Raw genomic sequence first — 71,886 nt, 5'->3', positions numbered from 1 at the left:
AACTGCGATGAGAATTAGGGGAAATTGTGGGGGTATTTATAAAGGGTGGTTTGTATTTGGAGTTCTGGCGGGGCTTAATACGAGTCGTTCGATAATGGATCTTATCGACGGCTAACAGTACCGATCCGCGTGATGTTTGTAGGATAAAATAAGAGCCGTTGATAACATCAAAACCTTGGATTTGAGTTCCAAATTTGAAATTGCAGCTCCAGATGAAAATTTGAGAAATTATAGATTAGGCGCGCAGAACATGAAAATTGCTTTTTTTTTTTTTTTTTTGATTTTGCGAACTATTTTTTGAAGGTTTTTTTTTTTTTTTAAGTACTGTTTGATTTTTTTTTTTAAGTGCTGTTTAATAGTGAGTTGAGTTGAGTTGAGTTGAGTTGAGATAAAAATTAAAAATTGAATAAAATATTATTATAATATTATTTTTTAATATTATTATTATTTAATTAAAAAAAATTATAATAATAAAATGAAATAAAATACTTCTTATATTCATATCGTGTCTTACATTGTAAAATTGGCAATGATATCACCACACCAAAGTAATACCATCGATATGGCAGACATATAAACTATAACATATTATGACAAGAGAAATGCTTTAATCACTAAAGACTTTAATTAAAATAAATTTATAAATTGATGTGTCTTGATATGGTAGGTCATATTGTAAAATAAATAAAGTCACGTCAGTTTATGAGTTTAATTTAATTAGATCTCCTAATAAATGTAGCCTTCTCTTATATAAAATTGTGCATGTTATATATAATGATGGCACAGATACTATTGCTCCTTCTGTTTAACATACACTATTATTCTTATAGGAATGACTTTTATAATGATTTAATATAGAATAGATATCCTTACATTTTTGTAGGATTGGATGATTCAATTTAAAGATATTATATATATATATATATTTGCTATACATTAGTCGCTATTCACTCCACACTTCACACTTGACAATTTTTTCGTTTTTTTTCTTTATAAGGTATAGAGTGTGGAGGTGAATGATGGTTGATAAGAAGAATTCTTCATATATATATATATATATATATATTAGAAGAGAACTATATATAAATTTAATTAAAAAGCTTTCACTTATAGTGGAAGAATCCTTTATACAAAAGATAACTTGGACTTGGAGGTTACAATAAAAAAATCTCGAAACCAAGTTCCTCTGAAAATATAAAAGCACCATTATTAATAACCCAAAACAGTCTGGGTACATATAGAAATAAAAGAAAATAACTTAAAGTCTGGGACTAGAGATACATGCACAATAAGTAAAAGATCAACCATATGTTTACCAAATTGAAGTAAACCAAATTGAAGTAAACTAAGAAACTTATTAGCAAAAGCCAAGCTATGAATTTTCCAAACAGATATTTCTATTCTGGTGATCAAGGAAACACAGTTATTTGTGAATTTTGGAGATTCTGATTCTCACAGTTTGCATTCCATTACTTGCTACTTGGGAGTCTAATTTCTTGTTTCTTGCGAGTGTGTATCCCTTTCATAGGGTAGTTTTGGGATGAAATCCTACAATGGATGAGGAATTTTTTGATCAGTTGCAACGTTTTCTCTATCTGAAGTTAAAAATGCAGAGGTCTTAATATAAAATTTTGGTCTGGAGTTCCCAATTAATCCTGGTGATTACTGCCTCATGTTTAAACTCTGCTCGCGAAAAATTTACAACAAAAAGCCTTTAAATTCATGATGAGTAAAGTTTGGAATCCAGTGTGAGGGGTCAAATTGATAATCTCTTATTTGCACAATTCTCTGATTCAAGTGATAAATATAAGGTTTTTCACAACAGCCTGTGGACTTTTGATAAGAGTTTAGTACTTCTCCAGAATTATGATGGTGATATTAAACCATCTTATATTAAAATGAGTTTTGCCTCATTTTGGATTCAGATTTACAATTTATCATTGAAAGGAATGACTGGTGAAATTGTTAAATGAATTGGTGCTTCCATTGGCGTTGTTGAAGATATTGACTTACCGGAAAATTCTCCGAGTTAGGGGATTTTCTCGCTAGTTCGTGTTTCTTTGGACGTTAACAAGCCCTTGTCAAGAGTAAAGCAAGTGGTACTAGGTGATTCTATTGTTGTATGGGTCCGATTCAAGTATGAAAAGTTGTCTAATTTTTACTATTATTGTGGCAAAGTGGGTCGTGGAGATAAAGACTGTGATTTGTGAGGGCTTAATTGGTTTGAATATGAGAAAAATGGATTTCCTTTTGGTGCATGGTTGAGGGTTTCAGGTGGTGGTTCTAATCTTTAGAAAAGAACTTGGCTAAGGCCAATCGTGAAAAGGATACCTAGCATTATCCCTAAAATGATGTGTGGAAATTATTGAAATTTATTCATGCTGTTGTTGCTTGTCCATGGTAATGTTTTAGAGATTTTAATGAAATTTTAATTCACTCTAAAAATCAAAGAGGTCGTAATTGTGCAAATGAACAATTTATTGCTTTTAGAGAAGTTGATTAATGTGGTTTTAAAGGCCTGAATACTGATGGATATTTGTTTACCTTGTCTAATATGCAGGATAAGGTAGCTCATAACCAAGAAAGAGTTGATTGATTTCTAGCTCATAATTAGGAGTTTAAGATTCAAAATTTTACTACTTATTTTGACCATAAATGTATGATTCTCAGTATCATTGGTTTAGTTAAATATTGGAAACGAGGTAGTAAACATTTTTGGTTTGAGGCTATATGGATAGGGGCTAAAGGGTGAGGACATTATTTAGAATTCTTGGCAATCAATAGAACATGCTAATTCGATTACAGAATTGAGGAGTGCTATCTCTTCCTGTAACCAACACTAAAAGCTTTGGCAAGGTAGTCAATTTGATAATCTCAATTACAATCTAAGCAAAATAAATTAAATCGCTTATTAGAGTGCCCTCCATCTTTATTTTCTGGATCTGTTTGAACTCCCTTAGACATGACATTAATCTTTTATTGGAACGTGAGGAGTTGATGTGGACATAAATGTCTAAGGCTTTGTGGTTACATTCAGGTTATCAGAATTATAAGTTCTTTCATCAGGAGGCTTCTCAAAGGCAGTCAAGAAATTTTATTTCTCACTTTCAAGACGTCTCTGGGTGCGGGACAGAAGGTAGGGCATTGGATTCTCTGGTGTAATCATATTTTCAGCACTTCTTTGCAACTTCTAATCCAACATGTATGGAGATTGTGCTTGAGCCTATCAATTCAAAGGTCATGGCAGCAATGAATGATGATCTTTTAAAGCCCTATTCAACTAAAGAGGTATGACATACTTTATTTCAAATGCACCCTATAAAGGCACCGGGGCCCGATGATTTGTATCCAATTTTTTTTCAAAAATATTGGCACTTGTAGGGAGTTTGGTTACACAGACAATTTTAGACTCTTTAAACAATGGTGTAGTTCCACCTACTCTAAATGAGACTTTTATTATTCTTGTACCAAAGAAGAAAAGGCCTAAAACAATTACAAAATTTAAGCCTCTTAGCTTATGCAATGTGATCTACAAAATTATTGCAAAAGTTAATGTTAATAGGCTCAAAACCATTTTACCCCAAGTGGTGTCAAATAGTCAAAATGTTTTTGTCTCGGGTAGGCTTATAACGGATAATGTTCTTGTGACATTTGAAACTTAGAGAGTAGTGGTGTGATGTTATTGAAGTTGGATATGAGTAAAACCTATGATCAGGTGGGATGAAGTTTTCTTGAGAAAATTATGTTGAAACTTCATTTTGATCGAAGATGGGGTGACTCTTGTATTATCTTGCATTAATTCAGTCTCTTATAAGATGTTTATTAAAGGGATGCCTACTTCTTCACATGCTGCATCTCGAGGTTTGCATCAAGGTGATCCATTACCTCCTTACTTGTTTGTTCTATGTGCTAAGGGATTATCTTCTATTCATTAGGTTGTTGACCATAAGAAATTAATGAAGGGTGTTAGAATTTTTCCTAGATCTCCTATTGTTACTCATTTGTTTTTTGCATATAACAGTTTATTATTTTGCCAGGCACTCGCTCTCAAAATGAATGTTTGAAGCAGTTATTACAAGTTTATGGGTTGCCTTTGGGACAACAGATAAATATAGACAAATCTGAACTTTTAATTAGTCCTAACACAAAAAATGACGAAGTTGATGCAATTATGGCCATTTGGGATGTGCATTCTCTACAACCTCATGATTGGTATTTGGGTCTTTCTTCTTTCATTGGATAATCGAAATGTAATACATTTAAGGAGTTAAAAGACAAGGTTTGGAGTAAGTTACAAGGCTGGAAGGAATAGTTACTTTCACAAGCGAGTAGAGAATGATTAATAAAGGTGGTTGTGCAAGCTTTACTTACCTACACTATGAGTTATTTTCTATTACTGAAATCCTTTTGTAAAGACGTATAAGGATTGTTTGCTCAATTCTGGTGGGGCAACAACAATTTGAACGAAATATATATTGTCTTAGATGGTCAAAGATGTGTTCTTAAAAAATGTGAGATGGTATGGATTTTAATAATCTTGAGCTTTTTAATTTGGCTTCATTAGGAAAACAAGGTTGTCGGTTAATTCGAGATCCTGATTCCTTATTATCTCGGATTTATAAAGCTAAGTATTTTCCTAATACAAACTTTCTACATACACAGTTGGGTAGTAAGGTTTTATATGTATAGAGGAGTAATTGTACCGTTAAATCTCTTTTGATAATTGGGGGTATTTGGAGGATAGGGAATGGTGATAGTGTTAGGATAAATCAAGATATATGGGTCCCAATTTTTTGGATACCTCAATCTCTTCCACCTAATTATGTCATTCAATATTATTTGAAAGTTAATATGTTTATACATCAGTCTAATGGCTCTTGGGATGTGGATTTGATACAATCTATATTCCTCCTTTTGTTGCTAATGTTATTGTACTCCTTTACTTCCAAGAGGATTAGAAGATAAGTTTGTATGGATAGACACTAAGATTTAGTAAAGTCTGGATATCATCTTGCTATGACATTATTTGATTCTACTCGTCGTGCTGAAAGTTCTTATTTTAATGATTCTTCACCCTTTTGGCGTCAATCCTCGAATCTAAATCTTCTTAATAAATTTAAGAATTTTGGGTAGCGTGCTTGTAAGGATAATCCCCTACAAAATTGAATTTGCTAAAGATGGTTATTCTTTCTAATGCAAATTGTCCTCTTTGTACATTGATAGTGGAAAATTGTTGTCATACTTTTTGGGGCTATCCATATGTGAAAAAGTCGCTGCCTATATGTTGTCCTTTTGTTCTACTTTTTAAGGAGTCTATTGGTAATTATTCTGATTTGGGTATGGTCAGCCTTAATTTTGATGATACTTTATTCCATTCTTTTTATTCTAGGGGTGTGGGGGCTATTTTAAGGATTGATAAATGAGATATTTAATTTGCTCTGTGTAAGAAAGAGTTTGGGTTGTTTGAGGTGGATGATATTGAGGCTTTAGCTACTTTAAGGGATTTATAGATGATCTTGCATTTAGGTTTTTCTAGTTTGTTATTGGAAGAGAATTCTTTCATGTCTGTGATTGAAGCTATTGGCTCTAAAAAACCTAACTTTTCCAAGCAAGGTAATATAATATCTTAGATACAAAGACTTCTTTCTACTTTTGATAAATCTGATGTACTTTATATTGGGAGGCAAGGAAAAGAAGCAGTTCATTTGCTTGTAAAGCATGCTCGCCTTGTGGATGATACAGTTCATTTGTGGTCTCAAAGCCTAGATTTTATTTAGTCTAGAATTTTACTAGTTGCTAATTTGTAATTCTATGGTTTTATCATTATAACTGATTATGTCATTATTATGAATGAAATTGTTTTGTTCTAAAAAAAACAACTATTAACTTAATCCGGCCAATTTGATTTGAGACAAATCTTACCATATGTAAGGTAACACCTTAATTAATTGTCGACAAAACTTAATCAACAGGTCGATCATCTCACCAAATAAAAGCACCTCAATGTCTTTAGTGCAAGAGCAACCATTCATGTAAGGTTGACAATATGTGACACAACCTATGAATTCAATATGAACATGACACAAAATTAGTAGAATTGAGTTTGATGTGAATGGATTTGGGTCAAAACAAGTTGACCCGTTAAGACATAATTAATATACAGGTTAATAATGGGTCAACCCGCTTAATCTGAAATCAACCCGCAATAACTCGTTTAAATTTTATTTCAAAATTATAATTTGTTATTGTTGAATTATAATATTGGTAATATGGTATTTCTTAATATGCTTATATTTTTATTGTTAAGATTATAATTCTGAACCTATACTCATATTCGTTATTGTTGGATTTGTAATATTGGTTTATGTTAAATAGGTTATATAATATTCATAATTTTAATAGGTTATCTAATTTTAATATTCATCTAGTCCCACCCTAATTCACTCCCAATGGTGTAAATAAAGTCTTGGATAATTGAAAGTCTGCAATGATTATTTACAATAATGATGATGTTATGTGGTTCCCGATAAATATTTGATTTTAGGCTTCGTTTGGATCATCAACTTATCTCAACTCATCATTATAACTTTTTCAAATTTCAATATAAAATATAATAAACAATTCAACTTTTTCAAATCCTAAAATGATAATAATATTAAAAAAATAACATTTTAACAATATTTTATCATCTCAACTCAACTCAACTCAACTCACTTCAACATCCAAACACAACCTAAAGTTTCACTAATTTTGTTAATTATTGCCTTTTATGGTCTAATGCTATATGCTCCTCTCTCATGAAGGATGTCCAATGATCAAATCATCATAATCCCAGTTAGATTCTTTGGATTATGAATATTTGCAAGAGATGAAATATGAAATTTGGTAAAAATAAATAAATAATAAGTTGAGTAATGCTACTCAACATTCCATAATGTGTCATTAGATGATTGTAGACTATTTATTATATTTTACTCGTGAATCTATCTTTTAATGCCACATCATGAAATGATGAGAAAAAATATGATGAATATATTTTGTCTAATAAGATATCTTCCAATATATTTTTATTTTTTGTTATATTTATAATGAATTACTAAAAACCCATTGGATTCCAAACTCGATCTAAATTCCCCCATTATCATTTGACAACCTAAGCAACATTCTCATCAAGAAACGGATAATCAGTATAACCAACAACAGGATCGGGAATGTAGAATGTCTCTCTCTTGTATTTGTTGAGAGAGGCATCACGCTGAAATCTTGTGGGTAAATCTGGATTGGCTAAAAACAAACGACCATAAGCAACAAGATCTGTGTGATTTTCAGTGATGGCATTGTTCCCACCTTCCCTGTCATAGCCCCCGGCAGCCATAAAGGTACCCATAAAAGCCTTTTTCATTGGCAGAAGACTGTAAGGACCTTCATATTTTTCTTCAGCTGTGTTCATTCTAGGCTCAACCATGTGGCAGTAAACAATCCCATATTTGTTTAAGGATTCAGCCATGTATATGCCTAATGATATTGGGTTTGAGTCTCCTGATTCCATATAGTCTATAAAAGGAGACAACCTTATTCCAACCTTGTCTGCTCCTATCTCGCTAGCAACAGCTTCGACTACTTCCAATGCAAATCTACAACGATTTTCAAGGGATCCACCATATTGGTCTGTTCGATCATTCACATGATCTTTAAGAAACTGGTCAATTAGGTAACCATGAGCCCCATGGATCTCAACTCCATCAAAACCTAAAAACAAAGTAAACAATTAATTAATTATATATATAGTTCAAAAAAGAGCCCTAAGTACTAGTACTCAAAGTCTAAAAAGATGATGAATATTAATTATTTCTCTTTTTGAAAAATTAAATAATTAGCCATGACATGATGTGAATACTTTTCTGTCTCAAGTAACCTTTGTCAGCACTGATCTCTTTGTAACTTTGACCAATTAAATTAAGAGATGTTTAGAAAATGAAATGAAATGAAAATTGTGGATAGGAATAAAATGATGGGCGGTGCTACTCTCACATTTTAGTTGTTTTCTGGTTTTTTTTTTTTGTTTTTTTTTTCATGTATTTTTTAACACTTTTAAATATTTAAAAAAAAACTATAATATTCTTAAAAAATACTTGCTTAATTATTAAGTAAAACAAAATAAAAAAAATCCCAGTGGTAACTTCTAGCAGGAGCCATCAGCGGGAAGAGTAGCATTTTCCTAAAATGATTTGTGAATAGTAGTGAGATTGTTTGAATTAAGTATTTATTGAGTTTTGAGAAATGAAAGAAAAATTTGAAAGAATATAATTTTTTTAATATAATTTTTGTTTTGATATTTGAAAAAGTTGATTTTTTTTTTGTTTGGAAATTGAGAAAGCCGTAATAATTAATTTGAAAAAGTTGTAATAATTAATTTTAAAGTGTTTGTGTTTGAATGATATTAATTAGAAATGAGATGAGATGAGATGAGATAGAAATTACATTCCTTAAATTGCATTTTATTTTGCTTGAACATGACCAATTTTGACTTCTCACAAAATTCATGTTTAATTTATGAGAAGCTAGAGCTTACCAGCCTCAATAGCGTTCCTCGCGGCAATTCTAAAATCATTAACAATTTGAGGAATTTCATCTACCCTTAGCTGCCTTGGTGGAGTGAACTGTGAAGCATCAACTCCATCAGGTTCATATTTAACAGTTAAAGGCTTGTTGGTAGAAGAGATTGGAGCTTGCTCATTTGGCTGTAAGCCTGTAAACAAAAATATATATGATGATGAAGATCCAAATTAACAATTAGTTTTAATATTAACAAATGCTAGACTTACGGAATGTTGGGTCCTGAAATTTTTTATTTATTTTTTACTTAGTAATTAAGGAAGTATTTTTTAGTGATGTTGTGAATTTAAAAAAAATTAAGAATATAAAAAAATAATGAAAAAAAATAAAATAAAAAATATTTTTATTCTTATCGAGGCGTGTCTCGGGTGGTGGATATAGCACTGCTCTTTAATATTTTTGTATGCAAGAGCGTCCATGTGATGTTTTCTATATGAAAACATCACCCACCACCTCAAGAGTGGAAAAATAAGACTTATAATTTGCTATCTAATAAGTAGGGTAGTCATTGATTTACAAACGAATCTAAAACTATTAAATTCATAAATTAATATAAATGTTGTAGTTACTTTATAATAATAATAAAAATTTTAGAATCTGATGTATCACATCAAATTATATCAATTTGTAAGATTCATTTTATGAAATCCCTTTGTAAATGAAGCATTTCTATAAAAGGTAATTTTCCAATGACTATCAAAGTTAATTTACCCTGTTAAGATTTGGTGGTGAAGATGGAAGAGTATAAGCATGACACAATCCTAAAAACTTGGTACTCAAAATGATCATTTAAAGGACTAGGAATAGCCATTTTTTTTTGTTTGTTTGGTGATCACATTAAGTGATTTTTTTTTTCTAGAAATTAAATCAAATTTAAAAAATACCCAAACTCAATTATTTTCAACAAAGTCTTTAGTTTTATTTTCTCATCTTATTTTTTGAAAAAAAAGAATCAACTTTATTTTTTCTTTGATCCAATTTATGGGAAATATAGGTTACATTTGGATTGTGAGGTATTCTCAAGTATTCCATGAATAATAATAAAAAAAATAATAAAAAAATATTAAATAATAGTAAAAAATAAGTAAAAAATAATCATAAAATAATAAATAATAATAACATATTCTGAAAATACAGTAACCAAACTAGAATATAAGAAAGCAATTTTGTGAAGTAGGAAGAGAGAGAAATAAAGGAGATTACAGATTAACCTCGATATGAAACCCTCCCTGCATGCCAAAGTTGACAAAAGAAGACTCCACCCTTGTCATGAACAGCATCTACGATTGGTTTCCACGACTCAACTTGCTCTTTTGTCCATATCCCCGGCGTGTGAGGGAGCCTTTTGCAATCATCATGTATACATACCAAAGGAGGACACTCTGATCAGCTTTGATCGAGGCTGACAAAGACTACTTTTTTCTTGTATTTTGCTTTGTTGTCTGTCTTAATGGGGTTTCATCCCCACCACTTGCAGAAGGAAAACAAAAAAAATTACTTCGAAAATGACATAAAAAATCATTACCCAGGAGCAGTTTCAGAAACTCCAGTCGCTTCAGCTATTAGGAGACCGCCATTGGTGGCTCTCTGCGAATAATATATGGCAGCATGTGGCTGGGGAATATGGCCATACGACCTAGTTCTGGTCAATGGTGCCAAAACTATTCTGAAAAGAGATTTAGAAAATGATAAATTACTAAAAATAGATGATCCATTTCTTATCCACAAAATTTAACATGCATATATGGTTCGTTGTGGGAAAAACAGAAAAAAGAAAAGGTATAAGGTTCGAGAAACTGAAGAGGAAAAACAATATAAAACAAAAAATAATAAGAACTAGAAACAAAAAAACAAAAAGTTTGTACAGAAACATAATTAATGCCTTTACCAATATGTAAGCGAAGATGCAGTTTTAGCATATATCTTATACCAATATGGATTTTTGAATAAAATAATAAAAAATAATTATTTATTATTTATTATTATTATAATAATGAAAAAATAAATAATAACAAAATAATAATAAATAATAACAAAACTTTCAAAATAATAATAATAAATTATTATTTATTTTTTTCTAAAATTTTTTCTTTTGGATTTCTTTTTGTTGGTGTTGAGAGAGAGAGAAATGAGAAAGAAATGTTTCAAGAGAGAGTTTATTTCTGTTGGTATCGAGAGAGAAAGGGGAAGGAGAGAGAAAAAAGTAATAATAAGAATTGATGTGTGAACAATGCATTTTCAAATTTGTAGAAACAATGTTGATAGCTATGCAAATTTTTTGATATGCAAAATCTAATGCAATCCAATTTAAGGTCATATTATGCAAATATATAGATGCATATGTAAATGCATAATCTAATACTAGTGCTCTTAGATTCAAAGATGCAGTAGCAATATTGTAGATCATGCTTTTAAGTTTTCATGATATTGCTCTATACAAACCTATTATTGTTGTGAGGGGAGTTGTTCCTAATGATGGGCCTGACCGAACAAGCCCAGCCCACACGGTATGGGTAGGCCTAAGGACAGTCCTGTAAGAGAATAAGATGGTCTAGGTTGGGCCATGAAAGGCAAGGTCGGCCTATGGAGCCCACAAGAAAGATGTAAGATAGCATGCGCGGGGCATGGGAACTATGCCAAGAGGCCTGACACATCTATTGGTTGACAAGTCGCATGTACAAGGCCAAGGACAACCCAAGTCCTTGAGCGCCGATGGCTGGACAAGATCTGGAAGGTGGGAGTGCTTGACCGAGACCACGCTACATTTAATGAAGGACGGAGGTGGGCACGCCACGATAAGCAGCCAGAGTTGTCAACGGTCACCACGATCAGGTATGGATGGCCTGTCACGTGGTAAAGAGTTGGCAAAGGACACGACCTGGGTACGAATTGGCACCACCACGAGCAGCCTGACAAGGGATCGCCCCTACAAGGTATAAAGATCTTTCTTTTGGGAGCAAAAACACATATATACATTGATTGAAAGCTTTCACAGATCACAAGTTTAGAGCCCAACTAACTTAGGCATCAGAGGTATGTGAAATCACTACTTGTCCTAAAAGTTTAAGCTAATAGGAAGATAAGATTTTATTATTTATTTTATATCTTAACACTTACCCTCACGTGTAAGTTAGACTCCCCCTAAATAGGTGACCTAACACGTGAAATATTTAATTAAATGAGATAGTGTAGAATCGGAATTTGAACTCAAGACCTATGCTCTGATACCATGTGAAATCAACACTTATCTCAAAAGTTTAAACTGATGAGAAGATATAGATTTTATTATTTATTTTATATCTTAATAAGGTATCTCCCATTATCCCGAGCCTTCACTTTCTTTGTACGCAGGAGCGGACCAATCTAGAATGGCAAAATTGCTGAGACCGTAAAACACGATATCAACAATCGTTTCCATTGATATACAAATTTGCATATATTTCTTTTCAATTTCAGGGCCTATGCTGGTTTTGACTCTCTTTTTATACATTAGTGAAAATTAATGACCTCTTTCAACCATTACGAAGCTGAAGCTAAGAGCCTGAGAGCTAGCTAGCACTTGGTTCACTGGAGTCCGAGCTTGGCTTAATACAGACAAAAAAGTTAAACTGGTCAACTCCCTCCTACTACTTCAGAATCAGCCGCCACTAAACAAGATTCTCATGTATATTCATTCATTTTGGGTGATGATTTATATATACACGGATGCAAGCATGGTTGGGCTTGATTGACGAGGAGGCCAAATTAGGAATTAAGCTGCACTGTCAAACTCATAAAATACGGACTTATAATAAAAGCTTAAGATCGAACATATAAATACCTGTGAGAAAGATTGAAGTTTCCCATCTTGTAAGGAGTAAGAAGAGGGATGATGGGAGTCTGAGCGGTCATGGTTCTTCTTCTTCCTCGATCTTCTTTTCTTGTCTGTTACTTTCTAGTCCAGGAGTAATGACTGTGTCAAAAAGTTGACTTTATTGGCTTCAATAAGCGATCGCGGGCAAGTAACTTTCACCTATAAAAATAAGCAATCGTTCTTCCGAATATATTCTTTCTAGGAAATATTCTTCTGGTAATTATTGGGTGTTCCTCTTACCACTTGCGTTTATTTTTATCAATCTTCCTTAGCTCTGTTTTTTTAATAAATATTTTAATTTGATTGAAACAGCTAAAAGTAATAATTATAACAATATTATGTATCATTGCTATATCAATCTCTCTAATAAGTTCTATCCAAATATAAAGTTTATTTATTTCTTAAGAAAAGTACACTTTATCTCCAAACTACTGGCCTCCAATTTAAAAAATATTATATTGCAATTTGTCTTCTCTGTTTTTTTTTTAATTGTTATTTAAGGAGGAATACCATGTACAAAAAAAAACTTGGAAGTTACAAAAATCACAAACCAATTCCTCAAGAAACTTAGCCTCGTTTGTTTTCACGATTTATTTCAACTCATCTAATCTAATTATTATAATTTTTTTTAATTTTTACACAAAATAAAGTAAATAATTCAACCTTTTCAAATCTTAAAACAAAAATAATATTAAAAAAATATATTCTAAAAATATTTTATTTAACTTTCAAATTTCATCTCATCTCATCTGCAAAAACATACAAGCTAATTATCTATTTATACAACATTAAATATGACCGTTGTGATCATGTCGCACCACTTATTTTTCATTTATCTAAAGGGGTATATCTTAAGAGTCATGTTAGGTTGCCGTCTAACAATGACTGCTGGGTGTGCCGCCTAGCACAAATTTACATTTTTATTTTTTTCATATTTTTTAATATTTTTTAATATTTTTTAAAATAAAAAAATACATTAATACACTAAAAACCGCTTCCTTGATCATTAAGTAAAAAAAATTAAAAAAAAATTTAAATACATGAGCGGTCAAAGTGAGGAGGCAAACTCAAGCGGCATACTAGCATTTTCTATATTTTAAGGAGAGACTTCTTGGAAACCAAGATAATTTAATCAACTTATATTTTCGATCCTCAATATTATATATTCTATAATTACTGCAAACTCATGCTAAAAAAAATGTGACATTGTATATTCAGCAATAACACAAGTTCATTTGGCTCAATCCATGATCCAAGTGTGTCAAATTACAAATTGAATTACTGAAAATAATCAATCAATTATGAGAAATGTCTTCTGTCCCAAGGAGGAATTCTTCTATTAGCCTCAAATCACTTAGAAAAATAAAAATAAAATAAAATAAAAAGAAGTGTTACAGTCACAAAAAGATCCTACGAAAGTAAACTTACTAATTAACATGATTTCATATGATATGTTAAATTTATTTTACAATAAAATAGTCTTACAATCTAACGTACTAGATTAACTGATATTAATTTGTGAATTTATATTTATAGAATCTTCTTGTAACTAAATCATTTGTCGAAAAGAAAACTTGCATGAAAACAACCTAAAGGAAGGACTGGACTCTCGGCTTTGATTCTCAAGATTTGAGTCGTGACATTGGGCCAAAGTCCAATGGCATGAAACTCGAAGTCTAAAAATAAAGTCTTTCACCATTGAATTGGGCTAAGAACGAATTCGAGATTGCCTGTAAGTAGCCTCTTAAACCCTAGGTCATGGCTTGGGCAATGGGAAATTAAGGCCCACAAAAAGCAGACCGTCATGACCGCTGGATTTCATTTGTTTGCCAAATCCGACGGTCTCATGCGGCTGGCGGGAGCTTTCCGCCCATGGGCTCTACTCAGGACCTTGACTACAAATAGCGAACCACTTGGGAGAGAGAGAGAGAGAGAGAGAGAGAGTAGAATTTGAGAAAGAGAGCGAAGAGAAGATGCCGAAGTTCGATCCGTGGCCGGTGTTCTTCAAGAGGGAATGGAATCGGAACTGGCCTTTCCTGGTGGGTTTCGCCATTACTGGAGCCATCATCACCAAGTTCTCTCTTGGTCTCACTGGTACTAGCCCCCTCTCAATCTTTCTCCGCCTCCATTTTTCTCATTCCCTATTGTAAATCCCTGATTTGATTTTTTTATTTTTTATTTAATAACCCGCAGAGGAAGATGCGAAGAACTCTGCCTTCGTTCAGAGGCACAAGAGGTAACCTTTCTAATCACCAAACCCTAGATGCCATCTTCTATCCTCGTGTTTGTTTGCTTCTGTTTGTTTTGCCCAGTAATTTTGAAAACCTAATCTCAATGATGATTTGAAACTGAAATGACGTATTGGAAATCCAAGATCTTCATATACACAAATTGAACTAGCTATGTAGCTCAATTTATATTGATTACAAGTGAGTTTTAGGTTTGGATTAGGTTATAATGATCTTCATCTACACAGATTGAAATTGGAAAATTAAAACCACGCAGTAGTGGGTTATAGTTTCCCCTAGAAGAGATGTTTTTAATTTTCCAATCATACCAATTATTAACCATGGTTGCCAGACACCCACATTGGCTTCTTCCCCTCTCTCTCATTACAGCTTGCTATGTTTTAACATTACGCATATTCATCAAGGATTGAAATAGGATACATGCAGGTGACATCAAGTGATTGAATTATAAATGTTGCTACTTATGTCATTTAGTTGTCTTTTGCTTGTATACAATAATGTCGACTATTGTTGGAAATTGATTCAATGATGATTCATGTTGAACTCTCCACTTCAATCCGCAGCTATTATGATAGATTATGATGAGTTTCTTTTTGAATAACATGATCAATGGCACAACTCTTTTCTGAGATAATTAGCTCTGAATAATTAACTGTCTGAGTGGCATAAAGCTTGATGTGGGATCTAGTGGCATGTATAATTTGGGATCCATACATTTTAATAATCGCTTTGTCATCTATTTTCTTTGTCAACGTAATTCTTATCGTTAATGCGATTGGATCTGGTCATAGTTGTCAAGTAGGATTATTTATTTATGGCATGTTAATTAATTTATTATTATTATTATTATTATTATTTTTTTTTGTGTTCAGTGTAAGGGCATCGATTGGTAAATATTCCCAATTATTATGGTAAATAACGTGATTCAAAATTTTCCTAAATTCTTTAGGTGACCTACGAATGACAGCGCAGCTGCTAGGAAGTACAGTCATATTGTGAGAAGGGTGTTTTTCTTGCTTTCGTTTCCATGGGTTTAAATAACAGATTAGAGATGTTCGGGATACTCTAATTTTATTTTCTCATCGGCTGTTGTTTTTGGCATGAATAATGGTGAACGACTCCTGTTGATTGGTCTATGGTCATGCACCCTTTGCACTTGAACTGACTATTGTTTACGTCAAATTAAACTCTTAGAGTGGCTTCATATATATATGTTTTTTATGTGAGGTCAATTTCATTTGGATTCCCTTGTCTGTTTGGCTTGGGTCAAAACTGCAGAATCTATTTGTAGTTGTCTCATTTGGGAATATATATATATATAATTGATGTTAATTTATTTGTGGTTTGAGTCTCAACATCCTAGCATTTCTATAGAGCATATAGATTTGTGCTGACAGAATCCTCTCATTTAGCAATCTTCTTGCGATCATCCTGTCGTGCTGGTTTGTTGATTTACCACTTGCATAGATGCTTCTTAACGCTTCTTTATTATCATCAACATATGGGAAGATGTTGAGCTCCCTGCTAAAATGAATAAAAAAAGAGTAAGAAGAAAAGGAGTAAGAAAGAGTAACAATGAGGAAAATGTTGATCACCCTCCACCCCCACCCTGTTGTTTTTAATGCAGACCCCAAACCACTGTTCTTAGGGTTAGAAAACCGAGCAACAAATCACCAAGCCAACAAAAGGGACACCTCTCCTCTATTATGTTGATTCTTTTCTGTCTCCAGTACATTCCTTGTGGAGAATGGAATATTGTGCACTAAGTTGAGTGGATGTGCATGCAAAGCAGTTCAGAACAGGTATGCTTGAACACCGGTGGAACTTGGAGGAATAATGCCACATGTTTTGTTTTGGCCGTGCATATAGGCCATAATGTATATAGCTATAAAGTCTACTTTAATACAATGGGTGAGTTTTAAGCGAGCTTTCTTCAAACATGCTTTACCAACCAAGCTTAATTCTTGTCTTTAGGCTCACACCATTACCTTTGGTTGAATTACCTCCAGAACTATATTTTTTGTTACGGACCTCATGTTTTATTTAAAAATGCACTCTGTTCAAAGATTGGTGCAGCAGGTTTGTCGTTAAGATTGGACTGCATGCAGGGGTCAATGAATCACCGAATTCTTTGATGGTTAAATATAACCTTGTTATCCCTTGATTGTTAGGAAGAGGTTCATTAGAGCAATGCTAGTCTTCATCTCCAATTTTGTCATCTTTGCTAATATGTTATATTTAGGGTGATTTCATGTCTATCATTAAATTGACAGTCATTTAAAATGTGTCATATCAGTCATTGTAATGACAAAATTTAGGATAAAGACCAGCATTCTAAATATAAAAAAGAATTAAGATTGTTCATTCGGGTCGAGTTTTTTTCAGTCTGGTCTGGAATGCGGTTTTTCGGGTTCCGGTTCCCAGTTCCGGGTTCCGGCCTGAAGCAAATCCTAATAATGATTTTTGAAATCTGACGATCGGGTTGAATGGTGAAGTGGTTGTTATTCTGATTCTTGAAACAAAAAACAAAATAATGATTTTTCTTCGATTTTGGGTGATGATCGAATTTTTGGGATAGAGAGATCTAAGCGCCACATTTTGTAAGGTAAACTAGTATCCAAAATAAGCTACCATGGCAAATGCATTACTATTATGGCCATAAGCCTTGCATCTTCTTCATGACAAAAATACGGTGATCTTTGTTTCTTCTTCTTCTTCTTCATGACAAGTTATAAAGCTATATCTACTATCACATGCCCGTCCATTTCAGCCATGTGTCCCTCCATTGGTCCTTCCCGACTCCCAATCTATTGTACGTGAGAAGACTGCCAAATAGCCAGTACTCTAGGCGCATCACACATGAGGCCCATGCTCTAACACATGGGCGCTCGAGTCTCGTGCGTCGCCCTATTTTACAATGTCCAGATTCCTACTCATCCCTCCAAGATCCCCATTCTCACCGCTTTAATTCCTTTATAAAAACGAGAGTTGAACGCAACATCACTTTTGTCTCGAATTGTCATGAGTTTTGCTTCTTTATCCTAGCAAGGACAAGGGAGAGGTGATTTTTGTGGACCACGGCCTGATCAATGCACACACTCTTGCTACAAATGATGCAAACGATCCCCGATGAACCTTTGCGTTAAGGCTGGTACTAGAATATTGACATGTCTCGTGTACTTAGTCTACACGTGGAAAGAAAATTGCATGTACGTACTTACAAAATGGTCAGAAGGCCTTAGACACAACTTCGTATACACTTGTGAGAAAAAATTTAACTACAAAAGAATTATACAAAAATAAATTCATAAATCAACGTAGTTTGATGTTATACGTTATATTATAAAGTTATTTTTATTATAAAATAGATCTAACAGATTATATAAAATCACGTCAATTTGTTGGTTAACTTATAAAAATAGTTCAATCTTCTCCAACAAGAAAATATCATAATACAGCCACCTTGAAATTTCTCATACATTTTTCGATTGGGTATGAAATTTGCCCTAGGAAGGAAATGAAATAATCTAAAAAATCTAATCATGCAATTATTCTAAAAATATATCATTTTTTTTTAGAAAGATCAAACATAAAAATATCTAAAAGAAAATTAGTGTTACTAATATCTAACCCTTTTGCTGGCATGATGATAGCTCGGTTCTTCAAAAGAAAACCTAGGTTAGAACCCCCCACCCCTTGAAAAAAAAAAAAAAAAAAATCTAACCCTTTTGGTAACACCAGAAACCCATAATATAGATTATTTTGCTACACGGGACTAAAGCAGGGGATAAAGTATGGAAAAAGATATATATATATATATATATATATATATATATATATATATATATATATATATATATACACACACACATACTAGTGGAGGCGCAACGTGTAATGCACATTTGCCTAGTTGGGTTTTTTAATTGTTTTACAGGAATTTGTACAGAGAAATGTTAAACAAAGTTAAACAACAAGATAAATTATAAACATATTTTTTTCCTGTCACTATTATAGTTTTGGACCATATTGGACAGGATCAATTGAGACAATATTGAAATTTTTGTGTTGTTGTTGGTTGAATTTGTTTGGATCTGTTGTAAGTTGAATCATCCACTGTCTTTCTGAAGCTTGCAATGCCATGTTTTCTATAGTATGGTAAATATTTAATGAGATTAAATAATCAACAAATGTATAAAAAATTTGCACATAGAATAAAATTGAAAACTGAAAAAATAACACTGTAAGACAAGTGTCAATTTGAGTTCCAAGTGAATGAACAAATAAATTTTACTTGACATATTCATCTTACAAATAATAAAATAGACATTTCTTCTATTTAGAAATCTGCTTAGTAAAAAACATTACCAAGCATATTTTTTACACATTGTTAACATATTAATTTGAAACATCCTAAATTTCTACACTTGCAGTCGGGTTTTCTTCCAAGCAAGCCAATCCTTTACAAAAAAAATACCAAATAAACAATCTCTCATCCAGCATAAGAGTCAGATTATTTATGCATTTTACCAGAATGTCATAAATTAGTATCACAACTTAAAGAACCAAGTAACTGGAGGATTAGTAAAATTACAATTATATCACTGAGGCGTAGATAATAATGTCAAAAACTGTATTTACCTACCCAAAGATGCAAGAGATCAATGATAGGAAAACAAAATAGACAAAAACTCAAAAATTGGTAGTCACTATCACATTTTTTTTTTTTTTGAACATTTGGACAAGTATAAAAATTTTTAAGATATGGCTTTTTAGCAGTATAGACGCTAAAATAAAAAGGAAAAGCCGCTCAATTTAATTTCTGCTATTATATACAAATCTCTCATTGAACCCAACATCCTTGTGTAGAAATGATTTTTTTGACATTATTTATTTCTCGCCATAGTTAAATAATCATGATTTTTATAAACAATCCAGTTAAAACCTTAAACCATAACCTTGTCTTTTCATACAAGTTTAATGAAAAAGCACACGAAGGCATGGAAAGTCATGATTGGATATTAGCAAGTTAAAGATGCAAAAGTAAAGAAAATTACGCAAAGGCAAAGCCTTCTAGGTAACGTAATCTTTTGTAACCATTGATAAAAAAAAGTCATAAAACAAAGAAAAACTATATAATATGTTAAAATATATTTGTATCATATAACTATAGATAGAAAATTAAAGAAACTAATATAAAAGATTTTAATATTTCAAAAGTATTTAAGAAGGAAGTAATGCTTTGTTTTGAACAAACAAACCCAACAACATACAATCTTGGGAACAGTGAGTACAAAAAAAAAAAATAAAAGCCTTAACATTCAGCAAAACAAAACTTCCAAACATGTTAGACAAAAACAACGACTTAAATTTAGAACGCCAGTGAATAAAACTTAAATATATATACAAATACATAAATCATTTTAATATTAAACCAACAACTAAGAAACAAAATAGATAAAAATTAGAAATAACTGCAATATATACATTTAAAATGAAAACATAATGTCCCATGTAGGATCTGAAGTATATTCAAATCAAAACATCTACATAAAAAACACCAACATTAACATAATAACAACATCTAATCTGTTTAAATACCAGACCAAAATTAAGTTCAATTCATGGAAACATTTAATATAACACAAACTTTAAATGAACAGGCTACGAAAACAGTACTTCAAGCTTGCCTGCATCAAAGATAAACAGATTAGAACAATTAAAAACAGATAAGAAAGAAAGCAAATTTCATAACCAAGCCAGCACGAGCAAAAAACGACAACACAAAGATGCCTGTCTAGAAACATCCACAAAGATCTTCAACCATAAAAAAGACAAGAAATGTTGAAATATGTTACAAATCTGAATAGAACAACATAACTAAACGTTTAAAACATGAAAAAAATAATTCAAATGTAAAAATATAAGAAATGAAAAACACAACAAAACTAACTCGTGATCTCAGACAGAAGGTATATCACAAAAGAAGAGATAAACCATGGCATCACATATAAATAATGGAATGTTAAAAAAAAAAATTGAATAAAACTTAAATTTTCAAAACTACAATTATTTAATAATGAACATTGCACAATAGATAAACAACAAAAAATATTGATGAACTTTAACTATAGAAAGCATAAACACACAACACAAATAACCGTTTCCTATCATGAGTAGATAATAAGAGAGAATGATCTTAAATAAATCTCTAAATTTTAGCCTAATTACTTAACTGTCATAAACTCTTCGACTTTGACAACTCTCAAAGCCAGAGAGACTTTGAGAGTCAAGCAATTTGACAGACATTTTTTCAAAATAATTCTCGCATATTATCTACAAGACAAGAAGTTTCAAACATTGTTTGACAAAAGAAGAGATAAACATTGGCTTCAGATATAAATAAACAAATGTTTTAAAAAAAACTCAATAAAACTTTGTTTTTCAAAATTACAAGTATTTAGAAATGTACTCTCCAAGTATTTAGAAATGTACTCTCCACAACAGACAAACAGCAAAAAATATTGAGAAACTTTAACAACAGAAGGTACAAACACATAACATAATAACCAAAGTTACAAATCTGAACAGAACAACATAACCAAACATTAAACCAAGAAAAAAAATTCAAATGCAAAAATATAACAAATGAAAAACAGAACAAATAACCCGTGGTCTCAGACAGAAGCTATATCACAAAAGAAAAGAGATAAACCATAGTCTCAAACAAAAAATGGAATGTAAAAAAAAAAAAATTGAATAAAACTTTGTTTTTGAAAACTGAAAGTATTTAGAAATGGACTCTGCACAACAAAGAAATGACAAAAAAAAAAAAACTAAATAAAAATTCATTTTTCAAAACTGCAAGTATTTATAAATGAACTCTACACAACACACAAATGACAAAAAAAAATTGAGGAACTCTAACAACAGAAGGTACAAACATACAGCACAAATAACCAAAGTTACAAATCTGAACAAAACAACATAACCAAACATTAAACCAAGAAAAAAAATATTCAAAATGCAAAAATATAACAAATGAAAAATGCTACAAAAATAATCCGTGGTCTCAAACAGAAACTATATCACAAAAAAAAAAAAAAATAATAAAAATAAACCATGATCTCAGAAAAACAATGGAATGCCAAAAAAAAAAAAAAGGATAAAACTTCGTTTTTCAAAACTGTAAGTATTTATAAATGGACTCTACACAACAAAGAAATGTAAAAAAAAAAAAAATTGAGCAACTTTAACGACAGAAGGGACAAACACACAACACAAATCATCCGTGGTCTCAAACAAGAGAAACATAAAAAAAAAAAACACAGATAAACTGTGATCTCAAATATAAAGAATGGAAAGCAAAAAAAAAAAAAAAAAAAAAAAAGCTGAATAAAACTTGTTTCTTAAAACTGCAAGTATTTACAAATAAACTCTACATAATAGATAGATGACATAAAAATAGAGGTACATTTAACAACTGAAGATATCGCAAAAATATATGCCAAAATAATACCGCAAAAAAAATACATCAATATCAGTGAAAGACATTTTCATATACAATTTTTCAAGAAAAAGGAGTGCATCATCGACCTCACATTCAATCTGAAAATATCTAACGGTAATAAATACAACCCCCAACGCACAGAAACAAACCGTAATAAATCCAACGGCAAAAAAAGACAGTACAAAATGCACAGAAAGATAAAATGGAGGGGGGCGGGTGATTACTATAGCGACACTATAGTTTAGAACTCCAAATCTAATCTTGGTTTTTTAATACAAAATCCTAGACCAAAGAAAAAATAGCGAGAGAGAATAGAATAGCGAGGTAGTGTTTGATATACTCGACCAAAGAGAAAACAACAGAAGAGAATAGAAAGCAAGGTAGTGTTTGATAAAGAATATATAGCGGTTTATATAAGTGTGGACATAAAGTATGGATCCGGAAGGAAGGACGCACAAAAAGAAAAGTAATAAAATAAGAAAAGACTTTTGCACAGAAAATACAAATCAAATCCCATTTTCCCATTTCCAATACACTGAGAACACAAAAACCCAAACACTCAATCCATCCTTTCAACCTGACAAACATTTCAGACAGATCTAGAAAAGGACAAAAAGATATTTCAAAAGCTTCCCTGGGAACTCAAATTCAGAAACTGATTGTTAGATACATATAAAAATCAAACAAGAATGCACCAATTAAACGAAAAAAGAACAGTAGAACCAACAAAACAAAAGTAACCAAGAAACTAAGAAGCTATCAAATCGAATATTAAAAAAAAAAAAAAAATCTTGAAAACCAGAATGCAGCAACCAAACGAAAAAAAAAAAAAAGCAGAACCAACAAAACCAAAGGAACCAAGAAACTAACAAGCTATCAAATCAAATATATATATAAAAAAAACAAATATTGAAAACCACATAAAAAATATCTACATGATTATTGAGAAAAAATCTAAAAAAATACAATTCTCGAAGCCACCAACGATAACCGGTGGACTCAGAGCACTATTAATGCACTAACCTTAAGATGGCACATCCATTTAAAATAGAACCCCCGCTCCGTATATGTGTAATAGGTAAACATATATGATATAACCATAAAAAAAGGAAAAACCATAATTAAAACAATTACCTAAAATATACAATCAACAATAGTAACAAAAGCCATAACTTTAATAAAAATTCATACAAAAAAAAAAGTGCATCATCGACCATGGAATCAATACTCAAACCCATAAACAAATCTAGTAAATCCGCAAACAACATTCAACTACCACCACAATAATACGACGGATAAAATACAGGAAGAACACGGAAAGGAAATCCACATTCTATATGCTGCTTTTCACCAAAAGAAAGTGTATCATTGGCCACGGAATCAAACTGAAAATAACAAAAAATGTAAATTTACTGAAACTAGAACAAACCAAATGAAGTGCATCATTGACCTTGGGTTCAAAGCAAAAAACACTTCAAACCCTTCCAAAACCAATAAAAAAACCTCAATGCACCACCGAAAATAAAAAAAAAACATAAGACACACCCAAAAAAATCCGAAACCCTTCAAACTCTTCCAAAACCAGCAAAAAAACCTAAACTTTGAACCCAAACTAGCAAAAAAATCTCAACTTTGAACCCGCAACAACATCCCCACTGAAACAAAACCGTAACTTTCAACCCACAAAAAACCACAACTTTCAACATGCAAAAAACAACTACTTTAAGAATTGCTCTTCCACAAGTACCACCGAAAGGGCAAAAAAAAAAAAACCCAAACGTCCCAAACAAACCAATATAGCACCAAGAGCCATATGCAGAAAACAGAAAGGCAAAATGAAAAGTAAGGTAAACGTTCCAAACACCTTCAAATTGACCAAAATGCACCACCTAAAACCAAAAAAAAAAACACAAGATACACCCAAAAAAATTCAAAACCCTTCAACTTTGAACCCAAACCATCAGACCTCAACTTTGAACACACAACAACATCCCCACCGAAACAAAACCGCAACTTTGAACCCACAAAAAATCACAACTTTCAACCTGCAAAAAAAAAGCAACTTTCAACCGAAAAAAAACTCAACTTTGAACCCAAACCAGCAAAAAAATCTCAACTTTGAACCCACAACAACATCCCACCGAAACAAAATTGCAAGTTTGAACCCACAAAAACCACAACTTTCAGCCCACAAAAAAATCAAAACTTTTAGAAAAACCCTTGCTCTTCGACAAGCACCATCGAAAGGGCAAACTGAAAAAAAACCCAAACATCCCAAACAAATCCACACAACACCAAGATCCATACGCAGAAAACGGAAAGACAAAATAAAAAGTAAGACAAACTTTCCAAACACCTTGAAACCAATCAAAATGAACCATCAAAAACCCTAAAAAAAGGCACAAGACACACCCAAAAAAATCCGAAACCCTTCCAACTCTTCCAAAACCAGAAAAAAACCTCAACTTTGAACCTAAACCAGCAAAAAAATCTCAACTTTGAACCCACAATAATATTCTCACCGAAACAAACAAACCCACACAGAAAGCAAGCCAAAGTTCTCAAACAAACCCACACAAAGAACCACACGTTGAGAACAACAGAGAAGGAGAAGACACAACCTAGAGAAAGAGAGAGAGAAGACCAAATACAATAGAGGGACGAAATGCCAAAATCAAAAGCCACCCAAGCGTCCAAGCAAACCCATGGCAAAGAAGGAGAAGGCGAGAGAAAGAGAGAGAGAAGACCAAATGGAGAAATCACAAAAATGAAAAGCACCTGTCTAAACAAACCCACCTAAATATCTATCCAAGGAAAAGACAAAAAAAACCCCCACACACGGAAACAAAGAGCAGAAATGGAAAGGCAAAAAAGGGAGAACAGAACATATACAGAAGACAAAAACGGAATGGGAAATTACTGTGACATACTGTAGCAAGCCGATTCCCACTTATATAATAACTATAGATATATAGATGAATGATAAATACAAATCTTAAGCAATTAAGATTTATGTACTATTTCACGTCAATTTGTATAGTTATAAATAATAAAATATTCTAGATTAATGAAGTCCCTACGATAGAAATATTGTTTTAATGAAATTTAAATTTTTATTTGTGATGAAAATGACTTTTTTAGAAAGAAAATTACTTGAAAAGAAAAAAAAAAATCATGTTGTAGTACGTATTTTTTTGTTGATAGATTATTATTGGACAACCAATCGAATTGAACACTCATAAATAGACAGTTCTTTAGAATTATCTCATGATTTTAATTGCTTTGGTCAATTTACATTATCACAACTGATTCTTTGAAAAAAAATAAATAAAAAAATCGGTTTATCTAGGTATATATATAAGAATATTGAGACGCGTTGGCAGGTCGCGCGTTTATTATCAATGTCGACGTCGCATACAAAGCTAGCTACTACAATTTATATATGGGAATCATGATTCCATGTGTGAAATTGGAAATTGAGGAACTGATTAATTTAAGAAAACTGTTTATTTATTGTGAGTTATAATTTTTTACAAAAATTATTATTTCATGTGAAAATGAATCTATTATCATCACAAATAATAAATTTTGTCGTAAATAATTTATCTTAAATATTATTATTATTATTATTATTATTATTTGTAGTGTGATGACGGCTAAACTAGCCTAGTTGAAGTTGTCATGAATAAAATATCATGAATTTTTGGCTTTTGGGACAATATTCTTTTGGTAGTCAAGCCAGCATGAGTTGTCTGTCTTCAACTTATCAGTCCTATACCACACATCTATTAGTCCTATACCACACATCTATTGATATGAATTTTATTTTTTATTTTTTACTCAACGAATGTGTAGTGTAAGGCTTAAAACTTTTCCTATCTTTATTATAGGCTTTTACGAATCTGGCTGGGGTGCTGCCAAGTGGACAAAAATTGCTCACGGCCCACTAATATTTTTTGATATTATGATTCTAGTAAAGAACTTCTCCCTCCATTTATAAAATAAAATAAAATGGACAGTAGATCATATTTAATTTAGTGTAAAATTTGAATATCATTTGTTCATTTTATATTATGTTGACAAGTGATGATGATCACTAAATTTAAAATACTATCTACATTTTATAATAAAGAATACTTGAGATTAAGAATATCATATATATATATTCTACGTAAGGGATCAATGCCCAGTCTCTAGAGTAAAATTTAGGTCTAGTTTGTTTTAGCAGATGAGATGAGATGAGTTGAGTTGAGATTAAAATTGAAAATTGAATATAATATTATTAGAATATATAATTTTTTTAATACTATTTTTGTTTTAAGATTGAAAAAATGTGAATTGTTTATTTTATTTTGTATAAATTTAAAAAAATTATAATAATTAAATGAGATAAAAAATGTTGTGAAAATAAACGAGGACTAAGAAAGAAGAGAGGGAGTTTGTGAGATATATGATCTATCTGTAACCTCATAAAGCTGACACCCTGTTCTAATTGTTAGAAAATTGATGACCCTCACAATCTCCATGCATCCTTTGTGCTTTGTAGGAAATTCCAATTTATTTTGTTTGCTCGATGGAGGTGTGAATTTTTTCTTTTAATACAAGAAATATTAAGTTTAGGGAAAAGCTTCAAATCAGACGTGGTGTGATTTTGCATTTTACGCCCTGCAATAGAAAATGGACACGCAGGAAATTTACGTATTTTACATTGAGTGCAAGTTGAGGGTAGCATGTTTCCCTTCTGTCTTCCTCTCTCGTTCTCCTGACCTCTCCCCTCTCCACTCTCTTCTCTCTTTCTCTCTTCTTGCCCCCCACAATCGGTCTCTCTCTCTCATCTCTATCACCACCCATTTCGTTGTAAAGCTCTCTCACTATAGATCCTGTCATTGCAAAGCTCTCTCCTCTCCTCTCCCTTCTCTCTGTCCTCGCGAAGCTCTCTCTTGACAGATCCCATCATCGCGATCTCTATCTCTCCCATTTCGTCAATCCTTTTGTATGAAAAATTATCTTTCAAGAATCAAACAGAAATTTTAGTAACAGTTTTAGTCAAAATATTGACACTCCTCTTGGTACTTCTTATCTTTTCTCAATTGCCTAATAACGTTGTTAGAATTTGTTGAGATACCCATAATGAAAGAGAGTGAAATTGCAAAGTTGCGAACACCTGATGCTGAGCGAACGAGATTTTTAGTTCATTATTACTTCAATTTTGAACACCTTGCAAGGCTTTGCTTGCATCCCCCTCTCCCTCCTCCCGTTTCTCCTCTTCTTTTCATCAATGAGAGCCACTTTCTCAAACCATTTTCTCTAGTGTTAGTTTCAGGAGAAAAGCTTCAAACCCAGAGAGAGAGGTTGGAGAAAAGAGATTGGAGGAAGAGGAGGTATATGGGAGAATTGCCTACATGCAGCTCCATTTATCTTTTGACTAAAACCCGTATGTGTTATACGTTTATTGGTGGGTGTGAATCAAACTTTCTCACACGTCCGGTTCCCAGTGAAGGCTTGATTTACACCCACCATACTAGGAAATAGGGTTTGAACATTTGATATGTTTAGCTTAACATGTCAGGTTGAGGTTGACCTATAGTCAAATATTCACCATATGAACATGATCCGAAAACGATTTGACACCAGTGGGGTGCTCTAATAAAATATGTTAATGCGAATTGTTACATGCAGTACTGTGATTTATTTGTATAAAGCACGTAGCTTACATGATAATTCATACATATCGATGTGGCTTGAAGGATTCTCCCACCGAACAAGTTCTATGATTTTCTTTTCCATCTCAGCGGTCTCTCTCACTAAACTACTGATGCAAAACCCTAGGGCAGTCAAGCTTAGAACCTTATGGCACTTGAGCAGCTCGTACTGATCACTTTCAATATGTAATATTTTGTCAAGTTCTTTCGAATGTTGGAGATATGAATCTATTATCTTCTCTATCTCATGTTCATGTAAACTGGAATCCAAAATAATGTTTGGGTTTCGTGATTTTCCCAGCTCAAGATCACAAGAAACCTTATTCTGTGCAAGCTCCTTTTCAAGTAATGTCAGCGATTTCATCAAAATGACTTGTTCAAAACATTTTATTGACGAGCCAATGATTTCCTTGATGAGTTTAAGGTCATCTTCTAGCTTGTCGACAAACTCCTTCCATGAATCCTGATCAAGTACTCCTTTTGATTGATCTCCTTGAAGGAAACTAATTGCTTGAGCACTAAAAAGCAAGAGGTCCTCCATTTTTGACAAGGACTTTAATATCTTACTATAGCTAGCACTATGGAAAGGCAAAAACCAGAAATTGGGTTCCACCTCAGCTTCTGCAATGACCTTCCGTAGCTCACTTACTTGGATTTTCAGCCTCTTCTGATTCCCTTCCAATTTGGATTTGCTTTCTTCATTAATAATGCTTACTGAGGTGACACACTCGTGCAATAACCCGAGGCTTTTTGAGAGTTGAGCTTTTGCTAGGGTTGAAGCTCTAGTGCGCTGCAAGATAAGTTCAACCATTATTGAACAGGACAACCCAATGAATGTTTCGGAAATTCTTGCTATCGCAAATTGACTTGGAGGACCATAATTATTCCTTCCCAGTATCATTACTGCTCCAATAACTGCAGAAATTCCTCCTGCCTGCCCATACATTTGGCTACGCTGTAGAAAGCTCGCGAACACGAACCATGGAAGAAGAGATAAGAATCTTAATGACAAGAACCTTCCAAAAACAGAACAAACCAATACTCCATACACGGTTCCTATGACCGTCCCCTGTGCTTTAACGTTGGCAACTATGAATATTGCCTCCCTGGCTGATGCCAGACTGATCGCCACAGGGAGTCCTGACCAGTATCCATTCTCCTTGCTATACAGCAACCCAAATAGCACTGCAAGGCCCAGAGAAAGTGAACATTTAAATGCTGCCAATAACCTTTCCCTGCTTACCTTCATGGGCCAATTGCTCCAAACCCCTTTTAAGGAGAACACATTTATTTGACATGGATCAGTAGAATTTTCATTTTTCTGAACTGGGTTGTTTCTTTTGGAATCAGATGGTTTAGTCAACAATTTGCTATGAAGGAATTTCAAGCAGAATATGAAGAAATATGGGGGTAAATCTTCTTGGGCTGTTGGAATGGTTTGAAGGGTTTGAAGCGATTTCATTATCTCTTCTGCACTGGACTCGGGAACAGTCAGTGGATGATTGTAGGGCAAAAAGTACTCGGCTTGTTTTATAAGTAGACTCAAGAGCTCCTCTAGTCGAAGCAAACCAAGATCTTTGAGCTCTCCATCCAGCAATATTTCAACTGGATATGACGAAATACTTGTTAAAGCCATTTCCATCCCTTTGAAAGGTATCACTAAATCTTGCAATCTGTCTCCTGCCTTGATCACGTGCCATCCGAGTTCAAAACCTTTAACTGAAAGTCCCTCCCACTGCATGCTTCCCTGTTATAAGGAAGATCGAACAAAGGAAGATTAATTAGCCAACCCTCGTATGGATATATTAATTTAAACATTAGGAAAAATAATAATGCTAAAGTTGATCATTACCTGGTGCCTTTTGATACTTGAAAGAAGTTTGGTTCCTGTCCTATCTAAGGACTTAGCTTGAGAGATTGATGCAAGAGCGGACGTGCTGTTCTCGGCACAGAATGCTCTCACAAAGAGCTTTAGCCTGTCTGAAGCATTCTCAGAGAGTAGCTTGCAGTTCTGTTTCACCTGCAATATCATAAGAAAAGATATGATAAGTTACATGATAAATGTTAATTTATCATATATTAATAGCTATTATTCATTGTGTGTGTATATATATATATATTATTTGACCTCTCAAACGTGTGGATTTAGAACAAGATAAAGTACTAGACGTACGATCACCTGTCGTACGTTCTCCTGCCACATGTACATGATGCAATAAGTGCACCAATGTTTTAAGGAATGGTGCTATACGACCCAAAGACTTTAGGTTTTAGTTTGGTAAACTTCTCATTATAATTTTTTCAAGTTTTAATATAAAATATAATAAATAATTTAATTTTTTTAATTTTTAAAATAATAATAATATTAAAAAATAACATTCTAATAAAATTTTATCATCTCAACTCAATTTAACTTAATTCAACATCCAATCACAACTTTAAATTATTTTATTGCAATGGATAGAAATGATCATGAGCTTTCCTAGAAGAGGCCACGATTAGCTCGATCCCTACTGCAATATATGTCACATTAATAATATTCGCATACACATGAATCATGATGAGATATGCGCCACGACGTGCGCCATTTTCACGCACCAAGAAATCTCCAGCATATATATACATATATATATATGTATACATATGTATACATACATACATACATACATGCATGCATGTAGACTAACTGCGATTGGCTCCAAAATGATCACTTTCATTTTTGAACCAATATATTAATTTTTTTTTTTTTTCTGGATGATGTTAAAAATGTGCTAACCATGCATGCGTCTGCATCAAAACATAGGATTAATGGTGCTTACCTCGTAACAGGCTAGCCGTGGGTAAGGAAGCAACAAGGACAGAACACAAGCCAAGACTCCAAGTGCCGTACTTGCCGCTAGATGGACAGGATGCATGACGGGCTGAGTGTGCTCCCCATGGATAAAAGCAACCACGTACACAATCACAATCTGACCCAACGCTATGCGCTTTGCTACCAAGTGAGTGGACTCGGGAAGGGCCACCACGAATGAGCCTAGCGCCACCGCAAGAGCAGTGGTTAAGCTCGACAACCGGGCGGGTCCGATCACCCACAGGCAGAAGATGGCTGGACCGAGGCTCTGGACCGTGGCGTAGAGCGCGAGCCAGCAGCCACGCAATGCGTCACCTAATGTTGCATCGGCTATAATGACGAGAATTACAGTTACGTAGGAAAATGCTGGGAAGGCTATTTGGCGTTGGAGGAAGGCAGGGCCGTAGAGGGTGGTGCAGCCCACAATAGTGCAGGCGAATGCAGTTCGAAAAGCGGAGGCGAGGCACGCACGCCGCTGTCTTGCGCCAGCTCCATTAACAATAATAGAATATTGGTGGGGAATCATGGTAAGCATTAATGCAGAAATGCTATTGTATAGTTTGGTATACATGTTGATCAGAAAGACCGATCGAGGATGAAAACGTTGTTATAACTAAGTTTGAGTTAAGGGTACGCGTACTGCAGAGGGGCTTGGGGTTTTGTAGAGGAAGGAGTTCTAAGCAATTTAATGGAGCACGTGGAATACTACTCCATGAATGGGACCCAATTAATGGCTGATATAGTGCGGGGGTGGCCGGGAATTTTTTTTTTTTTTTAATTGGGAAACTAAAAAATGGGTAATGGCGATGATAATCGGTCAAGAGCAGTGGCTCAGCTTGAGAAGGCCAGCCAATTCATCGTCAAGTACGTACTCTGCATTCATGCCAAGAGAAATGGTTTAGCCACTTAGCACAAGCATTAGTTTCTCTATACATATATGTAAAATTACATCTTTTAAAAATTGATTTTATACATTAAGAAAAACTCAAACATTAGATAATGGATCTTCAAGTTAAATAATAATAAATATTAATATTATTTTTTTTAAAATAATAAAATAAAATTTAGAGAGTGAACAATATATTTTTAAAATCATAAAAATACTGTTCATAACTATGTAAATTTTTGGATATATATAATCTAATTCAGTCCAATTTAAGGTCATATATACAAATATGTAGATACATATATAAATACATAATCTAATATTAATATTTTTAAAATTTTATAAAAATAAATTCATAAATTAACTTGATATGATATATTAATTTATAAATTTATTTTTTGAGATATCTTTACAGCTAACAGCACTTCTCATAATCCAAAGCGGAATTAAAATTAGTTGGCTGTGAAAAAGGAAAAAAGAAAAGGGAAACTTAAGTCACAGTTTTGAACTAACTTTCTAAACAACTAATTATTAGTAATAAAGTATTGCGTATACATATACACTGACCGTACTAAAAGTGGGGGTTCTCTAGATTTCCACTAAACAAGCATGGATATAGTGTCATCACACTTATAATATTTTAGAATGTCCATTGAGAAGAAGGAATGGTCAGGTGGGGCTTTGGGTACTGTAATCTCATCAAATTAATATATATATATATATATATATATATATATATGTATGTATATATGCACGTCAATGACCGAATTTGATGACATGTTAATGCAATTAACAAATGTGTGCAGCATAAAGCTGAAAGAAGCTCATGCCCTGGCAATTTTTTGTAAAAGCTGACAACATGACAAGAATTGGGGGGGAAATAAGGCAGCTTTCTCGGAAAATATATTTAGTACGTACGTAGTACATGTCCTAGTTCTGCGGCCACATATAGTGGGATTCTATGTAAGAAAGACGTGGCCTTAATTTGTCTTGCCACTATATATATATATATAATAATAATATATATTCAGGTCATGACATGCGTAGACTTATATACATATATATATATATATATGTATAATATATATGATCGTTTATATGTAGTACTCAGAATTCACTTATAAAGGATGTTATTATGGGCATGTTCTGAATATGCATGAGAGAGTACCGATGATGAAAAATGACTCGTGTGTGTGTTTATATATATATATATAGTTAATAAGAGATTATACAAAAATAATTTTATAAATTGAAGTGGTTTTGTATGATCTGTTAGATCGATTTTACAATAAAAATAATTTTATAATTTAAAGAACCTTATGAAGCCACATCATTTTGTAACATTACTTTTGTATAATCTATTTGGAGCTAAAGTATTTCTCTAGATGAAAATAAGTTAAAAATGGAATTTTGAAGAGATTTTTAAATTTTTGGATAAATATTATGTAAAGTAAGAGGATATATTTATAGAAAGAGAGACTCAAGGTAGTATTATTCTAATCAAAATAGTACTATACATATACATCAAAGCCATATACAATTTTCTAGTGTACAAGTCCTACATACTCATTTTGAAAAAGGGTGAAACTAATTGTTAGATAAGAGGCCACGGCCTCAACAAACCAAAATTTCAGAAAAGGCTTTTTTTTATGGGTGTAATGCAACTATATAAAATTTAATAAACTTATGATTACACTACATGATCGTCTTCTACATATATAGTCTAGCTTGCCTTTATGCAATGGACTTGTGGGAGCAAAACAATATTACACAGTCGATTTGAAATGACTAAGTAGTACTCTACTATATATAAATCAAATTTCATTGAATCTGCCATGCATTTTAGATTGCAATATACATATGTACGTATCAACTTGGTTGTTTTAGAAGATAAGCAAGCATAAAGTTTTAAGCAGCTTTCTAAATTAATAGCTAGACGAGAAATGATATTCATGATCATCATCACATGCAGCCAAAGTCTTATTTAGCTTCCTATTCGATCAAACTATATATAATATCAGTGATCATGAGCCAGCCATCTGAATAGTTGGATTTAGATCACCAACTTGCAAAAGCGTATATATATATATATATATATATATATATATATATATATATATATGCAAGCTCATTTAAATTAACTCAAAGATAAACGGCGGACTCCCGACATTGACCGAATTCAACGTACGTGAACATGTTAAACACGCATGCTGCGAAGATATGATAAGTTTTTAACCATCGGATCATATGATCCCATGCACCTATTTATCATATTCCAGTACTGTAAGCAGCCTCCCTCTAGCTGTTCCCAATCTGAAAGGTCACTCACTAGAAAAGTGGTGGTACCATTTGAATATTCGTAGAGATTGAAAAAAGTGGAAGGGCATGAATGCATGCAATGAAATTGATGAGGGGCGTTTAACATGAAGAGTAGTGGAAAGAGTGCATTAACTCATGTAAGTCACTAATATTATTATTGCAGCTTCTCTATGGATCCCTAGCTTTCCGTAAAGTATGCAAACGTATATATTAAAACGACATAAAAATTATCTTTTCATTTTTTTTTTCAAAATTGTGAAAGTAAGTTAGAAAATTCATTTTTCATTTAAAAAATAATTGCAAAATTTTTTAAAAAAATTATTCAATTTAATCAATTAAGTTGGAATCTCGCTGTCAAATGATACGCTTACTATAATAATTTATCTTTCCCTATGCCCATAAGAATAGCGATTTTGTCTTGTGTGCATACAGAGTCGTGCCGACGTAACGTAATTTATGAGTAATGCTAGTTATATTATTAAATTGTATAAATTTTGCCCATTCTTTTTTAAAAAAATAAAATTTATTATTAAAAAAATAATTTTTTCATATGTATTTCAAATTTATCTATTTTTTTTTTCAAAAATAATGCTTGAGACTTACACAATTTAAGACTGTAAATATCATTTATTTTTATCAATATAATTTCTCTTTATTTATTTATTCATTTTAAGAAAAAATGTATTTATTTTAAACTTCTTGCGTCACCGACCTAACCATCCCTCAATCAAACGTGTCGTAAGCGAAAAAAGAGGAAAAATTAGAAGGCTGAATAAAAAGACCAATAGCCCAGAACCCAACCAATGGAGGAAAAATGAAAGACAAATTAGGAATAAGAAAAAGTATTCACATCAGCCTCTGTTTGGCGTCAGCCTAAACACACCTCACCTGTCAGCCAAAACACATCCCACATATCAACCGGTTTTATCGTTTAATTTTTTTTCCTCTTGTTGCAATGGACAGTTTGATGTGAGAGAATACTTGAGAAGAGAGAAGTGAGAGACGTTGAGAGGCAGAAAGTGAGATCTTGATGAGAGAGAAAAGAGAACTAATGAGAGGGATTTGATGAGAGAGAACTGATGAGAGAGAGAGCTTGAGGAGAGAGTTGATGAGAGAGAGCTTGAGGAGAGAGGAAGAGGTCGAAGAGAGAAAAATTGATGAGAGAGAGAAGTCGAAGAGAGAGAGAGAGGTGATGAGAGAGAGAGAGGTGATGAGTGAGAGAGGTCGATGAGAGAGAAAGCTTGATGAGAGAGAGAGGTCAAAGAGAGAGAGCTTGAGGAGAGAGAAGCATCTCACATTTAAAAAAAAAAAAAAGAACACACGTAAGGAATGTGGAGAGTGCAATATTACAATAGGCTGATCGCTATTACTACTCTTGTTCGAACTTTGACAATGGCTGCCTCTATGTAAAAAGATATCAAATATTTTTAATTGTAAAATACCACGTAATCGTTTGAAAAAAATGAATCAAATATGAAATCTACGTCAAAAAAATTAATTTTTTAATAATAAACTACTATTTTTCAAAACGATAGTTGTATATAAAATTACTCGCAAAAAAAATTATTCGTTATGTTTCCTGAACTCGTGCATGTCTTTGTAAGGTAGAGAGAGTAGCGGCCTTTCAACCTGTAAATTTCCAACCCAATCACCATGACGTTGAGGAGTATTTGCTCAGTTTGCAAACTAACAATTATCAGGGCAAAAGGGAAAAAGAAGAATCAAACTGAGAAATTCCATACTTCAAACATTTGGGAGGAGGCATCCGACAACTCACTTCTGTTAGCTTGTCTACAAATTTTTCCATGTTGCATGGGGACATTCACAGCTAAAACAAAACACACTCCAAATTTGATCAGAAATCGAAGTCCATGCCTAGGATTAATCCCAAGTTTCTCAAAATGATGACATAAAAGTACCCAACCAGACTGCTGGTCACCAAGTATTCAACCAAAGCATTTTGAATACACATATGTTCCAACTCATACAATTGACCATGCTGAGAGAGCAGAAAAAAAATAAAGAAATGAGTGTGATAACTTCAACAGCATGTGACAGGGACCGACATATTGGTGAACCAGTTACCAGTTCCGCCCCCTCCCCAACAAAATAACTTAGGACCTCTCTGGCACCCCATAAGCAGCATAGAACAGCATTGGTGGCATGACGGATGGATTATAACATTTCTTGTGATTTTCTTACACACCTGCTGACCTTCTTCTTGAAATCATCTCTCCTATCTCTCCATTCCTTCTGCAAATACAAGATGCAAACATGGATCTTAGAGCACAGGTCAACAAATTAACTTACAGTACCGAACCATACATGACAACACTTATAATTAATCCTTTCGGCTGTCTGTATCTCTTTCAAAATGATGTTCTGCCAATAATGGGTGCAGGAGATGCAGATCAAAAAAGCAGCAACAAGTTACTAACAATCATCCAGGAGAGAGAGAGAGAGAGAGAGAGAGGGAGAAACCCAATTGCATTCTTAATTCAATAAATGATATTCATTATGCATCGGGTAAGATCTACAGAAGAGAATCACGTCCCCTCAACTAGATTCTATCCCCATTTGCCATGAAACTCCAATAAATCCCTTCTTTGACTCAGGTATGACAAGATTTAGCATGTTCTTTTTTTTTTTAACTGTTCCACAAAAAGTAATCAATCGCAAGGCTATCAACGTTATGGATCCAAAAGAATAGAAGAGATTTACCCAATTGCATTCTTAATTCAATAAATGATATTCATTATGCATCGGGTAAGATCTACAGAAGAGAATCATGGCCCCTCAACTAGATTCTATCCCCATTTGCCATGAAACTCCAATAAATCCCTTCTTTGACTCAGTATGAGAAGATTTAGCATGTTCTTTTTTTTTTTTTTTAACTGTTCCACAAACTAAAGTAATCAATCACAAGGCTATCAACATTATGGATCCAAAAGAATAGAAGAGATTTATCTAACAAAAAAATATAACTACATATGCTGCAACCATGCCTAAAATCTGTCAGCTTAATTTACTGTTACAAATACGTCGACTTCAACATTTGGATATTCACACGCTACACATTATTCTTTCATTTATCAATATAAAGAAAAAATGCAATAGCCAATGATCACTCACTGCTGCTTCAACATTTGCAGGGGATTCGTCATTAGGACTGGAAAGCATTGATATTATACTCAAAACTATACTTTCAACCTGAAACAACCAAAAAAAAGGACATCTGTTAATGCAAGAATATAGTAAATACCAATCACTCGCAGTAACCATAGATTTCTGGGAGTAGGGACTCAGTAAATAGAGCCTTGGCTGTCTATTGAATCCAAGGTAAACCTTAAGTGGCTTAACTTTTTGAGTTAATAAAAAGAGAAATGTTACTCATAAGCCTTCTAAAATCCCCAGACGCATCAAATGATTTTTTTATAGGTAAAATAAATTTTATTAATAGGCATATTTATAATTTTTTCCTAACATGTCAGTCATTTATTGCCACATTAAGGTATAATGTTAAAAGATTTACAAATATCAATTTTTTTTTTACAAGTAACTTACAAATATCATTTTTCTTATATAAAATAGAGCTTATAACATAAAAGGAACAATCATGCCAAATTTCTAAGTCAAGTTATCAGATTGCTTTTCAGATGTTGGGCACTCCAATCTTATTTAACCACCACCTCTTGTTCTGGAAATATTACCACTTCACATTACCGGAAACCATCAAATTTAGAAGCAATAAAACCAAGGGGGAGGACCCCTTAATCAATCATTCATTCCAATAAGCTAAGACTTGGCCAATGCTGCAAGGAAAAATAACAGATTTCTTTTTTTTTTTTTTTTTTTTTTTGGGGGGGGGGGGTTTGGAAGGAAACTAAATGACATGAAACAATGTAGAGCAGCCAAATAAAAGCAGAAAAATATATTCCACAAACATCTATTTTTGTGGAACTACAATTATATTCCACAAGGACCATTAAGTTTTTTCTCAGTGAAACAAACACAGGTAAGCCTAACTTGGCACTATAGGGCATTCACGGTAAGAGGAGCAATGGTACTCCCAGAGTATGGACATGTGGTACTCCCATCTTATCATAGGATGACATGTCAATTAAAATTAATGTTTGCATAATGGCAGGTTGTGATAGGACAGGAGTAACATGTCATCCATACTCTGGGAGTATCTGACAATTTTCCAGGTAAGATTGAAAGGATGCCTCAAACCTTTGAAGTCGGGCAACAAGCTTTTTTCAACATTTTTTTTTTTTTTATAAGTAAGAAGTTTTATTAATCTATGTAAAAAGGCAATGCCCAAGTACACATGAAGTATACAAGAAAAAGCCTAGTTACAAACTAAACGATGTGGAAAGTAGCATAAAAGTTATTAAAACTAACTCCATTCAATACAATAGAAGAAGCCCAAAGCAACAAAGTGTTATAGAAAAAAGCCCTAAAACTATCCGGAGAGCATTCCCTATTTTCAAAACATCGACCATTTCTTTCAATCCATGTGCACCACATTAAGCATAGGGCACCATCTTCCAAACAGCTGCAATGTGACGGTGGCCCCTAATCCCTCTCCAACACGACAATAAATCCAATACCCTCCAAAGCATAACCCATGCAATACCAAGCCTAGTGAAGTTCAATTCTGGACCTGCACTTCACGATCAGGTAAAAATATTGAGCCTAGCTGTTGGTTTCTACAGGATGTTAAGTGCAGTTGGAGTTTGAGTACATTGGGCATACTTTGGTTGTCAGTTTGCTGTTATAACAGTGTAGAGCTTTTCATGCAGACAAGGTTGACTTCTGCATAGCTATATTATCCAGCATGTTCTGGGGAAGACGTTTTAGGTTTTGCTAGTGTGTCACTTTTGGCTTAATTGAAATTATTCAGAAGAGATAGAACTGGATATATAGGGGTCTTATAACATTTGGGCCCTATGTATTTTGGCCTTTAAGTGTCTTTAATGCATTTGGGCCTCAAGTGATTGACATGGAATTATTTGATATGATTTGTCTCATTTCTAAGGGGCGCTGGCCTATTTCTATAATTTAAAGATTGTGCTAACTTGTTTAAGTTTCGATTGATTTTGCTTGACGTTGTTGTATGGCATGTTTGTCGAACTCACCTGTTTATATTCTTATTTTCAAATGGTTCTGAGGAGGTGTCAAGTACTAGGAATAGATAGCACAACAGTGACAGAAGACAGTAGTGAAATAAGTGTCAGGGGGCACCAATGAGCTTGTGAGGATTTTAGTGATGTTTAGTTTACAATTATTTGGAAGAATTTTATTAAACAGTGATTACATCTTACCGAGGATTTTATTTAGTTTCCATTTTATTATTATTAATTTTTGGTATAATGACAAACCTTAACCCTCCAAGTCCGAGGTGTGACATTTTTTTTTCTCGGTAAACGAAACTTTATTGACCATAAGAATAGGCAAAGGCTCAGGAATGCATGACATTATATGTCACACTAAGTATAGCTATATTAATTTATTAAACATTATAAGTTTTTCCTCTTTATACTTTGTGTCTCCAACCAAACAACCCCCCGCCCCAACGGCCCAACCACCAAAAAAAGAAAAGAAAAAAAGGAAAAAAGAAGGTACTTTGACTAGTGCATTTAACGTTGTAAGTTTTCCTCTTTATACTTTGTGTCTCCAACCAAACAACCCCTGCCCCCCAACCACCAAAAAGAGAAAAGGAAAAAGGAAAAAGAACGGACTTTGACTAGTGCATTCCCATCTTCATTGAAGAACATACTTAACCCCTTACAATTTTTTTTTTCATATTTAAACCACTTTTCAAAATTATCTTATTTTATTAATTTAAAATTCATTAAAAGGCACAGCTCAACATTAACTTCAGAATATCGACTTAGCAGAATCTTCCCTGAGCCTACGTTTTTCTGACTCTGAAGTTGGAAAGTGAAGACTTCTAACTTCAGATTCACCTACATATGATGGAAACAAGAGAGAAAAAAAGTAAAATTGAAGTGTTCATGACATACCGTATGGACCGGCGTCCAGCGCTCACTTGCAAGCTCATATCCATTTGGGTCCTCACCAGGAGGATGAAGAATTGATATGCATACGCGACCATCAGGATAAACTGCAATTGATGCAGCAACCAAAATCTGTTTCAAAAAGCATGCCACTAACAATGGAAAAAATATCAAACAGATTATACTTAGAAAAATAACCAACCATTAGGATGCCATATCTCTGATGTAAACTTCACTGTCGGAGGGCTGTTTGGGTAGTTGGATGGGAAGGTCATAATGGCATTGAAAAATCCCCCCTCACTGCAATTGTATAATGCCCAAAACATCATAATAAGAAAGCAATTCATTGTTTTAAACCCCAGGCTGAATCTGAAGAAGGTGACTACTGCCCATCGATTTGTTCTATTTGATACCAAACATTAGGCATATATCTCAAAAGCAGCATCCAGAGAACCAAACCCTTGACCGATCATGGCCCTGTATGTCTTATTGCCAAAAGTAGCCAACTAAACAAGTTAAACGACCAAACGGTAACATTTGATACATCCCTCGAGTTAGGAGCTCTGTCATTAAGTCATACTATCAAATGGTAATAATGAAGATAATAAAAATAATAAAAGAACCAATACGTAACAAAAGGATAATTTCAAAAGATGCAACTTTCAACAACTATAGGCCCAAACCGATCGATAAAGAATTGTCAGAAAAAAAAAATAGAGGCTGAGAACTGTTTCAATTCTGTTCCCTGGAGTTAAAATTTGAAGAGATGTGGCAATTCAAGCATTAGCCTATCGCCCTTAGACAATACATCAAACATAAAAGAATCCATGGCATCCAAAGACCCGACTAATGCAATCAAATACCAAATCCCAATAATTGCATAAATACATAAATACAATCGCAGCCCTTGATCCAATCATATCACAAAAAATTTACCACTTCACCCATAATAACTCAACCTTAAAACCCAATCGGTGATCCCCAAAAGTGGAAACAAGAAGATTTCTTGGTTAGAAAACAATTTAAAGAACGTACTAAAGAGTATCTGGAGGTCCAATAATCGTTACACTCCATTCAAAGATATTAGTCTCATCGACCAGGCCGGCCGAGAACCCATCTACCGGATTCTTGCAAAGATCTGCACCGCACAAAAAGATAAATCATACCCCCCGCTCATATTTAATCCCCCAATAAATGAAAGAAATGAAATTTCTATACCTTTGAGCTGCTTTTGAAGGAGGAGGCTAGCTTGGGACGCCATGAGCAAGCCGGCGCCAGAGACGGAGAAAGAGGAACGAGAGAGCCTATTATTAGTCGAGGGAGAGAGAGAGAGAGAGATGAGTAGAAGGTTCGGATTGCGAGACTCTGCCGAAATGACCTATGCGTGCGGGGTTGAGGCTTTATGTATGTGTGGGCAGTCTATTCAGATTTCTACAGTCAGTTTCGTTACAGTCGGTATGTTGGCCTATAGCCCTTTGCCACGTATAGGCTTCTAACGCTTTACTGTGCATTTTCCGTTTCAGGCTGGGGTCCACGTCCGGCTAAGGGAAAGCTACAGCCGTCCGTTATGTCCTCTCGAACGTTACAAGTGGCACCGAGTGGCAATCTATCTTCTCTTCATGCGTTACTGTTTGGATTTGTGAAAAAAAAAAAAAAAAAAATAACAACTCTCGTATAAATTTTTATAAAATAATAAATTATATTTTAAAAATATAAAAAAATTAATTTTTATTAGTAAAACTATTTTTTTAAAAAAAAATTTATACAAAATTTATCTATTTTTAATTTATTCTTAACATTAGTCTTTATGTATGACGTATGAAAATATCTAGTCACCATATCACGATATCAGAATTTAGGATGTAAAAGTATAGTGAAGTTAAAAAGAATAGGAAGCAGTCAATTATTGTTGATTCAATTATTATCAAATACTTTTTGTGAATTTTGTGAGATGACGTGAGCATCTTATTAATAGTAATAAAATAATTTATAAATAGTAATGAGATAATTTGAGTTAATATTTTATAAGATTTTGAAAAAAGAGAAAAAAAATATTATAAAGTTAAAATATTGTTATAATATAATTTTTTAATATTATTTTTGTTTGAGAATTTAAAAAAATTAAATTATTTTTTATTTTTTATTTGAAAATTTGAAAAAGTTGTAATGATTTGTTTGAAAATGTTGTAATTATTAATTTGAATTTTTTTTTTTTATATTTGAGTGATGTTTGTAAATAAGATTAGATGATATGAGATAAAAATTTTGAGATAAAAACTTTTTTCAAACAAGCCTATTTGAAGTTATCTCTAACTTATATTTTATATTCACGAACAATTTGTTTATTCTGATATGAAACGGCTCGTGAGTTCCTATCGATAATTTGTCAAGGGTATGGTTTTTGTATCTTTATCCTGTAGAGTAATGCTAGAAACAAGTTTTATGTAGAACCCATCATAAAAAAAAAAAAATAGTTTTCACATTTTTTTATAATGAGATTTACTTTTTTTTTATAAAAGACATACAAGATTTATATATTTAAAACTTATATATATCATTATTCTTATACAATATATATCCATACATTAATGATTATATTAAGGATTCAAGCAACGATGATAGTATTAGGAGCATGATTACCTTTAATCATTTTAAATAAGGTTAATTGAAAACTTGGTACCTGTGATTTTACGTTTTACAAATCAAAACCTAGGCTTTTTAACTTTGGCAAAATTAATATCTGGAATAGAAGGTGAGCCGATGTGATTTGATCCAAGCAAAAAATCCAATCAGCCGTCAACTCGGAACTGTAGAAAATTTACGTACCTCTACTAGTAACCTATACTGCCCTTTCAACCCTAGGAGATTTTGAATAAATATAATTTTATATTACAATAATCAATTTTATTGTTATACATAATTACAATAAAAATATTTCGCTCTCCCTAATATATAGAATAATCAATAGGTTATAATTAGAATAATAAAAATTAACAAATGATATTGATATTTTTGAGAGCATTGAAGGTGGCTGCAGTTTAGGGTTTTATTTGATAAATTTGAAACTAATAATTTGGGAAAAAAATAAGTACCACATTTTTAATATATATAATTATCTATTAGAATTTTTTTATTTTATTTTAATATATAATTAAAAAAACAGATTTCGAATTTCATAAAATATAGTATAACAAATAGGTCATAATTAGAATAATTTCTTTTAAAAAAAAAATGCGTTCATATTTAGAAATATTGAAATAATTAGGGCCAACTACAAAAAATATATTTTGGGAAAGTCAAAATATTTATGGGTTTTTAAATTAAAAATAGATATTACTTATTTTTAATATATTCATAATATTTTCCACCCAATAATTAAAAATATTGTCAATAATTGGTGAGACCCACCACTTTATCAAATTTCGAAAAAGTTAAAATCATCTCATTTAATCTCACGGTCTAAATATATATTTTTTTACAAACCATCCCATCTTATCTTAATTTAAAAATTTTACTACTATTCAAAATATTTCATCTCATCTCATTTTAATTGCATAACCAAACAGACCAAATATGACACGTGTTAGTATTTGATTGGCCCTCACATGGCATTCGAATGTCATGTCAGCCAATCAAAGATTCACATATGCCAATCTCTGAATTGATAGAAATATCTAATTGTGAGTTTTTTAAAATTCAATTATCAATTTTGTATGTAAAAGTTGAAAACCTAGACGTACACAAACATAAAAATATAGGTACTAATTTTGCAATTAAACCTTTTAAATATTAAAAATAAGCTCATTAGAGACTAAAAAACCTTTTAAATTTTGCAATTTGATTTATTTATAACCCTGTTAGGAGTACCAGATTAGTTGTATTCTAAGATATCGAAGTATAAACGAATGCTTTTTACAAATACATTATATATATATATATATATATATTTTATTGAGGGAGGGGGTTTCGAACTTCTAACTTCTATTTTGGAGGTTGAAGATTATATTAATCAGGCTACACTGTATGTGCATAAATACATTATATCTTGAGCAAGTATTATTGTTGTTATTTTCACAGTTATTATAATTTGGTACTATGATCATGATTTTTTTTAATCATTCCCAGCTTTTAATTGAAGTTATTCTTGAGTATTTCTAACGTTAAGCCTAGGTATAAATACCATCTTCCCATTCATACTCAAAGTAAAGATTTTCCAGTTGAGTGCTTTGATCGACAACCTAGTAATAATACAAATAAATCTTTGCAATTATATTTGATTGCCTTCCAAAATACGTTTTGTGATTGCCATATCATATGCATTGGAATTCATTATAACAAATAAATTATTAATCAATTGCATTGCTGGGAAAAATAACTTGAGAAGGAGAGTAGAATTAGATATATGAAGTCATTTTGTTTGTAAATTAGATTTATCTTTTTTATTATTCACGTGATATAATTTGATTTATATGATTTTAATTTTTTTTATAAATAAAAATTTTGTAATTTTAATAATATGGAAGATGTATCGTTCACACCAACTTACATATATAATTTTTCATTTTGTATTTTCATTTTATACTATTTTGGGGCCTAGTATCTTCAATAGTAGCCTACAGACGGTTGAGGATAAGAACATAGAACATGGTTGGAACTTGGGGGCTCACAAAATCTGTTGGGCAAGACAATTACTAAAGCAAAAAGTCCAATCTCACCAATTTCACCTAATAATCTAGTATATAGATTAAGAAAAGAGTTAGCTTATATATAGTCTCTAAATAGAGATTATTCATATAAGTTCATACAGTAGTGTTTAAAAAAATTTTAAAATTATAATAATATACTTTTTTAAAATAATTTTTTTTTTTTTTTTTTTTTTTTTTTTTTTTTTTTTATCTTCATTCGTTAATAGGAGTCGGGATTATGCAATCCTTACTCAAGACTCTAAAGTATTTCTCTTAAAAAAATTCTATCTACTATTCTCTTAATTATCTTCTCCTTAACAACCTCTTATTTAGTAGTCAATGATTGAATAATAAATGATAAATAAAAAATAATTTTGCAATTATTTAATGCCAGAACGACGAAAGGATAATGACAAAAATATGGTATGTAATATTTTTCTAAATTTTAAGTGTTCTTAAAACACCATACTCCCCGTTCGACGGTGAAAAAAACAGCCATAGATTCCTGACTAATCTTTGCAATTTGACGGCTTTCTCATTAGGCTATAGACATCCCCTATTCTATAGAGATTCTAGCCACACTTGTAAATTTTAAATAGATAAATTCTATAAAAGTATAAAAATATCTATTATTTTTTAATGAGATCTATTTATTTTTTTTTTTATAAAAAATTATATGAGATTTGTCTATTTAAGACTTGTACCTAACATTACTCGATGAGCAATGTTACGTATAATCTTTAAATAGGAACTGCATTGTAAGCCTAGTTAATTTTATCTTTAAATTTTTTTAAAATTACAATAATATTCTTATCAAAATGATAATTTTTTTCATTTAATAAAGGATTTACACATGTAATCCCCAGTAGAATTTCTCTTACTCGATTGTGTATAATTACTTGTCTACTTTTCACATACCATGCCTCAACCAAATAGGCAAGCCCATGATTCCTAGGCGTGAGACTATACTTATCTTCCCAAATTAACATTTCTCATGCTTTGTTTAACCTCAAGTCTAAAATGTGTGGCTATTCTTTATAAAAGCATGTATATAAAGTTGAAGGCACAAAAGAACATTGAAAAGGAAAATATATAGAAAAGAACATTGGAATCCAAAGGCAAAATACAAGAATATCATTTAAGGTTGATGATTTACATGAAAAATAATTGAGAAATTTTATCCTCTAGATCACTTCATTGAGTAAAAAAAAAAAATTATTTAAGGTCTCAATTATATCATTATATGCTTAATGTGACAAGAAAATATCTAGATCTTGCATGAAACTTAATAAACTAGTTTAAATACTAGAATGAAAGATGACATTCTAAAAAATCACTTGATAGTTTCTATAAAGAAAATAAATTCTAAATATTTCATTACAAAAATAATAACGAATTAATATTATTCCATGAAATATTATTGTCAGAAATTTAAAACATATATTAAATTGTGTTTTTTAAAATTTTAATTCTATGTATATGTAACAAATTAGTGAGATTTAATTTTATGTATAATTATATTTTTATAATTTTTAATTTCTTTTTATTTTAGAAAAGTTGACCCCTTCATAGTGCTCCCGCCTTATGCTGCACGTGAGGACTGTCTTCTTGTTCTTTTCTACCTAATTCACGCAAGCCATCTGCCACAATGCCTCTTCTTCGTAGATTTGCTTGGTATAGCAAATTGAGAATAAGAAATACTTGGCTTACAAAGAAATAAGTAAATTTATAAATTGATATTATTTTATATGAGACATCATATTATAAATTTTTTTTTTATTATAAAGTAGATCTAACGTTTCACATCAAATCAAATTAGTTTATAAATTTATTTTTAACACTTCGCTTTAAAAATAGGTTAAAGTTAGATGCACAATATAATTTTGAGTAGTGTTACATGTATTTATATTTTTACTTATAATTTTATTTACAAGATTTATTTTATTAATTTTTTTTAAATTTCAAATTTCATGTTTTTCAACGTATCAATAACTGATATGTAGAGAAGTAAATTTTTTTATAAACTTTTGTTCAAGTACATTTAGCATTTTTCTACAATTTTTCCAAAGTTTTATTACAGAGCTAGACTATTTCCTCATCTAAAGATTTATCACAGACCCATGCACATGCTAATCCAGTTTGTGGCCTAGCTAAAGTAATGCCGCCAAGGCAAGTTTAGAAGAAGAAGATCATCAGAGTTTAAAAGTAAAATTACCAAATCCATGGTGGTTCAGCTGTCTCACTCTTCCTGTTCATCATTACCAAGATGATCAGCCTCTGTCCCATCTCTGCATAACATATCTACGTCAAGAAATTGATTATAAAAATCTTAAGTTACGTTTGAATATTGAAATAAGATGAGTTGAGTCGAGTCATGAATAGTAATATTTTATAAATCTTATTGCGATGGATTTAATTTTTTTAGGTTAAGATGTGTATTTTAACTTTTTAGATTGAAATGTATGAAATAGGTTGAGATAAATTTAATTTTTTTATATAAAGTTAAAAAAGTAATGAACTCCATTAGTAATTGATTTGAGATAAGTTAAGTTACAACCTAATCATGTCGTGGGTGACTTTCTCCTTGATGATTATTAACCATATAGCCATTTTTGTCGTCGTTCGTCGTTCGTCGTTGTTCTTTTTTTCTTTTTTTTTTTTTTTTTTATAGCTTTTCGAAGATTTCTTTGGTGGTAAATCTGTCTCCCTTGGCCAAAGCCAAACTTGTCGGATGAAATATTGTTATAAATTCATATGTGGATGTTCGGTGATTAATCTAATCTTAGTTGGTAGCAATCAATCCAAGCCAAACAAGTAACCATCTCCTCCCAAAAAGGAGGCCTTGGAAGGAAAGAAATATAAACATGTAACTATCATTGCTTGATTTGACTTTAGAATCAAATTTTAGCTTAGTAACTCTTCATGCCATTGACATCGTTAATCATTTACTCCCCTTTTACTTTAGCTTAGTAATATTCCATCATGTTTTCGAATCCGACATCCACGATGGCCTATTCTATCGGCTCTAGCCGAAAACATTTCTTTTCTCTTTTGGCATTACTACTGACCTATCAGTAACTTTAATGTTAATTATCTCATCACCATGACACAAAAGTTTCCTGGGAAGTGCATCGTCCACTTTCTGTAATTTCTCTTAGGAGAGGTGAATGAAACAAAAAAAGGAATAGAGTGATACATCTTAGCTGTCTCTCACACAGGCAATATGAATTTTTACCAACAGAAGACAAGTTTTATGTCTGAAACTTGTATTTCAATCAGTTTTTTCTTCATTTATGGAGAGCTGAATGAGTTTTTTAAGTGTTGACTATGCAGGAAAGATATTAAGAACAAAACCAAAACAATGAACAATCTCAGGAGCTGAAATATTTAAAAAAAAAAAAAAATGCAATGGCGGGTCCCTACATACCTTGCCGACAGCATGGCTCAAGCACTCGAAACAAAATGATACCAAGTACTTGGAAATTTATCAGGGACGCAATGATAACTGAGAAGAAGTCAACCCACAATGAGGAAAAACTCAAGTTCCTAATCTTATCGGTTCTCATGAGTCTGTAATGGCAAATGGCATAGGATTCCCAAGCACTTTTAAACAAACACTCCCACATTTCTTTTTTTTTTTTTTTTTTTAATTTTCTTTTCAAGTTTTTTTTTGTTATGATTTCCTCATGCTTCTACAAAGCCCCATTCACAATAAAGCTTCCACTCTTAGCATGCACCAAAATCATGCGCAAAATGAGCAGACTCACTCTAATCCATGTTTTCTTGGCATGGCTCCTGCTTGCAGCAGCTTCTCAGTACTCTTACTTCACTATCAGTGTCCATGCTGTAGAATCAGGTAAGCCACAAACCTGAAACCTCGTTGTCTTGTCCCTGCTCAGCATGTTTCAATGTCACTGATATTTAACTCCTTGACTTTATTAACACTGATATAGAGAGGAAAAAAAAGGAAGCAGACTGAGTACATTTTGTACTTGCAAGCACTAATGTAACTTGCCTTTTCTGTGTTGCTTAACACAGTCCATTTCAGGCTCAGAAAAGGGCAGCAACCTGGCTCAAGGTCGCACAATGGAGATGCCTTACCCAGATGGGTAAGTACAAGTAGTAAAATTTTCTCCCAAATTCAGTTATTCCTCTCATTTATCTATATGGAGCATGTTAATGCGAATGCCACACAACTGCACTATCTGATCTTATTCCATGATCAAAAACAGGTTGAAGAAAAGAAGATTCACAAGACTCCATCAGGACCAAACCCTATGGGAAATCACCGCCCGCCGTCCAGAAGATAAACAGATGGGTGCACTTGTTCTGCTAACATGAATAAAACCATGGGTTGCAGCATATTTCGATAACTAAAAAAGGTCAGATGTATCCATGTAGTTTGCAGAAACTGTTCTTTAATCTTTAGGGTGTTGTGATTGTACAACAGTGGAAATAGTTGGGGGTGTATTCTAAAATGCCTTTATTACTGAGCGATGACTGTTTGTTTCTCACAGAACCTCCATTAACTGAATCTTCAGTACAATCTTTCAAAATATGATTTGAAATCCAGCCTATAAAGGCAAGAATCCAGTCCAAGAGGCTTACATTTTTCACCATATTAGCGGATCCCCTGTTTGCAAAACAGGTAAATTTCTATATGCATCCAAAGGGTATTTTGTAGGCTCTAGCAGTTATTTTACCTAAAACAATAAAACACCAGGGCCAACACCAATTTCCATAGAACAAGCAAGTTCTACAACATAAGTTTTCCATAGAATCACCATAAGTTTTTTCTTTCATTTATTGGTAAAGATTATTCTAATTAAGTTCTACAACATAATAAACCACCATGAGCATCAGCTACAAATGTTTCTTCACGGGGTCTTCCAAGAATGAGAATTTTCTTTCATGCCGTACAGAGCCTGAAATGCTGTCTCTTCATTTTACAGTAAGGCTTTTGGGGCTTCCCATTTTCACAAGGAAACTAATTACTCAAAACAGGGTAACAACCGTGGCCAGACTTGCTTAAAATAACAATGAATGTGGAGATTGAGTTATATTTTTCAGATGAATGAACCAACACAAAACTGGCCACAATATGTTAACCAAGTTACAATTTGCCGAGAACTCAACATAAACTACAGACCTACAGTATAGTCATTTTATACAGCACGCTTCCGCTTTGATCGCTTGCTTCTCCTGGGTCGCGGGTAATTTGGTACCTCTTTGCCACTGGTAGAAGCGTATGCTTCTTCTAGAGCCTCCTCACCCTGTCAAAATATTTAAGTTAATTATAAATCCAATGCTAAGTAAAACAAATCAGGTAAAAATATTGTTCATAAGATAAAACTAGGCATCCCAAACTCTGATCATTATTCAGTTGGAGGCTCTCAAGATTGATAATGATTCTGTTCCAAATATTTAAGTAATTTGGTTGCTAAATCTCTTTTAATATAAGTGTCCTCATTTGTTAAGGACTATGTTCAGATATGCATCACTTTGATTTTTCACTAAAGACAATCATTTGTGCCAAAATTAACATCTAATTTCAATTACTCACAACAAACATGTTATAATTTATGAACATAAAACAAGTGGTCCGCCGCTTCATTGTCTCTTTAAAAATAAATGCTGATCAATATGCCATCTTCCAGTTATTGAGTGGTTGGATGGCTAGAAAATAGAACTTCCTTCTTCTGATCTTTGGGCTTCCATTTATGAAATACCTTATGAGGTCATTCTACAGCCAGGGATGCATGCACCCAGACACAAATGCAACACAACTGTAATCCTTAACTGTTTGATGTTAAGCTAAGGTCCAACGATGTCAACATCACAACAATGGCTGAAATGACAAGCTTGAGGTAGTGGAACCACCTACTGTCACCAGAAAGTCAAGACAATCAGCTTATGATCATGCTGCCAGATGGATTCTATTTCAACTCTGCCAAAGATTACCGACTTTCATGTCTCCTGTTGCTCCTTTTACATCATCAGTTTTCAGTCATAGAAATCAGATGTACGGACAAATATAAAAAATAAGTGCTACAGTTGCTGCAAGCACTTTAAATTCGCCATAAACAAGAGAATTCTGAACCTTCCATTCCTTGGTCCCATAAAATGTATTCATTCACCCACTAAAATCAACCTGATGTGTCTAACACTCAAATAGTAGGCTCTATTGCTTTCAAGGAGAAAGATACTGTAAGTTAAAAAGGTTGTAGTCATAATATGATATCAAAAGTGCAATGAGGATGGAGGGTTCTCCTCCCATGTGCGTGAGTTTAACAGCCACAGAATATAAAGCTCCTTCATTTTTCTTCTTTCTTTATTTGGGTAAAAAATTACTCACAAAAGGAAAACATAATATCATGACACCAACAATACTCCAACTGAGAGCAGAGTTAAAAACTAAAAGTTGAAATTTTCACCTTGTCCTTAGTCTCTTCATCTGGATCATCCTCAGAATCAGATGTGGAAGCCATATTCTGAACATCTTCCGTAGGTAGGGCCTTGTTCAACTTTTTGTTCTCCTCTTCATCCTTTAACTGCCTAAACCTGTTGGTTCCCATTTTTTTGTCAGTATGACAGCTTTGAAGAAGCTGATGATACTAGTATGCATTCTGCCATGAAAAACTTAACTCTCGCCACGCTGTACCGGCTGAGAAGCTGATCGTTTTGCACGTCCAGCTGTAATAATTCCACTAGCATTCTCAGTTACAACAGGTTTTGCACCACCTAATTTGCGTAACCATACTTGTTGGGCAGTGCTGAGCACATTGTTTGTGAACCTAAAAAACATGATAAAATTTATGAATTAACATACATAGGGATTTGATCTGAATATCTAGTTTTTAATGTCCCAATAAAAGCTTAAGAAGGGGAGAGAAGGAAATATATCAGTCAAATGCCCTAAGATAAAGTTTGTACTTCAAAATATCTATTGTGATGGTCAGTTCTTGGCATGTTAGTCGTAATGAGAGTAATCACATAGAATCTGTTGAGCAACATGTCTACAACCCATCAACCCATTTAATGATAGAATAAATCATGCTAGAAAGAAGATTCAAACATTTAGACAAGCAGATTATCCAATTGATAATAATAAGAACACAGAAACCCTACTGGACAGGGCAGATATTATCATTTTGACCATAAAGGTGATAGCGTAACCCCAAAGTTTTATACTAGTTTAAATTCTTACGGGACAGATGAACTACTCTGCATATATCAAAAGAGTAATATATATACAAGCAGTGATCAACTAAAGCATATGGATGCAGACAATCCTGAGGGGACTGACACGGAGTAATAAACTTGTTAATGAGAAACCAACCAGTAAATCGATAATCCCGATGGGACAGACAAGGAGAAGTAACCAATCATGAGTGGAAGAAACTTGAAAACAAGAAGTGCGTTCTTTTGAGCCGGATCATCACTCTGTGAAAAGAAAGACAATTTAGGGCTTCACAATGCTTAGAAATGAAAGAGTCAATGAAGATGCTAATTCTTTACCTGGGGAGGTTTCATTAGTTCCATTGAAAAATACTGAGAAGCAACAAGGAGGACAGGTAAGACAAGGTAGGCTGCAGTGTCATACCAGCCCAAAGGTGGATGGCCATCCTGCATGAAAAATTATATATTGTAAAAGCCACATCAAAAACATAAACTAGCGAGAAAAACTTGACCATTCGTGGCCATGTGAGTAGAAAATACAACCAATGAACCGAAGCAGGTATCCCCAACCTGCTAGACATGGATCTAAAGGTTTAGGACATGCTTACAACCCATGACAGGAATCTACCTAACTAAAGACCACAGACAATTAATAAGCAGACAAATCAAACTTCCACGCAAACTTAGCCTTCCAAACTTCAGAAATGACCTGTATCCCTTCTTTTAGATGCCAAGTATTTGTCAAGACGGACTATAGAGGACATTAAGGATGACTGGGAAGACAGAACAGTGTGAGACACCATACAAAACACATCCTATCCACTCACAAAGATTCTGTCCATCACTTCCTGTTCTCAAAATTGAGAGCTCAAGCTAATATCTCAAGTTCAGTAGATAACTTAAAAGTTCCATGAAAATGAAGGGGTTTAATTTAATAATTGATGTTGGAAGAAAATTGTTTGCTCCAGAAGCCATGTGGAAGAGAAGTGTCATTACCACAAATGGAAAAAGCCAAGAAACGCCAGATCCACTTTGTCGAGCAGCAATTGTAGTTGGGCCAGCCAAAGAGGGAATCCAAAAGAAACCTTCTGTCAACAGTCCCTTCAAATAGAATTTTCACAAACATTAGCAATGAACAACATTTTGTGAAGATATAAAAAAAATTATGTCCAGCAGCATCACTGAACAGATAATGGGATATTAACTTCATAATTACCTCATTAGCCACATTTGAAAGGGCTTGATATAGCCCTATCCAGACTGGTATAGTAGCCAAAGTGGGGAAACAACCTTCGCAGGAAAATGAATAAGATGATGTTAATATGCATTGGCCGATCAGCACCCTAAGGGATCGCATTGAGAAGATGAAATAGATTTGAGAAGGGGAAGATGACAATAGCAATACCTTGAAATAAAAACAGAGACAAAAAGAACTATAAACAGCTCATCGAAAGGTACTGGTAATGGCAATATACGGCTATAGAAAATAGAAGATAGGAAAAATATGTTGTTCGGGAAAAAACAACAGAATTTTGAATTTTTGTTAACCTAAAGAGAGATAATGAATCCACTGCTATAACTCACGTCAAAGGTCAATGGCCAAGTGAACATATAAATCATAAATGGGATAACTACCAACGGACTGGATATGACTATTTAATGCAACGTTAAGAGATTATGAAAATAATACCTGCCAAAGGATTAACCCCTGCTTGCTTATATAGCCTCGATGTCTCAAGTTGTATTCTTTCCTTAAAAGAAACGGCACAGAGTATTAGAAAGAACCATACTTCTAGTTGGGAGCCAAAAAAAAAAAATAATAATAAAGATGTAATCTTTTACTCAAACTGAGGGTTTGACGCTATCCCATGTAAACATGAAAGTGTCTCACCTGGTTACCAGCATATCTCTGTTGAATGGCTTTAATCTTTGGCTGAAGATTTTGCATAGCTAGCGTTGATTCAACCTACGTATACTACTAATATTACCCACCTAAAAATACCACAATCGAGCCCAGCACGTAATATCATCAAGGGCACACTGAATTCACAGCAACAGACTCACCTGTTTCTTTGTCAGAGGAAATGTTGCAAGTTTAACAATAACCGTAAGCAATATAATGGCAAATCCATACGCATACGGCACATGCACAGCGCTAAGACCATCTTTCAATACCTGAAATAATCAAACAAATAATCCAAAACATAATTGTCAGTCTCTTGAAAATCATACCATCACAAAATGCAAATCATTTTGCGCACCGTGTCTAGCGAAATTACACAACTAACAACCACCAACTATTCATATATACTTGCCTTCAGAACGACTTCCATGGCGTCAGAGATGAAACCGAACCAACCGTTATTTTTCTGTACGGCGGCGTCGGCTGAGCTGGAGGCGGCTGGGTCTGCTACGACAACGGCGTCAGCGAGGGTGTAGAGCAGGCCTTCAGCCTTGGTAATTACAGCGGATAAATCAAACGTAGAGGGGAAGGAGTCGATGGGAGGGATGTCATGGAAGCTGAGCTTGACTCTGGTGGTGGAGGGGAGCCTACTACGGTGAGGGAGGACGTGGAGGCCATGGCGAGAGAGGGACGGGAGGGGCTTGACGATGAATGGAGGGGATGAAAAAAGGGTATTCGCCATGGGAGAAGAGAGTGATGCGAGCTCTCAGGTTCTCATGGGAGAGACGAGGGAGAGAGAGGGGTTGGAGATGAGGCCTTGGCAGTGGAAGGTAGAGACCGATGGTGGTGGACACGATACAATACTTTCGAATTATCCGTATTTTGAGTGTGAGGGGCAAACCCGTAAAATCCGTTATTATTATTATTATTATTTTTTGAGCACCGCAAAATTGAATTAAACAAAGGTCAAAAAGGTCAGTATCTTCGTTTTGAGTATACTTCCGAAATATGAGCGATACTGAAATATTATTTGGTTTGTAAAAGAATCTTATGAAATAGAATTCTTAAATATATTAAATTATAAAATTATTTTTATTACGAAATAATTCAACATGTTTAAATCATTTTATTAAGCTGTTTTTGTAAAAACTTTTTATAATTTTAATAACAACATTTTGATAAAATGAGAATATTTATTAGTCTCATTTTTTTTTTTTTTTGGAATAAAACCATTCAATTTCATTCATCAAACAGTTATCTGGCTTTCAACCATTACAAGAGGCAATATACATGGTATGACATTTCTAAGTCTATAATTTCAGTGCACAAAGAAGTTACTTGTTAAGCCACTTGATGAACCACCTTATTTCATTTTCTCTTGATATGCTTTATATCCCACAATGTATTCACCAAAATGGCTTTTACATCTCTCAGCAAACAACTTAACATGCCATGTTGTTCTCTCTCATTCATCATTGCATTTACAACTTGCCTCGAGTCTCCTTCAAAGACCACACGTTGCAACCCCATATTTTTATACCAACCTGTTGCTGTAAACAAGCCCCGAGCATCTGCAATAACAGGTTGCACACAAAAAGTTACAGGTTGCATTAGTATTGCCAAAACTTCCCCATCTTGATCCCTTAATACCATTTCTACTCCTATCTTCTGCTCTGTCTTCTTATTGCTACATCCCAATTCATTTTTAACCAATTTGTTGGTGGAGATTGCCACTGTAAACTTGCTTGTTGGTGTTGGATTTTGCTTAAGCTACTCATCTGGTTGTGAGCTTCAGTGAACTCTTCATGCGCTTGTAAACTTTTGTTGAACATATGGACCTTGTTGTTTCTGCAAAGAAGTTTATCTCTTCTGGCCCAATTCTGTTAAACACTTGCATAAATATATTCCCAAACTCATCATCTATAATTGGAGCAGTTTGCATTTTCCTATTTCCCAACAACCAAACATCTTGAGAAGAGGGGCATGATCATAATACGTGTCTTGGATTTTCTTATGACTTAAAACAAATGGGACATAGAGGGTCTGTGACTACTTGACAGCATTAATGGTCTGCATTTTCTATACACACTTCCACAATTCTTAATTTGTTATTACTTGTGTTTGATGATTCTCCATGCTTAGTTTCTTGTTTCTGTTTTTGAAGGTGGTAAGCACTCCTTACCAAGAAACAACTATTTGTTGTACCTTTTCAAGCCAATTTATCTGGAGAACCTGTTTGTGACACATGTATTTGTAAAATTTCTTTTATCTCAGCTTCCATAAAAGTATCTTTTAAGGGTTGAATGTTCTACCACCCTCCTTGTCTATCAATTAGATTAGTGACCATTGCATCTTCTGATAGAATTCTCTTTGGTGATTGAACTGTGCTAGGTCCCTCTCTTTTAATCCACTTGTCTTTCCACACTTTAATGCTCTTTCCATCCCCAACTTGCCATATATATCCTTTATTAACAATAGGGATTGCTACACATATACTTTATCATGCGTATGAAGGTCTTGAATTAGCTTTGGCCTGTAAAATAAATGTATGAGGATAGTATATAGCTTTTAAAATTCTAGCTGCCATTGATGTTTCCTTTGTGAGCATCCTCCATACTTGTTTAGCCAGTAGTGTTAGGTTGAAAGTCACCAAGTCTCTAAAACCAAGGCCTTATTCTCTTTTGCTCAAGCGAAGACTCTTCTAATTTTTTCAGTGTACTTCGGCAGTTTTGTCTTGAGAACCCCACCAGAAATTTAACATCATTGAATTGAGCTTGCTACAAAGAAGCTTAGGTAATAGAAAGACACTCATGCTATATGTTGGAATTGCTTGAATAACAGCCTTTAGCAATATCTCATTACCAGCTTGTGAGAGGAATTTTGTTTTCTAATTTCCAATTCTTTTACTTACCCTTTCGAGTATGCCTTGGAATCTTCTTACCTTAAACCTACCTATGAGGGATGGTAGGCCCAAATATTTCTCCAATTTGGATGAATCTTTTAAACCAGTCACCTGTTTTATATAGTTTCTTGCTGGAAGTTTAGTATTTTTATTGAAAAACAAATTTGTTTTCTCTCTATTGAGTTTCTGTCCATATGTTTGCTCATATCCAGCTAGAATCTGGTTCAATCTCACCCATTCCTTCATCTTTGCTTGACAAAATAATAGACTATCATCTGTAAAGAACACATGATTCATCTTTACTCTCCCTCTAGCCAAAGGAACCCTTGAAATAATACCTCTCATTTTTGCCTCCTGAAGCTATGCAATTAATGCTTCATCACATATTATAAATAAAAAAGGGGATAGAGGGCATCCTTATCTTAATCCCCTTGAAGGTTTAAACACTTCTTGGGGAACTCCATTGAGCAAAACTAAGAATGAAGATGAACTTATACATCTTTGAATCAAATTTATTCAGCTTTCATCAAATCCCAATTTCAGCATTGTTTTCTTTAAAAAACTCCATTCTATCCTATCATGCTCATATCCAATCTTTATGCCATGTATCATTTTTGTCCATGCAACTTTGTTCTCATTGTGTGAAGTGTTTCATATGCAGCTAATATGTTGTTATAAACAAGTCTCCCTGGGACAAAGGCACATTGATTTTGTGAAATCACTGCTGGCAGGATCTTCTTTATTCTATTAGCCAACATTTTTGTGATGATCTTGTATAAAAGATTACAAAGACTTATTAGTTGATACTCTAACAAATTCTGTGGGTTTGAGTTCTTTGGTATCATCACAAGGTATGTAAAATTAATAATTGCCATGTCTTGGTCAGAATTTAAAAAGGTTAAGATTCCTTGACTTACCTTTTCTCCCACCATTGACCAATATTTTTTTATGAAAACAAGCCCCATACCTATTTGGTCCAGGTGCTTTATATAGACCCATTTGGAACACAACATTCTTGATCTCTTCTTTGCTGAAAAGTAAAAGCAGTTCATCATTCATGGCCTGAATGACCTTTTTGGGAATTGCATTGAGGAAGCCATCTATGTTGCTTGGTTGAGATGTTGTAAACAAACCTCTATAATAATCAGTGAAGACCTTCCCAATTAAGCTAGGATCTGAATGTTTACCCCATTCTCATCTGTGATATACTTTATGATATTCCTATTTTTTTTTTTTTGAGTGGCACACAAATGATAGTATAAGTATTTTGATCCCCTTACTGTAGCCATGTAACTTTTGCTCTTTGTTTCCATGTCAAATGGTCCTGTTCTAGCATATCTTCAATTTCCTTTTGCAATTGTTTGACTTGTTGCACAATTTCTACTATTTTTGACTGATGCACTACCTTCAATGTTTCCATTTTCTGTGTCAATCTTTCTTTTGAGTCATATTCCTTTTTGTAGCTCTATTTCTTTAATTCCCTCATGCATCCTGCCAATTTATGTTGAATTGTTCTTAATCCCTTTATTTGATTCCCATCCTGCTACCAAGCATTCGAAATAATTTTCTCACAATTAGAGTATGTTGACCATCTGTCCTCATATCTGCATACATACCTATGTTTCATTTTCATCTCCTACTACATTTGCAATGAGATTAATATAGGACAATGGTCAAATGTTGAAGATGCCAACACTTGAACCTTATCTTTACCAAATTTTGCACACCAATCAGAAGTTACTACTGCTCTATCAAGTTTTTCCTTTGTGAAAGAGTGGTCAAGTTTGTTATTAGCCCATGTAAACTTGCCTTTTTGAAAACCCACATCATTAAGCTTACAATAAGTGAGCACATTCCTAAACCTTTCCATTTGCTTTTCTTTTCTTCTAGCTTCCCCATACTTCTCACTTTGACATAGGATTTCAATGAAATCTCCTATACAATGCCATCTCTTAGGATTTTACATTTTCAAATGTCTCAAAAAACTTCATCCATTGTTTCTTTTTTCGGTTTCAGGATCCCCATAGAAGCAGGTTAACATCCATGAAAAGCCCTTTTGATCAATCCATGCTTTAACATGTCTGTTTGAGTATGTATGAATCCCGCGTCTTGTTTCCTCATCCCATAACACAGCCAAACCTCCACTTTTTCCTACTCCATCCATTGTGAATAAACATGTAAAACCCAAATTGCATCTAATCCTCTCTTTTTGATATTTTTGTATCTTAGTTTCCATAAGAAACAAGATATTAGGCTTGTGGATCTTAACCAAATGGCTAAGATCTCTAGCTGTCTAAGGGTTGCCAAGCCCTTGGCAGTTCCAACTTAATAGCCTCATTTCTCCCAACAGGGCTGATTAACAGACTCCGTCGATACATTGACATCAGGTGCCATGACCTGTTTTTTGCCTCTTGCATCCTGATTGTTCTCCAAGGCAAATAAAATGTTTTCTTCCTCAGTTTTTCTTTTTCTGGTAGCATGAGGATTAACAAGCACCATATCTACATTAACTTGTCCCATTTTCCCTTCTCTTCCACTTATTAACACGTGCCTCAGGTGCTTGTTGAAATTTATTATTGTTCAACTGATCTTCTACAGAATCTTGCCTGACTTCATTTTGTTTCTATGTTGGAGCTGCTATTATATTTGAAGCAGATTTCTTGTGGGTATTATGTTGTGTTTCTAGTGTCAACAAATGTATGTCTTCTAAGTTGTTTAGCTTTCTGTCATAGCCACTATCCTGCATAGCTGAATCTTGTAACACCTTCCTCATCCCCTTTCCTCCTACTTTTTCAATCTCTTCTGTTTCTTTTATCTTTAACTTTCCCAAACTTTGTTGCCTTTCTGACCTATACCTGGGTATACTTGATATCAGTTTTCCAGAACTACTTCCATAACTAGGATTAGTTCCTAAACTGGTTGAACTAGTAGGGCCTAAAATTGCTGCTCTTAGCCATAATCCAAACCGACTGGCACTTGTATCTCTAGATAAATTAGACTTGTTATATTTGCCAGCACAACCACTCGAACCATGCATGATAACCCCGCAATTAAAATAGAACCTAGGTAACCTTTTATATTTAAATTACACAAAAAACCTTATTTGACCTAGTAATTCCATTACTTTCCCTCTTGCTAATGGTTTCATCAGGTCTATTTCAATTAAAACTCTTAACCATTCCCCTCAACAATCTTCATTGTAATCTGCATCCGCCTGAAGAACTATGCCTAGAGTAGATCCAATTCTATTTCCTACATCTTTGTTCATGCATCCTAAAGGTAGATTATGTAATTGGACCCACAAATTGGTGTGAGTAAACTGGAGTTCAGTAGGAGGGGTGAAGCCCTCAAACCTCTTTAAGCAAATTAAATTCATATCAAACATCCAAGGATGTCCCTTCCATATCCTGCTTAGTTCAGCTTCTGCTTAGAATTCAAAGATATAGAGGTTCTCTCCCACTTCAATAATTTTAATATCATTACAGAATTTCCAGGCCTTGGACATGGTGTTTTTGAAAGCCTCTCAGCTTATTTTTTTATTTGCCATTAGTTTACACACCAGACATAGTTTACCTCTTTCCATAATGAGTTTGATATCTTTCCCAGTAATCACAACTTCATCTTTTTCTTCCTATGTTAATGATAATTTGTTCCATACTTCTGCTAAAGCATTTGTCATTTCCTTTCAGTCTTGCCAACTTTGTTCTTGTTTCGGTTCTGACTCAATAGCTGATAATTGCTATCCACCGCTTGCCCTTGGCAAACAAGCCTTCCACGAAAGTGAAGGATACTTTCCACCTTGCTAGATACCTCTAGACTCAAGAGGAAACATATTAGTCTTGCTCTTAAAATAACTAATAAGTTGAGAAAATATGAATTTATGTGGCTTATGTTGTCGTTTAGTTGCGTTTAGGCCACATAAAAAGACGATGAGATAGTGAAATATTTTATAATATTTTCTTATAACACAGAAGCTTAAGATCCAACTTATTAAAGCCAGAAACTCTTGCTACTAGGGGTGCTACCCGCCTTATAAGGGCAGGTAGCAGCCTCATCCGACCCTCGGATCTACTTGGGGTGGACCCCAGCCTCAACCCCACTCTAGCACCATAGCCATCCTTCCCCACCGAATGGGTAGGCGGATCTCTTAAGCCACTGTCCGGTCGCAACCAAAACCTCAAATAAAATTTAAATCCTAAACCAACGGATCCAAAGTTCATAGATCCAAAAATAAATATAAAATTCAAAGATAAATCCATAGATCTAAACAAGGTCTAGACCTAAGGAAAAAAAAATAAAAGTCTTAAATCGAAAAAAAGTTGCTCATGGGTCTGCCTATCGCCACAACGTGACTTGGCCGTGGGTTTGCACACCCACGACACGACTTGGCTATGGGTATGCGCTGTGCTGTGGAATGTAGTGAAGGAAAGATAAAGAAAACAAAAGGAGAAGAAGAACATAAAGGGATGGGAAAAAGAAAGATTAAGAAGATGAGAAGGCGAAGAGAAGAAGGTGGAGAAGAAGAAAAGAGAAGGACAATAAGAGAAGAGTTCGTTTGGCGCTAAGGAGGAAAAAAAAGTGGGAGGATAAAGTTTATTTTTAACTTTATATACCTAAGCAGGTGGGTGGGTTAAAATTCAGGCGAGTGGGTACCCTGCTTGAAATCCGCCCTTTTAGGTAAATAAAGTCAAGCTACCTGCTTGCACCTATGCGTGGAAGTAACAACGAATCGCTTGGGTAGGGCGGGTGCGAGCTACCCCTAGCTGTTACCTAGCACTATCTCGGACTTCAACTTTTCATTCACCACCAGCTTAAAATGATAACCAAAGAAGAAGTAAACACCCCAAACATCATCCAACCTTTTAGCACGTGTTCGCCTTGTCTTAGGAAAATTAAGGAACTACCTTGTCTTAGGAAAACTAAGGAACATATGAGATTCATAAATTTGAGTACCAAGTACTCCAACCTCCAATATATCAAAAAGGGTCACAATTTTATGGTTGTAAAGGCTGACTACATACACTCCGGTAGAGGTGTAATCGGTCTGGTCTGGTAGGTTTGAATGGCTATTTTTAGACTGGATTGAAACTTTTGATCCACCCGTTTTCCACACCGAGACCAACTGAGGGATACCTCTAGACCGGACTGGACCATTATATATCGTTCCGATTGATCCAATTAGTCCATTTGGGTTGAACTTGTTCAAAATGGAGTAGTTTTTTTTGTTAAAGGCCCAACTTAGCAAAATCAGATTTAAAAAATGGATGTGTTTATTTCTGCCCAACTAAAAAATGAGCCCAAAAAATTTTTAGTTTTGAAAATGGTATATAATATATCAACTATTTAATTTTATTTGCTAGTTTGTTCTTGAAAATAGCCTAAAGCAAAATAAGGAAAAATTAATAAGTAACACATTAGGGACTTATTCATAAGAAATGTCTTTAAAAGACATTTAAACCATTTTTTTCTATTAAAAAATGTGCACCATCACTAATATTTATCCATCCATGAAAGTTAGCAATCATCTACTAAAATTAAAAACAAATAAATGGAAAAAAATAAATTAAAAAAATGCAATATCTAAGCTCTAAGCTCCAAATAAAGAAAATAAAACATAAAAATATACATAAAAACTATTATAATCCAAGCATCTAGCCATAAACCATCTACTTATAAAATAATATTACAAATGACCAAATTGAAATCAACATTACTACTATATTGATATAACCCACAAGTGAAAACTACAAGTCCACAACTCCACAAGTCAAAAGACACAAACAATTTTGCTGCAAAAACATAGCAACCAAATATTTTAATTTCAATAATTTTTTTCATACTAACTAAAATAACTAATACAATAGTATATTGTTCCTACCTCAATAATCTTCAATAGGTGTGAATATTGTCTCCGACACCATTGGAGAAATTTCAACCTCCCCCACAAATTTTATACATAAAAAATAAAACAAACCAAATTATATAAATTCATATAGCATATAAATCATAAAAAGATATATAAAAAAATAAATTTGCTACATACCCATGTCCAGTTTTTCAAAATCCTCCAAATCATCATTAAAAGCTAATAGGAGTAGAAGAAAAATGAAACTAATTTTGTGTACAAATGTGGGTCTCCACCATAATCGGAGACAATCTACTTTAGAATAGATAAAGTATATGACTTGTCTTGCTAATTGCAGATTCAGAGGTCACTGTAGATATTGGTATTGCAAGAATATCACATTAAACTTTTGAAAGTACACAATATCTAACGGAATTAACCTTCCACCAAGTTAGAATATCAAATCTCCCATCATCTTACTCGTAGTTTTCGGATAGGTATCTATCCACTTTTGATTTGTGTTTTTCAAAGAGTTTTCTGATTGCAACTATTGCTTAAACTGGGCCAACCTTATACCTTCCTATCCTCAAGTCCACTACATGTACTAGTTACATTTTTAGTTGAGGAATTTGTGCATAGCTACTGTGGACAAGAACTATGGCCTTCTTCGTTTTCAACCTATGCATCATACATATGGGTCAAAACACTTTTCACCTTCAATTTCAACTCAATTACTTTTGCAAAATCATGAGCACACATTATTTCAAACGAGAACTCAAGATATCACATATTGTACCAAGGATCAAGAACAAGCTCAACATACAACAACATATTCATATTTTCAAAATTACCCAAATATTTGTCAAATTTATGCCTCATATTTACTATCATTCATCTCCCCACATGTTCTCATTCACAGTCCATGTTAATTATGTCTTAAATTGTAACCAGTTTCGTAAGAAAAAAAAAGGGTTCACATTGCGTATTATAACACATAAAATGCAATGTTATATCATGAAATAGTTTAATAAATCTTACAAACAATCTTGCATTTTCTCAATCATCCTTTTTGGGAGGCCTAACTTCTTTGATGTTTTCCTCATCATCCCATCATTGTCGTCGTCGTCATCACCCTCATCTCCAATTCTAGGAAAGAACCCCACATCTTCTTCCTCTAACCGTTCAAAAATATTTTAAAATTTTTTAGCCCTCTCCAGCATAAAATAGGTGGAGTTTTGCCTAGTTGATACGTTTAGACATACATGACTTTTGCACGTAATCTCTTCAAATTATACACACGACTTAAATTCACTCCATTTTTATGGAGATACTTTAAAATATTTCACATTTCCTTTCACCTTGGACATAGACCCATTAAACTCTTTCAACTCCTCATGAGCAATTAAATTTAAGATGTGGGCACAACATCTCATATGTAAAAATTCATGTTCCGAAACACCGTTCTTCTTATCCTTCGTCTTCTTTTACAAAAAGGTAATTGCACCATTATTCAAACTTGCATTATCAAAAGTGATTGAAAGTATTTTTGGACGCCCCCAATGAAGCACGCAGATCTCTATTGTCCCAACAAGTGTATCATCCTTGTGATTTTCAACAAAGCAAAAAGAGAGGATCTTTTTATATAGTTTCTAATCATCATCAATTAAATGTGCAGTGAAACACATGTAGTTGAGATTTTGCACGGATGTCCATGTATCCACAATAAGGAAAATATGTCACCCTTGAAGAGCATTTCTCAAATTATTCTTTTCCCTAGAATACACAATATAATAATGTTTGGCAACGGTAACACGAGATAAGATTCCAACACACTTAGGTTAAACAATAAGTATAAATATTTTAAAACCCTCCCTTTAACAAACCTAAATGGCAACTCATCAAATATATTCATTTTTGTTAGGGATTGTCTGCAAGGCTCAACACTAAAGACTATCAGAACAAGTTCCTGCTATTACTTCCTCCATCCTTGGATTTCCAACATAAGGTAGTTTGGGTATTATTTTTAGCATTATACAGACAAGACTTACATTGATGCTCAATGTGATACTTCATGAATTTTATACCATTCGCCTTCATATTACAAGCATAATCTACACCATAATAATTGCATGCAACCATAGGTTTACTTGGATTATATTTTTGTATTCTTGTGAAATGATCCCAAACTATTGACCTAGTTCTACGCCCACTACTACTACTAGATTTCACACTTATAGTGGGTTGGAGTGAAGGAACGACTTGCCCTTGTGTTGCATCTTTCGCATTTCTCACCGTAGAGTTGGGTAGCATTTTTTTTAAAGTGTCCATCTAAAAAAGAATCAAACAAAGTCTTTTAGAATCGAGATAAATAAAACACGTCCAGAAGAGATATACATCAAATGATATAAATAAATAAGCTTAGCAACCTATTATAAGTAAGCTCAACAAAGCAATAAAAAAAAAAAAATTTCATTATCGAATAGATCTTACAAAATCTATTCATTTAACAAACATATCTCATAACATCACTTCACGTTTCATATCGTGTATTGTGTCGATTTTGCTCTCTTAATACTAAAAATGGGTCAAAGTTTTTTTTAAGACTAGATTTTTTTTATTTTTTATCTTTTATTTTTTTTTGTGCAAAATGTGGCCTCTGCTGACATCTCCATTGTGCCCATAGATATCATAAACAACCATCTAGTAAGTGCGTTCGGTCTAGCTAAGAAGTTCAAGTTCACCAACTAACAACTGAAGTTCATGAACTTAAAATGAAATAATTTTATTGTCTAATAAGTGCATTCAGTCTCAACTCTCAATCCAACAACCATAGTCTCAAACACATTAACTGCCAATGCTCACCATTCAAAATCTCAAACACATCAAATGATCAATTACGGTAAAATAATAATGATTATGATCATATGAAAAAATGCAGCTCGAGATCGATTGGTGCCTTAAACTCTTAAGAGTGAAAAGTTAAAAGTTGGTAGCATGGGGCTTAGACTGGTGGGAATATAGTTTTCTCGTGGAGACCAAAGGCAAATGTGGCAGCGTGGGGCAAAAGGGATGGGAGTTGGAAGATCGAGGGCATCGGCGAGGGCTAGAGAGGAAAGCTAGGGTTTGATTTCGAGCACGGAAAAAATGAAGAGGAGAAAATAGATGGCAGCATGCAAGACAACCCTTATGTTGAAATGACACCGTTTAACTTGATTTTCAATATAAACGACGTCGTTTCAATATAAGGTATATTAAAAAATTAAATTGAGTTGCTTGAAACGGCATCATTTCAAGCAACTCGGTTTATATTTGTAACTAAATGGCGCGTTTAGAATCATATTCACTATAAATGACGCCGTTTTCATATTATCTACCAAAATTCTTTTCTTGTCTTTTTTTTTTCTTTGCAGATAAATTAATATATAGAAATTATATAAAATATTAAAATTAAAATTAAGTGAACTCTTTAATGTGGATTATCTAACTAAATCATTAATAAAATCATTGATTATAACTGTATTAATAGTTACTAATTTAGTACTCAATAGTATGTGTATGAATTATGATAGTTAATGCATAATGGCCTATCTTAAGGTTTTAATATTCTATATATGATTAATTTATAATTGTCGTGGTCCATGGATACTTCATACTTGCAACTTAGATATCTTACAAAAAATGTAGCTAACTATTTTAATTAGATATAAATACTAGCTAGAGTATGTATCATTGCATATAATATTATCATTTATCATATAATATTTTAGTTAATCACTTAATTGTTAATAGTATATTAGTTAATAGTATATTTAACATTTTATATAATCAGTAGTCATAAATTAGATGAAAATTATAGAATTAATACTACAAGATAAATGAACATTTATGATAATTTATTTACGATGAAAATGATTATTTGCGACGAGAATAGACTCATTTTGACAATAAATTATCATTTTAGCATAAAATAACTAGACACAAATAAATAGTTTTCTTGTAGTATAAGTTATACAACTACTATATATAGAATACTATAAACAATTTTCTTATAGTGTAAGTTATACAACTACTATATATAGAATATTAAATAGAAAAGTATGTTTAAAAAAATATATATTTAGTTCAGTCGGTTCAGGTTGAAAAAGACCCGTTCCAAAATCAGACCAAAAACCAAAAATTTTATATTTTTTAGACCATTCTAGTCCAAATCGAACAAACAGGAGACTGGTTAATATCAAACAGTTGAGGAAGGACCATTGGCCAATTCATCTCTAAGTCCAATTCTTCAGGAAAGATGGCACTTGCATCCATGGATAAAGAGTTGATGGGTACGTGATGAATCTCTATTGAAAGGCTTTTGAGTAAATCCTCTCCCATTTTCGCTCGTTTCCCTTTACGGGCATCTTTTGTTTTGATCAATAAGCCATGTTTCAATCTCTCACAAGGCTATAACAAAAGCACCTCTTAGCACACCTATACAGTCGAAGTTTTCTTACACAATTCGAAATCTCATCAAATCAACACTATAATCCTCTTAAATTTAAATACATCCTCAATATACTCGGCCTTAAAATTTTAGTGGTAAAGAGAGCTAGCTACGCCATCACACACACACACACACACGCACAACACACATAGACGCACGATTACATATATGTATCATCTTTTTGGCTTACGGAAATTAGAGCCTGTTAAGGATAAAGATCATTCTGTCACACCTCATCTCCTTCTAACAAATTTTGCTGGTTGTGATAAAGCTCAAGCAGGATAAAGTTGGACTCTCTCCAGTCTTCTAGTGCATCACAGCTTGGTTCTATTTGATTTCTGTAACAACTCTTATCTATATGTTGGTTAGAAATATGTTAGCTAGCTTTTCTGTTATAGTGTATCTCTTGTAACAAACATGTAAATCCTCTCATATGTTTATAACAGTTTTGTGTATAAATATGAGAATGCATACACAATTTCTGGTGTGAAAAACCAAACAGTTTCCTATTCGTTCATGCTACTAGAGACATCTCAAGCTCATGCTTCATTTGTTCCTATGGCTGCTTCAGATTCTTCAGCTTCCTCTTCTGTTGCCTTTCATCTTTCAGCACAAGTTATTTCCATCAAGCTCAATGGTACTAACTTTCTTGCCTGGAGTGCTCAATTGCTTCCTCTTTTTCGAAGCTATGGTTTGATGGGAATCGTTGATGGTTCTGATCCCTATCCAGCTCAATTTTCCCGCGATGATCATAAGGTCAGGGTGTCCTTAATCCTACATATGTGATTTTGCAGTGTAAGGACCAAACGGTGCTTGGTTGGATAGTCTCTTCTTTATCTCCTTTGGTGGTCTCCACCATTTATGGTCTTGAGACCTCACAACTTGCTTGGCAGGCCCTTGGTTCGCATTTTACTGCACCTTCTATCTCTCGGATTTCTCTCATAAAGAGAAAACTTCAATTCCTCCAGCAAGGTTCTCTGTCTTGTTAGAGTTTTCTGGATGAAGTCAAGTCTATCTCGGATGAATTGTCAGCTGTTGGTAAACCAGTTGAAGATTTAGATTTAATTCTCTTTGTTCTTAACGAGCTCAATTCCTCTTTTCACTCATTTGTAACGACCTACATGCTTCAGCTTGCTAAAGAGAAATTGATGCCCTTATTCGACTTCCACGCTGAGCTGCTGAATTATGATCTCATGCAGAAGTTTCACAACCAGTCCATTCAACTCGAGATTGGGCCCTATGCTCTTTATTCTCACAAACTTGGTTCCAAGCCAGGATCCCGCAACAACAACAGGTCCTGGTCTTTAGGATCTTTCAAGCCTAGTGGGCTGGCCTCATCTTCTTCTTAGTTTTGGCACTCGCTGCCTCACTTGCCCTCTTCAACACCAATATCTGTGCCATCTGACTCTCGCCCTCCATCTCCTTGTCAAATTTACAGGAGGGAGAATAATCAGGCACTTGATTGCTTCAACCACATGAATTATGCTTATCAGGGGTGCCATCCTCCTAAAGAATTGACTACCATGGTTGCTGAGACCAATACCACCTATCTGAATCAACACCAATGGTATGTTGATAGCGATGCCAATATTCACGTCACTTCATATGTTGCCAACCTTGCAACTTCTCAACCCTATGAAGGCGATGTGTAACCCCATTCCCGTAGGCAAGGAGTGTCACGTACTTTTCATAAAATAATAAATCCAGCAAGAGATCTCAAATTTCATAAATGAAATTAGAAAATTTATTTTGTAGAAAAGGTCTAATAAAATGTCTTCCAAAAATTTAAATGAAATAAACTGAACAAAACTCATGTCATAAAAGCATGTTTTATTTTAAAAAGTCTGAATAAAAATTTAATGCTCCTTCTACTCCTGGCCTGCTTGCTCGTATTCATCATCTTCACTTGGGTGGTTAAAAACATGAAACAAACAAAAAAGGAGTCGAAGACTCAGCAAGAAATCCATCACAACGTAAACATACTAAACATAAGGTTTTCATAAAAACTTTCATGCTGGGAGTTTAAATTCATGACTATTCATATTGATACTTGTGCTATGCATGACTGGTTTAACTGAATTAACTGACTGATCTGACTGATTTATCTGACTGGCCAACACACTTAACCCTGTGTGCGAGGTTGTGCACCGGCCCCACATCCCGCTGCCGCAAGGGGAGCCGCTGATAGTATTCTGGCATATTATGGTGGACCACGACTGAGTTCGTGGCTTGCACATCCACCCTGAAACTGAACTGCATTGGTACCATGCATCTGAATGGTCATCTTATTAACTGATCTGATCTTATCTTTCACTTGAATTTAAGATGGCTTACGTGTCTTATACACATGAGATGCATGACATAATACATACATAATTATAATTTCTGAATCTGAACATGATGCGGAATGACATGATCGTATGCTATGCTGGATGACATGTTTGCATATGACATGAGTGGTTCATAAATAATGGCTGGAAATGAACTGGCTTGAATACTAATTATTTATAAATTGAACTGTGATGATCCTAAACTTGTGATCAAATTACTTACCTCGCTGCGTTTCTTCTTGAATAACACTTCGTAACTTGAGACCTATATGAAATAATAACTATCACTAAATTTGTTTGGAAACACATAAGTACTAATGTCTTACTTAATTAAATCCACAAATCTAAAAATAGTGTTAAACACTTCAATAAATCCTAATATCTAAATTACTTAAAATACTAATTTATAATTTAGAAGAATACTCGAACTATTTTAAAATAATTCATAAAACTTAAATTCTTAGACTAAGTTTCAGTTCTTAACATAATTATTAAATCTTATAAGAAACCTAATAAACTTTATTAAATATTCTTAACATCATAATTTTATTAAATTCTTAATATAATAATTTTATTAAATTCTACTAAATAGACAAAGGAATATTAACAAAATATTTACAAACCATCCTTATAAAAATAGTTTTTGATTAATATATTTATTTTAAAAAAACTGATTTTTAAGATGTTAAGCCCAATAAGTTAGTAAACTGTTGAAATAAAATCCAATACAAATTAAAGTACAAGTCCATTTAAAATAATTATAATAGTTTCTGTAAAATACTACAATCTAGCCCATAACATAATATTACTACATGAGTCCAACGACAGAAATAGTCCATCCCACGCATACAAGGGCCTAAGGCCCAAGGGCCCATCAAAATAAACTCACGGGTTTCTACCAAAACCCGAAACACACGGGCTTAAGAGGGAAACAGAGAGTTTGAGAGAGAGAGAGAGAGAGTTCTGCGCAATTGGATCTCACCGAAAGAGGGTTGAGTGCGATGGCGGCACTGGGTGGCTAGGAGTGACCGGTGATGCGACTGGGAGTTCCTAAGGTGGTGCGGCACCGAGTGAGGGAGAGAGAGAGAGAGAGTTTAGAGAGAGAACTATGCTAACTGAAAACTACTGAAACCAAAACAGAGGCTGGCGGTGGTCGAGGTCTTACTGGAAGGGAGTGGGTGCGCTGGGGCTGAGCTGGTCGGCAGTTTCTGGCTTCACGGGTGGTGCTTCGACGTCCTATGGTGGTCGGTGGCGGTTGAGCAGAACCTAAAGCTTAAACGAAAGTGTGTTGATACTCTAGGTATTTCAGAAGCAGATGATTTTGGGGTGGCTCACGAGTTACTCCTCTCGTACGAGGTAAGCGATATTTATAATGGTAGACGTTAGAGAAAAATAAAAGGAAAACTCGAAGAGTAGAGACGTGCAGAGTGAATGAGAGTGTAGACGTGCGGAGTGGAGATCGCTACTCGTTAACGTTGTCGATTTTTCACTAGAACGTTATCAACAAACGCTGAGAAACATACGGATTTGAGATTTAAAGTGTTTAACTTAGAGGCTAAAACAAAAGATAAGGTTCGGTGGAGGTAGAGAAAAATATAAACTTTAAATTTCAAACCAACTCTAGTGAACGTAAATCTGATACAATTTAATAATAATTATTAAAACAAATAAAATTATAAAAGTAATTACTAAAATAAAATGAATATAAAATCTGACAAAACTATAATCATAATAATAATAAAAAATAAATAAAAATTTTTTACTAGGAGAATTACTTATATACCCTAAATCCAAAACTAGTATGTTTCACGATGGCTCTGTGGGCGTAGATAATGGAGTAAGTTTGATCATCTCACACACTGGCAATGCCTCTATAAAAACTCCCTCTTCAACTCTTGCCTTAAATGATGTCGCTTATTGTCCTCAAGCTTCTACGCATCTTCTTTCCATCAATAAATTTTGTAAAGACAATAATGTTCCTTTTGAGTTCACTGGTTCTCATTTTTCTGTGAAGGACATCACGACAGGGTCACACTCCTGACAGAGCCAAGTGATAATGGATTGTACCCGACCAACCTTCGTCAACTGTCTCCGTCTAAGTTCCATGCTCTCACCATGACCGTTGGCGTCAAGGCTCCTACCTCCACTTGGTATTGTCGTCTGGGGCATCCATCTGCAGCAACTCTTTATCGTGTCCTCACTAGTTTCTCTTTTCCTGTTAGTGGTTGTCGTTACTATTTAATTTTCATTGATGATTTTACTAACTTTTGTTGGTTGTTTTCCATTTCTAATAAATCTAATGTTTTCCTTACATTTGTAAAATTCAAACTTTTAGAGGAAAAACAATTTACTTATCCCATTAAACAATTTCAAAGTGACAATGGTGGTGAATATTGGTTCGCTACCTTTAAGCAATTTCTTAGCTCCAATGGGATTTTCCATCGCCTATCGTGTCCTTACACCTCTCAGCAAAATGGCCTTGCTGAGTGGAAATACCGACACATTGTTGAAATGGGACTCACCCTCCTTGCGCAATCTAGCTTACCCAAG

The 71,886-nt window shown here is 33.5% G+C and overlaps 7 protein-coding genes across 8 annotated transcripts in view; 2 read left to right on the top strand and 5 right to left on the bottom strand.

Moving 5' to 3' along the window:
• Positions 1-25, bottom strand: part of LOC121240646 (histone H4) — a 554-nt gene extending 529 nt beyond the window's left edge. Inside the window, exon 1 of the mRNA XM_041138136.1 lies at positions 1-25. This exon is cut by the window's left edge and continues 529 nt beyond it. The gene's annotated coding sequence lies outside the window, so the exon portion shown is untranslated.
• Positions 26-7,040: 7,015 nt separating this feature from the next.
• LOC121240645 (putative 12-oxophytodienoate reductase 11) lies at positions 7,041-12,593 on the bottom strand. The gene is made up of 5 exons (XM_041138135.1): positions 12,437-12,593; positions 10,142-10,282; positions 9,828-9,958; positions 8,573-8,749; positions 7,041-7,749 (listed from the first exon to the last, which is right to left on the bottom strand). Exons 1-5 carry the CDS (start codon positions 12,505-12,507, stop codon positions 7,154-7,156), a joined length of 1,116 nt encoding a protein of 371 aa, XP_040994069.1. The 5' UTR covers positions 12,508-12,593; the 3' UTR covers positions 7,041-7,153.
• A 1,775-nt stretch (positions 12,594-14,368) lies between these two features.
• On the top strand, positions 14,369-14,709 carry LOC121240644. Its single transcript, XM_041138134.1, has 2 exons — positions 14,369-14,563; positions 14,663-14,709. The coding sequence occupies exons 1-2, from the start codon at positions 14,443-14,445 to the stop codon at positions 14,707-14,709; spliced, it is 168 nt and encodes a 55-aa protein (XP_040994068.1). The 5' UTR covers positions 14,369-14,442.
• A 13,203-nt stretch (positions 14,710-27,912) lies between these two features.
• On the bottom strand, positions 27,913-31,366 carry LOC121240643. The gene is made up of 3 exons (XM_041138133.1): positions 30,747-31,366; positions 29,780-29,947; positions 27,913-29,674 (listed from the first exon to the last, which is right to left on the bottom strand). The coding sequence occupies exons 1-3, from the start codon at positions 31,347-31,349 to the stop codon at positions 27,914-27,916; spliced, it is 2,532 nt and encodes an 843-aa protein (XP_040994067.1). The 5' UTR covers positions 31,350-31,366; the 3' UTR covers position 27,913.
• Positions 31,367-35,710: 4,344 nt separating this feature from the next.
• LOC121240642 (ubiquitin-conjugating enzyme E2 7) lies at positions 35,711-41,394 on the bottom strand. Its single transcript, XM_041138132.1, has 6 exons — positions 41,225-41,394; positions 41,042-41,144; positions 40,209-40,306; positions 40,013-40,113; positions 37,116-37,193; positions 35,711-36,236 (listed from the first exon to the last, which is right to left on the bottom strand). Exons 1-6 carry the CDS (start codon positions 41,265-41,267, stop codon positions 36,159-36,161), a joined length of 501 nt encoding a protein of 166 aa, XP_040994066.1. The 5' UTR covers positions 41,268-41,394; the 3' UTR covers positions 35,711-36,158.
• Positions 41,395-48,267: 6,873 nt separating this feature from the next.
• On the top strand, positions 48,268-49,276 carry LOC121240641 (CLAVATA3/ESR (CLE)-related protein 46-like). The gene is made up of 3 exons (XM_041138131.1): positions 48,268-48,547; positions 48,730-48,800; positions 48,924-49,276. Exons 1-3 carry the CDS (start codon positions 48,367-48,369, stop codon positions 48,999-49,001), a joined length of 330 nt encoding a protein of 109 aa, XP_040994065.1. The 5' UTR covers positions 48,268-48,366; the 3' UTR covers positions 49,002-49,276.
• A 183-nt stretch (positions 49,277-49,459) lies between these two features.
• Positions 49,460-54,635, bottom strand: LOC121240640 (inner membrane protein PPF-1, chloroplastic-like). Of its 2 annotated transcripts, XM_041138128.1 has the most exons (11): positions 54,186-54,634; positions 53,935-54,045; positions 53,762-53,836; positions 53,561-53,621; positions 53,087-53,160; positions 52,867-52,971; positions 52,210-52,317; positions 52,031-52,134; positions 51,336-51,485; positions 51,126-51,252; positions 49,460-49,964 (listed from the first exon to the last, which is right to left on the bottom strand). In XM_041138128.1, exons 1-11 carry the CDS (start codon positions 54,513-54,515, stop codon positions 49,857-49,859), a joined length of 1,353 nt encoding a protein of 450 aa, XP_040994062.1. In that variant the 5' UTR covers positions 54,516-54,634; the 3' UTR covers positions 49,460-49,856. The 2 variants fall into 2 exon arrangements, with proteins under 2 accessions (XP_040994062.1, XP_040994064.1); XM_041138130.1 differs by lacking the exon at positions 49,460-49,964 and having other exon boundaries at positions 51,223-51,252; positions 51,337-51,485; positions 54,186-54,635.
• Between the last annotated feature and the right edge of the window lie 17,251 nt (positions 54,636-71,886).

The sequence above is a fragment of the Juglans microcarpa x Juglans regia genome, chromosome 7S (genome assembly GCF_004785595.1).
Source record: "Juglans microcarpa x Juglans regia isolate MS1-56 chromosome 7S, Jm3101_v1.0, whole genome shotgun sequence".
Taxonomy (NCBI): Eukaryota; Viridiplantae; Streptophyta; class Magnoliopsida; order Fagales; family Juglandaceae; genus Juglans; species Juglans microcarpa x Juglans regia.
Note: the sequence above shows the minus strand (reverse complement) of the source record. Positions and strands in the feature narration are given on the sequence as shown.

Excerpts from the sequence above, each read along its gene's own strand:
- LOC121240641 (XM_041138131.1), top strand. The coding sequence starts at position 48,367 with ATGATTTCCTCATGCTTCTACAAAGCCCCATTCACAATAAAGCTTCCA. Across the intron at positions 48,548-48,729 it reads TGTCCATGCTGTAGAATCAG|TCCATTTCAGGCTCAGAAAA; the intron begins GTAAGCCACAAA and ends TGCTTAACACAG. Across the intron at positions 48,801-48,923 it reads GAGATGCCTTACCCAGATGG|GTTGAAGAAAAGAAGATTCA; the intron begins GTAAGTACAAGT and ends GATCAAAAACAG.
- LOC121240644 (XM_041138134.1), top strand. The coding sequence starts at position 14,443 with ATGCCGAAGTTCGATCCGTGGCCGGTGTTCTTCAAGAGGGAATGGAAT. Across the intron at positions 14,564-14,662 it reads GTTCTCTCTTGGTCTCACTG|AGGAAGATGCGAAGAACTCT; the intron begins GTACTAGCCCCC and ends AATAACCCGCAG.
- LOC121240645 (XM_041138135.1), bottom strand. The coding sequence starts at position 12,507 with ATGACCGCTCAGACTCCCATCATCCCTCTTCTTACTCCTTACAAGATG. Across the intron at positions 10,283-12,436 it reads AACTTCAATCTTTCTCACAG|AATAGTTTTGGCACCATTGA; the intron begins GTATTTATATGT and ends ATCTCTTTTCAG. Across the intron at positions 9,959-10,141 it reads GTTTCTGAAACTGCTCCTGG|GCTCCCTCACACGCCGGGGA; the intron begins GTAATGATTTTT and ends TGATTGCAAAAG.
- LOC121240643 (XM_041138133.1), bottom strand. The coding sequence starts at position 31,349 with ATGTATACCAAACTATACAATAGCATTTCTGCATTAATGCTTACCATG. Across the intron at positions 29,948-30,746 it reads CACGGCTAGCCTGTTACGAG|GTGAAACAGAACTGCAAGCT; the intron begins GTAAGCACCATT and ends ATGATATTGCAG. Across the intron at positions 29,675-29,779 it reads CAAGTATCAAAAGGCACCAG|GGAAGCATGCAGTGGGAGGG; the intron begins GTAATGATCAAC and ends TCCTTATAACAG.
- LOC121240642 (XM_041138132.1), bottom strand. The coding sequence starts at position 41,267 with ATGGCGTCCCAAGCTAGCCTCCTCCTTCAAAAGCAGCTCAAAG. Across the intron at positions 41,145-41,224 it reads CCTTCAAAAGCAGCTCAAAG|ATCTTTGCAAGAATCCGGTA; the intron begins GTATAGAAATTT and ends TGTGCGGTGCAG. Across the intron at positions 40,307-41,041 it reads GGACCTCCAGATACTCTTTA|TGAGGGGGGATTTTTCAATG; the intron begins GTACGTTCTTTA and ends ATACAATTGCAG.
- LOC121240640 (XM_041138128.1), bottom strand. The coding sequence starts at position 54,515 with ATGGCGAATACCCTTTTTTCATCCCCTCCATTCATCGTCAAGCCCCTC. Across the intron at positions 54,046-54,185 it reads CCATGGAAGTCGTTCTGAAG|GTATTGAAAGATGGTCTTAG; the intron begins GCAAGTATATAT and ends TGATTATTTCAG. Across the intron at positions 53,622-53,761 it reads AGAGATATGCTGGTAACCAG|GAAAGAATACAACTTGAGAC; the intron begins GTGAGACACTTT and ends GTTTCTTTTAAG.